The following is a 72,089-nucleotide window of genomic DNA, read 5'->3' as shown; positions in this document are numbered from 1 at the left end:
TTAGCCGCCGACTATTGTTGGCAAAAAGTAAATAAATAAAAAACTACCAAGTGAGACATCGTCTTCTAATCCTATCTCTGCTGAGAGTTGCACAATGCACATGCGCAGAGAGGGGAAAAAAATACAGTGAGACATCGTCTTCTTTTTAATCTCTGCACATGTGCAGTGAAGTCTGCCAGGGGAAAAATATGGTGGCGGACTAGGAAGAAAATGGCGGCGGAAAATGTTAAAAGTCTGGGATAACTTCACGTTAGGCTTACAAAATAAATTAAATACATGTGAGATTTGTAAAGCTGACCTTGTGTACCACGGAAGTACGTCTGCAATGCTCGAACATTTAATGAGGAGGCACATCAGACTTAACAACCTTATGCAAAATTTCAAAGCTGAAAGTGAAATAAGATCCATTTATAATAATCATGAGATACATAATTCGATTTGTCGACTAGTCATTTTAATAGTCGTGACTAATCGACTATCAGAATAGTCATTAGTTGCAGCCCTAATTATGAAATAAAACATTGCTTACAGGCTTCACTCTTCGGCTACCGCCAACTCCAACCAGCTCAAACAGGTCTGTCTGACTCGCATGACGATGACGACACAGATCCTTGCACAGATTGCGCATGTGCAAGTGGTTGTCACTCACAATCACATCGCGATCTAAGTGACAGACAACTGCTGTCTACCAATCAAGCCCTTAAACTATGTTCCAAACTGATCAATCAGACTGGAGTTGCTCCTGTTACTGCCTGATGTAGATGTCTGATTTGCTTTATGGCCCATTCGCGCATGCATAAACAGACCGCCCTCAAAGTTCGTTTGAAAAAAAAAACTTTGTTCCTGCCTGCTCCAAGCTACACAATTTTCTGTATGGCCATTTTTGCACGCACAAACGCCACTTAAAGCAACTTCGACGAAATTTAATTTAGAGTTGATCTTTAAACATTATCATAAGCATCAACACATTTTCAGCAGTTAATTGATCAGCATTGTTTGGATGTTGAATCAACGTTATTTTTCAACTTATATATTTCAGCAACCTTTTTTATAAGTCATGGCTGTAAAAGTAATAATAATTCAAAATAGAACACAGAATTGCTGATATTTCCATAGTGAATTCATAATGAGTTAACAACACTACTTAAACTGTGTTCAACGTTGTTTTCAGGTTGAATGAACGTTTTTTCATAAACTGACATTATTTCAACCACATTTAATTGTTTAACGTCGGTCAAATGTCAGCTGGGAAGCAGAGCTCTAAACCAGTTGAGGCTGTGACGCAGGCTACACCCACCGTGTACTGCTCAGGCAAAGCAGATAGAGACGGTTTCAGCTGGTTGCAATCAAGCAAAGTGGTATCCGCTATGTCAACTCCAGGTACTTTACCACACATGGTGTGCTAAAGCATCAGCGAGGCGTCAGCCATTGTGCCAGCCCATGGCGGGTTAAGACCACAAAGCAGAAAGACCTGCGAGTCTACCTGCGTAAGTCCACCGAGCAAGGGCACAAGCCTAAACCTCCTCACTACTAAATCAACACACAATGTGCTTCAAACCCATCCCTGTCAGACATGGTACAGACCAAGACGTGTCACCCATAGACACCGCAATCCACAAAACCTTTTTACAAAACCTTTCTAATGGCATGCACCTCTGCCACATCCTCTGTTACCTTTGGTCTCTGGAACTGTCAGTCCGCAGTGAACAAAAGAGAATTTATCAGTTCACTGACAAATCTCTCTGACATTCAGGTCCAAGCCCTGACTGAAACCTGGATCCGTCCAGAAAACACAGCTACACCAGCTGCCCTTTCTGTCAATGCAGAATCTACCCAAACACCTTGCTTGTTTAGCTGGACGAGGAGGTGGAATGGGCATTCTTATTTCTAAAAAGTGGAACTTTACTTCTCTCCGTCCAATGGCTAACTGCTCATCACTTGAGTATCACACAGTGAAGGTCTCTACACCCATCACTGCATACATTCTGGTCATTTACCGCCCTCCGGGTGGCAGTATAGCCGAGTTTGTCTCTGAAATGGACATGATTCTCTCTGACATTCCTGATGATGGCACACCGCTAATTGTCATGGGAGACATGAACATTCACATTGGCAAACCACAGCAACTGACTTTCTGGCTCTCATCTACTCTTTCAACCTCAAACTGGTTCAGACTCCTCCAACAAACAAAGCTGGTAATACTCTTGACTTTGTACTGACCAGAAACTGCTCCACAGCCGACCTGTCCGTCACCCCGCTGCACCTCTCAGACCACTTCAGCTCCAAAAATAGTGTCCTACCACAGAAACTTGAGATCCCTCAGACCTACACAGCTGTCTGATAAGGTTTTCTCTACCCTCCCTTCCCACTCAGACTTCTCCTTACTGTCTGTTAATGAGGCTACAGAAACACTCTGCTACTCTCTCACCTCCTCTCTGGACAAACTCTGTCCTCTGGTGTCAAAACCAGCTAGACAAAACCCTCCCAGTCCATGGCTCACAGAGGTTCAGAGGAATAACTGAACCTGACTCAGGGCTTCAGAAAGAAAGTGGCACAACTCAAAAGAGAACACTGACTTGTCTGAGTACCAGCAAAAACTTGTATTTTTCACATCCAGCCAAAAGGCAGCCAAGATAGCCTTTTATCAGAACAAGATCCGCAATGCTCCCAACAGACACTGTTCATGGTGTTTAACTCTCTTCTATGTCCACCACCTGCTCAGCCCCCCACTGTGCTGACTGCAGAAATGTCTGCTTCCTACTTCACTGAAAAGGTCGCTACCATCAGTAACCAATTCACTGAGCCTGACCAACTCAGCCTTACCAAACCAGCTACTGGTGCCTCACTCTGCTCTTTCCGCTGTCTAAATGAGGACGAAGTCTCTAAACTTCTAGTCAACTCAAAACCCACAACCTGTCCTCTTGATCCTGTTCCCTCTGACATCCAGCAGAGCATTTTACCTACAATCAAAACTGCAGTAACCCATATTATCACCCCCTCTCTTAAATCCGGTGTCTTTTCCTCTGCCTTCAAGCAAGCTCGGGTTACCTGCTGCTGAAGAAACCCACACTCAACCCAGCCCAAGTTGAAAACTACCGGCCGGTCTCACTGCTTCCATTCATGTCTAAACTACTAGAGCGTGCCGTCTTCAGTCAGGTCTCACAGTTCCTCCAAGACAACAACCTGTTGGAGGAACCTGAACCTGAAACTGCTCTCCTGTCAGTTAGTGATTCCCTGGTCAATCCTCAATCCTTATACTGCTGGACCTGTCTGCTGCCTTTGACACTGTAAACCATCATATACTGTTCTCCACACTCTCGGAGCTTGGCATCTCGGGATCTGTCCTCTCGTGGTTTATGTCCTACCTCACAGGAAGATCCTTCAAAGCATCTTGGCAAGGGGGAATGTCCAGATCACATGGACTGACAACAGGGGTGCCTCAGGGCTCGGTGCTTGGCCCTCTTCTCTTTTCACTATACACCTCCTCACTCGGTGCAGTCATTAGCTCTCATAGTTTCTCCTACCACTGCTATGCAGATGACACTCAGCTTTTCCTTTCTTTCCCACCTGACGACACAACTGTCTCAATTTGAATATCAGCATGCCTTGCTGATATCTCCGCTTGGATGAAGGATCGCCACCTTCAGCTAAATCTGTCCAAGACCGAGCTTATTGTGTTTTCCGCCACAGATAAGCGTGCCGCTTGACTCTATTGCGCTTGTGCATACGCCTTCTACCAGGAATCTTGGAGGCATGGTAGACAACCAGCTGACCTTAACAGGACCATGTTGCCTCGGTTGCTCTATCTTGCCGATTTGCTCTCTACAACATCAGGAGGATCAGACCCTACCTGACTGAACACAAGGCCCAGCTCCTGGTCCAGGCTTTGGTCATTTCACACATTGACTACTGCAACTCCTTACTGGCTGGCCTGCCTGCATGCTCAGTTAAACCTCTGCAGATGATCCAGAACGCAGCAGCAAGTCTGGTCTTCAACCAGCCCAAAATTGCTCATGTCACTCCGCTGCTAATTGCTCTCCACAGGCTTCCAGTTGCAGCGCATCAAATTCAAAGCTCTGCTTCTGGCTTACAAAACAATAACCCAAACGGCTCCGCTCTACCTTCACTCCTTAATCCAGAGCTACACTCCCTCCCCACAGTTACGCTCTGCCAGCGAAAAATGCCTAGTGCTCCCACCACAACGTGGCACAAAATCAGTAGCTAGACTCTTCTCCTCTGTTGTCCCCTGGTGGTGGAACGATCTACCAAACTCCGTCCGATCCGCAGAGTCCTTATCCACTTTTAAAAGCAAGCTAAAGACTCAGCTGTTTAAGGAGATTTGTCCAGCTCTTTGGCTCAACTAAGTACTGAATAAGCTGTGTGCACTTATACCCAAGATGATATTATGTGATGAAGTCGTGCACTTATGCCCAAGTTGATATTGTTTGATGAATTCGTGATCTTGTATTTAAACAAAATGACTTACAAAAAAACTAAAAAAAAAAAAAAAAAAAAAAAAATATATATATATATATATATATATATATATATATATATATATATATATATATATATATGTGCACTGTCTCTAGCACTACATGACAGCTCCTGGGTCCATCTGGACTCACAGCAGTCCAGTTGGACTAAGTGACGATCACTTAATGATGACGTCCCATCTTGTTTAAATTCTTGCTTGTGTTGTTCTCATTTTCAAATGTAAGTCACTTTGGATAAAAGCGTCTGCTAAAATACTGTAGAATAGTAGAATAGAATAGAATAAACTCTATGTTCACGTGGAACTTGTTTTTAATGAGAGAAGGACATGAAATCTGTGCACATATTGGTGGGTTCAAGAAGAATTTACATACATCTTAAGATTTTATCACAAATTCTCTCCAATTAAAGCAGCTTCCATTTTTTATGTTTGATACTGACAGACAGAAGGTCTTTTCTCATTTACTACCAGTAGAGACATTTTAAGGCACAATACTTTAACACCATACTGGACTTGTTTATGACCAAGATTAAGGTCATCTGTCGGTTTAGCATGGAAAGATGTTTTATGACAAGGAAGTGTTGGTTGAACACATCCAGGATATTTCTGGACTCTGGGAGGAAGCTGGAGAACACACACATGCAAACACCAAACAGAGAATACAGAAAGGAATGAAGCCTAAAACACAGACTAATTACTCTGAAGTTTGTTCCTACACTTTTAGTATTTGGAATTGAAGTTAATAATGAAAAATCACTGAACAACTTTAGCTTGTTTTATTAAGATTTTAGAGTCTGAAGAACTAAAATGAACTCAGATATTTTCAATAAATCCTGTGACTGCTTTAATTGTTTTTTCTCTTTGTTCTTGATTAGCTGCAGAGATGTTTTCAAGCAGCCGGTGTTACATCTGACAAAATAAGAACTAATGAATCTTTCTCTTGTTCCTCAAGAAAACATCTGCAGCACAGTCATTTAATAAAACACACTCTACATCATACTGTAAGGATGTAGCAGTGATAGTAATTTATGCATGAGAATTTATGTATTCTGCACTTTTTCCCATCTTTCCTTCCTGCTCTGGCTGCAGCAGGAATATCAGGTCATCTGCTCTCAGCTATGTCTGTTTTATAGAAATTCATACAAATTAAATCGTATATAACCAGCATGGTGGTGTTTAACCAGAACTCTGCGGTTAGGGATATAGTAACCGTCCACTGATCTGTGCATGCTCACATAACAGGGAGAATCGGAGACCTTTTAAAGGAAAAGCACTCAAAATGACAAAATATGGAAGAAAATTTAATTTAAAGCATGACCTGCTGAGTGATCCATGATCAAGTTGCATCATGTAGTCCTGGTCTCTCATCCAGTAAAAGCAAGAAGTTCTGGTTCCCTTGCATTAATATATTAATTATCATAACAGGAACTCTCTTTTTGTCAAGTCTTGGACTTTGCAGGAGGTGATGGAAATTTCTTCTCTTTGCACTGTGGGATGAAATCTTTAGGCCTGTATCTCAACCCACTCTGGAGAATAAACTCATACGTGTAAAAGGCTGCAAGTGTTAAATAAATTTCTGTTTATATGAATGGTCCTCACTCAGCATGTTCAGTGCAGCCAATGAGAGCACGAGGGGAAGACGGCACCGACAGGACAAGCGGCTACATTCCAAACACAATCTTGTTTTATTTTCGACCATCTTTCTTCAAATAAGCAACAATTTCAAAACAACCTGCTCAAACAAACTGCACAGTGATTATGTGGACTCTGAGGAGAGCAGGGCCCACTCTACACAGCAGGATTTGTGGCTTAGCGAAGCCACCTAAGGTTCAGATCTGGGCTGAACTTGTATCATTGCAGCTCATATAATCATGCATGGTGCATGCTGATAAATGACAACAAGTCCAAAACAAAACAAAAACAACACATAGACCAAACAAGAAGATCAGAAGAGCATCAGAACTTTTTTCATTTTTTGTCCAAGAAATGAGCTCATCCAGCGCTGACTACACTGTTAATACTCAAACCAACTGTTTATTTTATACAAGTTCAGTTGTTACTGAAGGCAATATCGATCTGAATATTAATAATACTGATATGAATGTCTGTATTGATTAATATCAGTATAATGAGATTGATACTTTAGTTTTGCATTCTCTCCTGTACATCCCAGCAGACCCGTGACCTGGAGGTGAAGGTAATTAGCCTCAAGCCTTTCAGCATGGCCGAGGATATGTTGGTAAATAACAGTAGTGAGAGTAAAATTCTTTACATCTTTGGTTTTAGTCCATTTACCCTTTTGACCCCTGGGTCACTGGTGGATAAAAATATAAAAGCACATAAAAGTATAAAGACATAGGCTCTATGATAGAAAACACTGAATTTGAAAATAAATGTCTAAAAAGAACACTTATTGCAAAAATCCATGCCACTCTACCAAAATCATCACCAACTTTTCTTTAAAAAACTATGAGAAAAATAGACAAAAAAAAAACCCAGAGTTTGTACCAGTGTTAAGTAAACCTACTGAAAAAAATGAAGAAGATTGTAAATAAAAACCTTTCTTGATCCTGAGAATGACAGAAGTACAGGGTCAAGGCTGGATTACTGAAAGATGAGAAGCAATGGCTGCAGCTTGTTGCTCTGCACTTCCTCCACAGCAGCTTTCCTTTTACTAAAATGATTTGTGTGTCTACAGTACATTTTGTGAAAGTGCAAAATTCATATCTGGCCTCAAACATTCCCTTTTAAACAGTTTTTCCTGCATCAAGTCAGCCTGCAAAGCAAAAAAAAAACAAAAAACAAAAAACAACTTGTCCAATAATCTTGACCTGCACGCTAAAGATGGTAAAATCTGAACTTACTCAGATCAAGCTTGAGACCTGACCTTCACTCTGAGATATGCAGTTTCCTCTCTTTTCTGAAAATGGCTGTCATATATATATATATATATATATATATATATATATATATATATATATATATATATATATGTATATCATCAAGAAAATTTTTTTCTGGAAATCAGTCACAACAGTCACAGATCACTGTTATTTTAGGTAAGTAGCAAAAAACTTTTGTTCCAAAACTTTTACTTTCAACCTAAAAAAGAGACTTTTTATGTTCATGCTGTGTTTGTAGGTGCCTCCTTAAAAATCCACGCTCCTGCAAAAAGAAAAGCAAGTTATTAGATATAACTTGTGCTGCCGCTCCTGAAGTTCAGCACTAGAAGGAAAATAATGTTTCTGCTGTGCATTTGAACAAGTGAAGTATTTGTTTAAACATTGTACTCCCTGCAAGAGATAATTCATTCTTCACTAGTTCTGCAATTTATCACATGATCCTAAAAACATGAATAACATAGATTTATTTCCAGATTTATTTCCAGAGAGTAATCAACATGAATTGATTTCAAAGTTTTATTTTGTGTCGGTGTACTTTCAGGTGGTTTGTTTGTTGCTTAAAAAAAAAAAAAAAAACTAGCTTTTTGCTTTACAAAAAAAAAAAAAAAAAAAAAACTAGCTTGTTTTTCCCGTTTTTGCTTCCTAAACCGAAACAGATAATGAATGAGTTGTTATCAATTTTCTGGTTTGTGCTAAGTCTGCTTTTATAATTGATCTAGTTTATATGAACTCATATGTTGTTCATACATGTTGATCTTTTAGATTGATTTGATCTTTGTCTTTGTTTATTTATTTTTACACTCCAGTGCTTTCCTCCACATCGGTAGTCATGCCTCTCTGACCGTGTGGTTAAGTGATTGTACTTATCAGGGTAGTCGAGGCCCTGCACTGAAGCCTTGTGGTTGTGGTGTGGGGCCAGCCTGACCTGATCTGAGTGGTTCTTGTGGTGACCACCTCTTTGGTCATGGGTGGGGTGTCTCTTGGTGTGGATGGACCCCAAGTTTCCTCACTTGGTGCCACAACATATAATTGTTTATATTGTTATCTTTTAGTTAGAGACAGTTTGTTTTAGAGTGGGGTCAAAGGGTGTGATTTGGGGCTCTATTTCCACTTAGCTTGTGTATATGACAAAGTATGATTAGGTGTGTGTGCTTTGACATGTTTTGTGATTAAGGCTGTGTCTACATGGCACCGAAGCCGGCTCAGTAGATAGATAGATAGATAGATAGATAGATACTTTATTGATCCCGAGGGAAATTCAAGCATCCAGTAGCATATACATACATTAAAGGTTAGTACTTGACATTAGGGGTTAGTACTTAAGCATAACTAGACTAATTTAAAATTAAATAGAGGCAACGGTAGATAAAGAAGACCATTATTATGGTCTATGTACATATATACTGTACAGGTGATCAAGTATGTACATATGTTGACGGTGGTAGCCAAACAAGGTGCATGAGTGAAAAAGTGCAGGATGTGCAAAAACTGCTGAGACAGTGTTAACAGAATGGGATAAGAGCAAATGTGCTTCCAAATGAGAAAAAGGCACATGTCCATAAAAACTATTCAGACTATGGTTGTGGTTGTGACCCCTGCACCCTCAGCGAGATGTTGTACAGCCGGATGGCCCGGGGTACGAAAGAGTTTTTGAGTCTGTTGGTGGAGCAGGTCAGGGACAGTAGTCTGGGGCTGAACACACTCCTCTGCCTGCTCAGAGTTCTATGCAGAGGGTGAGAGGAGGAGTCCAGGATGGTCAGGATCTTGTCCAAGGTCCTTTTTTCTGCCACTGAGACCAAAGAGTCCAGCTCTGTGCCCACCACAGATCCTGCCCTTCGGATCACTCTATCCAGCCGTGCTGCGTCCCTTTTCTTTATGCTGCCTCCCCAACACACCACAGCATAGAAAAGGACACTGGCCACCACAGTCTGGTAGAACATCAGCAGCAGTTTCTTGCAGATGTTGAAGGACCTCAGCCTCCTTAGAAAGTACAGACGGCTCTGTCCTTTCTTGTGGATGGCGTTGATGGTCTCTGACCAGTCCAGTCTGTCATCAAGCTGCAGTCCCAGGTACTTATATGAACTGACCGACTCCACCTCCACACCCTCTATGGAGACGGGCCTCAGGTCTGATCTGTTCCTCCTGAAGTCCACCACCAGCTCCTTGGTTTTGGAAGTGTTCAGCTTCAGGTGGTTCGCCCTGCACCAGCCAACAAAGTCTTCCACCAAACTCCTGTACTCCTCCTCCTGTCCATCCTTAATACATCCAACTATGGCAGTGTCATCTGAGTACTTCTGCATGTGGCAGAGCTCAGACTCATACTGGAAGTCTGATGTGTAGATTGTGAACAGGACAGGGGAGAGCACAGTGCCCTGTGGTGCTCCGGTGCTGCTGACCACAGTGTCAGATGTGCAGCCACCCAGCCTAACGTACTGTGGTCTCTCCGAGAGGTAGTCCACAATCCAGGAGACCAGATGTGAGTCCGCTCCCATGTTATGCAGCTTGTCTCTCAGAAGAGTGGGCTGGATGGTGTTGAAGGCGCTGGAGAAGTCGAAGAACATGACCCTCACAGCGCCGCTGCCACTGTCCAAGTGAGTGTGTGCCCGGTGAAGGAGGTACAGGATGGCGTCATCCACCCCCACCTTTGCCTGGTAGGCAAACTGCAGGGGGTCCTGGGCGTGTTGAACCTGGGGTCTGAGGTGGTGGAGCATCAGCCGTTCCAGGGTCTTCATCACATGTGATGTTAGAGCCACCGGCCTGAAGTCTTCTGGTTGACTCGCGTGTGGTTTCTTGGGGACTGGGACGAGACAGGATGTCTTCCACAGGGTTGGAACTTTCCCCAGACTGATGCTCATGTTGAAGACCCGCTGGAGGGGATCCCCCAGCTCAGCAGCACAGGCCTTGAGTAATCTCGGGCACACCTTGTCCGGACCTGCTGCCTTACCAGGGCGAAGCCGCTTCATCTCTCTGCTGACTTGCTGACCCGTGATGGTGATGGGTGCTGTGGCGCTGCCTGTGTCCTCCTGCTGGCTGATGATGATAGGTGGTGGGCGGGTTGGGAGAGAGGGGGCGTTGTTGAAGAACTGGTTGAACTGGTTTGCTCTCTCTGTGTCCCCTTCTGCTGTGCTGCAGTTCTTCTTGCAGCCTGTGATGGTCTTCATCCCTTCCCAGACCTCCCTCATGTTGTTCTGCTGCAGCTTCTGCTCCACCTTCCTGCTGTAGGACTCCTTGGCCTCCCGCAGGCGAATCTTGAGCTCCCTCTGTACCTGCTTCATCTCCTCCCTGTTTCCATCTTTGAACGCCCTCTTCTTTCTGTTGAGGACCTCCTTGATGTCACTGGTAATCCAGGGCTTGTTGTTGGGGAAACAGCGCACAGTCTTAATAGGGAGAACAGTATCCCTGCAGAAGTTCACATAGTCTGTGAAACAGTGAGTAACCCCCTCAATGTCCTCACTGTGTGGCTCAATGAGTAGTAAAAACGGTGGGAAAACGGTGGCAAAAACTAGCAGAAAGGCTTCAACATCCCTACAACACCGCTGTAGTACATACTACAGGCTGTGGGTGGTGCTTAAGAGTAAAATTCCAAAGCTAGAGCAGAACAACGCATGTGCAGATAAAGGCTCACTGCGTGTTGCAGGAATTTCACATTGGAAGAAGAGAAGAGAAGATGGCTGAGGATTCACTGTGAGGCAAAAAAGAAACTTGTCTTTGGACAAATGAAGAAATTGAATTTTTTAAAAAAATGCTTGACTACAAAGCATAAAAAACTCAAAGGGTGGATTGGGAATCGGCACGTGTTCGTCACATTGACGTCATATCCTCGAGTTGTGTGGCTTTGCTGTCCGCACAGTACTGCAGACGGTAGAGGACTCAAACCGATCCACTTTGGTACCTGGCTTCAGACATGGTCGGTTTCATGGAGGCTAATCCCTGGCTTCGTGGGGATGAAAGGGTGGTTTGCTAAAATACTTTTGCGGTTTTACTGCAATACAGCATCGTGGGGACGGCCCCTGAGTCTTTTCGTGGTGGTTTTAATGTTCCTGTACAGCTGTCCTGATGGAAGTGGTACAAACAGTGCATTGCCCGGGTGTGCGGGGTCGGCTGCAATGCGTCTGGCCCTCTTCTGGACTCAGTGTAGATGGAGTCCAGATCTGGTAGACAGCGGCCTACAATCCCCTAAGCTATCGTCACCACCCAGGCTAAGTTCCTCTTGTCCTGTGCTGTGCAGCTGCCATACCACACCATCACACTGAGATACAGGATGTTCTCCATGGAGGCTCTGTAGAAGTTCACCAGCAGCTAAGAAGAGAGTTCCTCCCGCTTTACCTTCCTGAGGAAGAAGAGCCATTGTTGGCCTTCTTCACCAGGTGTGAAGTGTTCACAGTCCAGGAGAGGTCAGCGGCGGGGCGGTAATCATTGAGGCAGGTAATGGTTGTTTTTTTGGGGCACAGGCACAGTGATGGAGGACTTCAGGCAGACAAGAACTGTGGAAAACTTCAGGTTGAAGAAAAACTTCTGCTAGTTGGTTTGCACACAATTTTAGTGTCCGACCAGACGCCAGACGTTTAGTTCAGTCTTTTATTCTCACTTATAACCTAAAAAATGCAGTTCAAAACTGAAACGTGTACTATTTACATTTTAACCTGTGAGAAATTAACTTTGAATGAATTCATGAGAATTACAAACTTGCACAACACTGTTTTTTTATTATGTTATGTTATATATTATGTTTTAGGTTCTGGAACAAGGCAGGATGCTTTCCAGAGCCCAGGAACTCTTTGACTCAGACTGGTGTTGAAAAGGTGCTGAAGAAACCAACATAGTTGTTCTGAGCAGGTTTTCAGAACCCTGGAGCTTAAACCATCTGAACCTGCAGTCTTATTCAGATTCAGTTTCTCCAGTTGCTTCTTCACCGGACTGCAGGAAACAGACAGGCTGGAAATGGCAACAGAGGATGTCTCAGGAGACAGACAGGCTAGAGGAGGTGGTAGAGGATGTCTCAGGAGACAGACGGGCTAGAGGAAGTGGTAGAGGACATCTCAGTATGTCCTGAAGTTCAGGGTGCCGAGGATGTGTTAAGGGCCATGACTGAGCTGCAGGGTGACAGAATGGAGGTGTGATAGGAAGGCTGGGGCTCACGGAGGGACTGATAATGTTGAACTTTGTTCTGAATGTTCAGCTAAAACTATTAATCCAATTTCCTAATTCAGCTTTATTTATTATCATTCAAATATGAAACTGTTTTGTCTTTTCTTTATAGGCATGTGTTTACAGTCAGTTTTTTATTATTTTTTTTAATTATTTTCTAAATTTGTTCTAAAATATTCATAGATTTTTGTATATATTAATCTTTTCTGAATTTGGGGAAAAAAACATTGAGCGCTATCACTTAGCTCACTGCTTCTGCATGATGGAATACAGGCAACACTGGCTGCCAATCTTGAGACAAACTATTGTGTTAGAGCTAATCACACTTGTAAAATGCATGTAACTACGTTAGTCCAGACAATTCTGGCTTTCAGTACCAGACAAACATACCCATGTAAAGTTTTTGAGGATCAAATCTTTATGTATTCTCTCAACTAGAATCCAATGTGCCGAGGATATCTACCGAGGAGCTCTAAAGTTTCTTTTTGTAAATCAGTACAGCATTGGTGTATATTTAATACAACCAACTTCCTGCTCATTCACATATCTTTTGATTTCTTTTTGTCAGATGTTTTTTACTTTACCCCAAATGCATTTGTTCAAACCCTAAAAGGAAAACATGCCTAATCTGTTTAACCTGTCTTTGTCTATGGTATTAAAGGCTGCTATTCTGTAGTCATTTAGGAATTATTATGATATATTATATGATATTCCTGTATTATTATGATTAGAGACAGTCTATCATGGCCTGGTTTGGTGTACTCTGCTTCTTGCAGATGATGTGGTTCAGCTTGTTTTATTAGAGCACAGTCTTCAGCTCTCACAGTAAAACCGATCATGTCTGAAAACCATGTATCAAGGTGGATTGGTTTAAAAACCTCCACCATCTGTGGTACTGTGAGGACAGCCTAACTACATCACTAGAGGACATGACGTCAATGTGAAAAACCTGCGCCAATTCTTAATCAACACTTCCTCAAGTTTATTTATTTTTTTTATTTATTTGCTTTGTAGTCCAGCGTTACTTGAAGAAGCTCGACTTCTTCATCAGTCTAAACAAATGTTTCTCTTTTGCCTTGCAGTGAATCCTCAGCCATCTTCTCTTCTTCCAAGTGAACCTTCTGCAATGTGCAGTGAGCCTTCATCTGTGCATGCATGCTTTGTTCGAGCTTTAAAATATTACTCTTTAGTGCCCCCCACAGCCTTGTAGTATGTACTACAGCGGTTTTGTGGGGATGTTGAAGCCTTTCTACTAGTTTGCACCACTGTTTTTACGCCTAAACAGGCTTCTGTGCCATGTGGACATAGTTTGAGTTTTTACCTCAGGATGTCTGGACTCGCCATCTGCTCAGTCTGGGCTCACCATCAAAGCTTGGTCATCCAGCTGCTGCTTGTCCCCATCAAGAGGAGCCAGATGAGGTGGCTCAAGCATCTGGATAGGATGCATCCTGGATGCCTCCCTGGTAAGGTGTTCTGGGCATGTCCCCCTGGGAGGTGGCCCCAGGGAAGACCCAGGTCACACTCGAGGGTTGGCTTGAGGATACTTCAAAATTCCCCCTGATTAGCTTATAAAAGTGACAGGAGAAAGAATGGACGGACGGACAGATGGATGGATGGATAATGGTCTCATGAAATCAAACAGAAAATTAATTGTTAATCACTGTTATCTGTGTGATAATTAAGACTGTTAAAAAGGAATCACTGAGTGGGAAGCAAACATTACCATGAAGAAACATCCTGGTATAAAGTAAGGCAGCTTTGTTAAACTTTTCGATTTGAGCAGAGCTGTAACGACAGGGGCAGTACAGGGAGGAGTGCACATACATGTACATAGGAAAAACCAAACAACCACTTCACAAGCATATGACTCAACACAATGAAACCAACATTAAACGCATGAGGTGGCCTCAGGTTTCATCTGTCCAACACCTTCAGTGCAGCCTTGACCCTCCTTCCCAGGCAGTTTAAAAACCATTCATACCTGAGTCATGTGACTAAAACACACCAAACATTGGTCAGGCAGGTAGGTGAGTAGCAATTCACAGGTAGCAACAATCGACTCACAGGATGGTTGGGTCAACAATACTCATGTGACTTCAGCAACACTAAAATGGCCAAACTACAGCTTGTAAACCTGGAAATCTGCACCAGTCAGTTTAAAACGGGAGAAGCTTTTTGGAAGAGAGGCAAAAGGTTTTTACAAGACAAAAAAAGAAGTCCAGTTGCCTTTGATTGCATCTCTTAAGATTAGCATCACCTGGATGACTGAGAATACACACTTTGCTGACTCCTTTTAGGCTTAATGTCTAACAGTTTCATTTCATTTCTTTGATTCATTCCAGACATTTATTGTATGAAACATAATACATACAAAAACAAAATTAAAACAATATTTAACATTAATACAGTGCATGGTGATGTGGTGGTTAGCATTGCAGCCTCACAGCAAGAAGGTCGTTGGTTCAAGCCTCGGCTGGGGGGAGGTTCAAACCTGGGGGGTGGTGGCCTTTCTGTGTGGAGTTTGCATGTTCTCCCCGTGTATGTGTGGGTTCTCTCTGGGTTCTCTGGCTTCCTCCCACCGTCCAAAAACATGCATGTCAGGCTAATTGGTGACTTTAAATTCTCCCTAGGAGAGTGTGTGTGTGTGAATGGTTGTTTGTCTCATTCTGTGTTGGCCCTGCGATGGACTGGTGACCTGTCCAGGGTTTACATCAAAGGCATCCTGAGGTGCACCTCCTAAAAATCCTGGGATAGGCTCCAGCTTACCCGCGATCTGTAATGGACAAAGCGGTACAGAGAATGAAAAAAAAAAAAAAAAAAAAAAAAAAAATATATATATATATATATATATATATATGTATATATATATATATGTCTGTATCTTTCTCTGATGACAGACATGGATTTTCAGAAATCTGCAAGATCTCTTTCACAAAAGAAACCATCTTGCTAGGTTATAGATGCCACATCCAATCATCCTCTAAGTATTTCTTTCCCATATGGTTCTGTTTAAGGACTCATCTGGTGTGTCAGGTTACCCAGGTCCACTGGGACCACAGAACTGTGCCCACTCGGCCCACTCTGTAATCCATCCATGTGTCTATTGATGAGGAAGACTTGTGTAATTAATGCGCAAAGCATAATGACTCTCTCAGGAGCCTCATTTGCATATGAGCAGCTACCCTGTTTTCCATTTTCTTTAACCTCAATCCCACCAGCATCATTTCTCCCTTTGAAGCAGCTTCCTCCTTGGCACCTCATTGATCTTCAATCATATTGTTTAGTGCAGGGCCAAAAAGTCACTGTAGTCAAACCTTCTGAATAAGCGTGTTCAATCAATAACTTTCCCTTCATGTCTCATTCGTCCTCATCCTCATCCTCAGACCCTCCCTCCTGTGCCATCCAGCTTCCCAAATCATGGAGTTGTCAATACTTATCTAGTAAGGGCTCCAAAATGTCTGCTGGCATGGCTTCTTCTGGGACGGGGTGGGATAAGACAGGGCTTGGATGAAATGCTCACTCCTGCCAGAAGAAGACAAGTATATTTAGCTTTTAGCCATTACCAGCCCTCATTGATTCTAACCTGGGAGGAGAAGGCAATATACTGTACATCAGATTTTTCTTCCCCCCCCGTTTCTTACCTTTTACCATGTCTGGATGTATCATCATATTGCCCCCAGCAGCACTAAATCCTGCTGGCCTGACTGTAATGACTGGAAAATGAAATGGAGGTCGAGGATTGAAGCTGAGCCTGAGAACATTAAAGGGCTGATCAATATGGCGCTTGGATTTGCCTTGTCGCATTAAGTAGCACATCTAATATGCCCTGAGCTTGTCGATGCATGGCCCATATCATTTAATTATGCAGTGATGTGTTACAACTAACTCTAATTCATTAACATTAAGGAGACGCTGCTCTCTCTCTGTTCTCTTCTCTTCCACGTTGATTATGCTGATATATGGTCCCCGTGGAAACATGATGTTCAATTAAAAAAAGGGGGCTACTGTGCTATTGATCATTACAATTGATTAAAAGGATGAAACAGACAGAAATAGAAACACAATATGCCACAGATTGTGTAGTTCAAGAGGGCAAAATACGATATGTTTGTGATTTACTGGCAAAGAAGAAGGTATCTTTTGTGTGTGTGTGTGTGTGTTTGTGTGTTAGCACAGTCATTTATCTGTAAACTCAGAGGAAAATATACTTATCCTCAGTTCTGTCTCCATAATGCTTATGATGCACCAGTTTTATAGGCTGTTTTAATTAGATAAAGGCCATATTCTCCTGAACCAACTGGTCCTAAACAACTAAACAGACCATTAATTTGTTGACAATCACAAAATAGAGAGACAACAGAAACACAGAAAGAAAACGGTTAGTTTTGAGAGCAGGCTTTGTTCTAGCAGACTGAATTTATCAAATATGTATACCATGGTCTGGGTGAATACTCGATTCTGATTGGCTTTAGGGAATCCATTAAAAAGTGTTAAAGGACAACAGTATAAACAGAATTGGTCAAATAGCCTTATTGTTCAAATTATTGTGCTAGCTAAATGCTAGTTGGTAACCGTGGCAACAGAAACTCAGAACATACATTAACATATGTTATTTCACCGTTTATTAATCACAGTGGCAATCCCTGCACTGACCAGGTCTAAGACAACAGCTGCAGCCAACCGAGCTGCAGGTTCTGTGTCAGAGACGGTTACCTTGGCATCACATCGCAAGAAGTGATATTAAATAGTCCAGTCAGCCGCTTCTTGTGAAAACCTTTCGATTTTAATGGTAAAAAACAACATTAATGTAATAATAATTGATTTAATATTTATTTCTTTTGTAGGTGAACATGGTATAAACAGGACAATGCCCTTCAAGGTGTCCATTATCATAAATTAAGGAACTTTACGGACTGCGCTTTGCATCGGATGGCTCACGCCTCTTTGCCGTCTATTAATTTATAATAATGGACACCTCATCAGGCATTTTCCATTACATTTATATATATATATATATATATATATATATATATATATATATATATATATATATATATATATATATAAAGACAACTTTAAATTCATTATGACTTATGATCAACCAGAGTGTAAAAGATGATCTACATTTACAAGCTAAACACTCTAATGTGTGCTCAGTCCAACGCCCCATGTCCTGTAATGATTATACTCCTCAAACCATCAAATGAATTATGCTACCTTGGCTGATTTTATAACTCAGGGTGATAAGTCAACATGTAAAAATAAGGTACAAAATCAGAGGAATGTTCATTGGACAGACAATGAACTAAAGGAGACATAAAGTAGAATATGCCTTTGGGTGTTCCTGATGTTCACTCCTGGTCAGCAATAATCGGGATGTTTAACCCTTTAATGCTGTATGTATCATATGTTTTTGAGACCTTTTGCATCTTTTGATGGTAAAAACTTTGCTCAAGACCCTCACGCTTTTCTGCTGCCCCTTAGGGGATACCTTTGGCACTACAATAATTTTTGATGATTTTTTTGTTTCATATATATATATATATATATTTATTTTTTTATTTATATATTTATTATTATTTTTATTATTATTATTATTATTATTATTATTATTATTAAAGGGCCAGATAAAGACTTCAGATTAAAAAAAAAAAATCTGTTTTTTGTTCTTAACTCGGGCTTTAGACAGTTAAAAGATCCAGCAACATTTCTACTTTCTGAGACCTCTGCCATGCAGAGGGGTATAGCTTACTGCATCAGTGTGGTTTGCCAGCTGCTCAGCAGCAGATAAAAGATCTCTACAGAGGGTCATAAAAATGGTGAACTGAGTAACTAGCTTCTTACCGCTTTCTCTGAAAGACATCTCTAGCACGCAGGGCCTCAGCATAGCCAGGAAAATAATAAAAGATTTTTAACATCATGACCACAAAATGTTGATTTTATTTCTGTCTAATCAAACCTCAAATAACTTCTGTACCCGGGCATCAGAGTCTTAGACCCTACCAATTCATAAATCTGTCATGAAAAGGAACAATCATAAAAACTGCAATAACAGCATTGAAGTAAAAATGAAGTATGCTGTATATATATTTGGGAATAATACTGTGGCATCACAAACTAATATTAACCCTTTTGTAAGGACCTTGCTGAACTCAAAATGACCTCGAAGGATTCAAACAAAACTTTACCCAAATTCTGTGGGTTAGGGGTTATGTGCTGTCATATTGCTCTATTTTTCTTTTAAAAGAATGCCATTAAATATGGTGTAAGGCCCAGAGAGCCTTCAAACCTCAATTCTCACAAATAGATATGAACTATCTTTATGTTGCGGAATCTTTTTGTAGTTTTCGTCCCTTTATACAAATGCATTGATTGGATATAATACGGTGGTGAGGCGATAAAACCTTTTGACAATACCGGTTCTTTATACATGAGACTGGCAACTCGGACTAGATCAGAAACAATGCAGACAGCCATAGTGCTGCTGAACACAGAATAATAGCATCACAGATGGTTCCTCTTGCAGAATGCTCTCTTTACTCAGCACTTCTCTTTCAATGAGTTTTAAACGAGCAGCTGCATGGAGGTAAATGCCATCTCCCACCTGCACCTTCCAATTTTTGATGTTCCAAAGACATAACAATAACAACTTATGCATTTTAAAGTGGACCATCACAATCTCATCCCATGATAGTGGAGGGTGTGGGGATTTTGATTAATCTGGCCTTGCATATTTCAGATAGAAAGGATGTGCTGTTATCTGCTTAATTAAAGGTATGGAAGTCCAAAAAGTTACCATTAAGTTTAAAATATTCTTATTAACCATGATTATGTCCTCCTATTTTAAAGAATAGAAAATGTCTAATTCACCCCCAAACGATTACATTAATAACTGAGCTGGGACACTATTTTATTAGTAAATGGACAAAGTAGACACATTTAGGCAATATTGCTCCAAAATGCCAACTACTATCCAGGATTTATTTTTCTCAAGTGCTGAAATGGCTCCCTGGATGCTGAGCACACCCAGACAATGCCAGCAAGGAAGCAGAAAACCAATAATTCTGGCTTGGCTGTGGAGCTCAATTGGATTTACTATCAAGCTCCTTCATCAGTTTAATAAAGTCCTTCTCTGTGTCTTACCATCCCAAATCTCCAGGGTTTTTCTACCTACAAGACCACCAGCATGAGTCATTAAGGTAACTAAAGGAACTGTCTTGACCATCGCTGTCATTAATTAGGCTGCATTTAAAATCTCTCTCCGCTAAACTGTCTCGTGATAATTTTGTGATGAAAGCTTGTTTGGTTTGGTGTGAAGCAGAGAAAAGGAAGACTATCACAACAAAGGAATAACTTATTCTTTAAGAACATTTAAGCTTTGATTTTTTGCTCAGTGAAATACAGACTTTTTTATATTCTTCTTCTTCTTCTTCTTCTTCTTCTTATTATTATTATTATTTATGTTTACACGTTTGTCTTTAAACCTGAGGATCAGATCATTTTACTGTTCGAGGGAGCTGCAGTGCATCATTCTCAGTGTTGTGGACCCCCCATCCTCTTTATTCAGAAGTTTATAACATGATTAGCAGACATGAGAGCCGCTATCCAGACACTGCTGTCATTGCCACTGTGATCTCCACAAAGCATCCCTATACCCCCAGTTTCTCAATTTCTCCCCCAGGAGAAATTCCCTAGACAAAAGCTACAGTAATATTAAAAATTCCTATACTGCTGTTTCTAAGCCACGTTTTTGATAACCTCATTATCATGGTAAAGCCCACTTACATCAAGAGACTAAAACGAGAACCAGTCACAGTTACCACTGTAAAGATGGACTGATGATTCACTCCAGGGCTGTTAGAGGTCACATACAATATGAGTATGCAAACACTGTTAGCAGCTATATTGGCTGGTGTACCTACATGTGCATCCTCTCTCGAACTATTTATATCCCAACCAAAAGCTGTGGTTCAATGTGGATATACGCAAAAAGATCAAAAAACAGTGTACAACCTTCAAATCAGGATGTATTGAAGAATATAGACAGGCCTGTTACAAACTCCAAAGAGCCACCAGGGCTTCTCAGAGATTGCACACCCAAAGAGAGCTGCTACAAGGACACCAGCAGATAACGGAACTGTCACCTGAAATATCCTCTCACCAATAGATCATATGCCAGTTTTGACCAGCATGATAAAGAGCCCCTTACAGCCCAGGGCTCAGGGCTCTAAGACCGGTGGGGCCAGACTGACCACGAGTCTTGAGAACCTCTGCAGAACAGCTGGAAGATGTCTACCCAGACATTCTAAACACACAGGAAACTGTCACTTGGTCCTACAAATCATGGTGCCAGTCAGCATAAAAGCAAATGTGACCACACTAACTGACATCAGACCAGTGGCACTCAGATCTTTTGTCACGGTTTCTGGGTTTTGGTGGGTGTTTTGATCATGGTTTAGGATTTTGGTTTTTGTCATGTTTAGTTAGGTCTTGTTCTTGGTTTATAGTTCTTGTTATGTTCATGCTTTAGGTTTCAGTTTTGTCATGTTTGGTTTTCCCTCTTGTGTTCCTGTGATTTCTGTTCTGCCTTGTTAGTTCATCTGGTCTGATTAGTCATCCACTTCACCTGTGTCTTGTTACTCCCTCTGTGTATAAGCACTCCTGGTTTTCAGTCACTCCTTGTCAGATCCTCTCATTTGGTCATGTGTGGTTTAGTTTGTTGGATTTATCCCTGTCTTGAGTTCTGGAATAAACCTGTCACCTGCACCAATTCTGCCTCCTGCCTCTGACTGCCTGCAATTGGGTACTCCCCTCCTCCGACGGCCGCCATTCATGACATCTTTTGCCGTGAAGTGCCTGAAGAAGCTGATCCGAAAACACATTAACACCAGACACAGTTGACCCCCTGCTGTTTCCTTAGTGCTCAAACAGATCAGCAGATGAATCAGTGGCTCTGGCACATCACGACATCTTGCAACCCCTAGATACCCCTGACACATGTGCTCCACCTTCAATACCATCAGACCCATAAAGCTCACTGCAAAGCTGGCAGACAGAGGAACACCAAGACCCACCTGTAACTGAACTCTAGCCATTTGAACAGACAGACCACAGATGGTAAGGATAGAAGAGAAGGTATCTGCAGAACTTAGAGTGACCCCACAGGGCTGTTGCTTGAGTCCAAAACTCTTTGCACTCTACACTCATGACCAGGGTGGACTGGACAAAAAACCGGCCTTGGCATTTTAACCCTGACTGGACTATATATGGTCATGCAGACAACTAATTTTCACTCCCTTTGAGTCAAATTTGACAGTAGTGAAAATACCTGAAACATTGCTCTTTTTGTCTGAAATATGATGACTTTTCCTAAAATTATACAACATACACACACATGAAAATATTTTAAAATTCTATACTTGTGTTAAAAAATGTTTGCACACTGAGACTGTTTTGGGTCAAATTTGACACATAACTATTTAAATAAATTTTTTATTACTGTGAAACTGTACAGGCCATGTTTCTGTGTTTTGCCTTCTTTTTTAAAATTTTATTAATGTGTTTTTTTATGGAACACTGGTGACAGAGTTCAGTGGGGCCTGTACACTAGTGATTAACTAGTGGTAGTGATTTGGAGGACAATGTGTGACAGTAGGGACACAACATGGAAGAAAAAAAAACAGGGCTATTTGTTGGTCTTCACACAAGAAGCCAACATAAGGGGACAGAGGAGAAGATATAACGTCTCTCCTTCAAATGACTAGAAAAATAGCAGAAATTAGTTTATAACAATCATGTTATTATTTAATGTTTTGTGTTCAAGTGATAAATGTTAAATTAATTTTGATCAGGGGGTGGTGTCTAGCTCAACTGGTTGAACCGTCATCTCATGTACGGAGGCAGCATCTCTTTGATGAGGTGCTTGGCCCACCTGAGGCTCTTTGCTGCATGTCTGACTCTCTCTGACCTCCTTTTCTGTTCACTAACTGAGAAGAAAAGACCACTAGAGCCAAGAAAATAATAAAAAAAGATAATTATGATATGAGTGAAGATAGTGTTTTATGATTTCAGTGGCTAAACATGGTTATATTATAAATTCTAATAGTTCTAGAAAGTTCATGTCATTATTAAATTAAGTAAAATATATCTAAGTTATTATGATTTTATGTTTTATGTAAAAAAGGACATAGTATTGTGTAACAGTAGATGTTTTTCTTCAAAAACAAGTGTTGTAAAACCTAAAAAGAACATTGTTCCTGCTCTCTGAAACAGCTGTTAAGAATTATTCATGCATTTATTCATGTGACAAAAGCTGTTCAGATATTCTAAATAGATATGTAGTTCAGCGCCTGTACTCTACCAAAATCCAAGCAAACAAGCGTGTCTTATGTATAGACTGAAAAGTTGACAGACTGTTTACAGACCACACAGCTAAAGGCAAAATGTTCCACAGAATGGGGGCCACAACTGCAAAGGCTTGGTCTCCTCTAGTTTTTAAGGTAGATTGAGAAACCTCCAAGACCATCTGACTGGCTGAAAGAAGCACTCTGGAGAGCCGATGCAGTCCAGTGAGATTAGATGGTTTTCTGGGGTCCATCCAGACACTTAAAAACAAATGAAAGAATCTTAAAAATTCATCCTGTACTTGACTGGAAGCCGGTGAAGTGAAGACAGCACCGGAGTTATTTGCTCACATCTCTTTGTCCCAGTGAGGAGATGGGGGGCAAAAAGCTGCAAATGGTGAGGCTTTGACTTCCCACATACAGGGAGTTACAGTAGTCTAAGCAAGAAGAAATAGAAGCATGGATGACTTTTTCAATGTCTCTTTTGCTTAGATAAGGCTTCATTTTGGTAATAAGTCTTAGCTGGAAGAAACTAGAGTTAACTACAGAGCTGACCTGTTAGTCCAGCATAAAAGCACCATCCGCAATCACACCGAGATTCCTAGCATGGGCTCCTCTGTGAGGTGCTGTGGCCCAAGGGAATTAGCAAGGACCTGAACCAGCTCAGGGTGACAAATAAGAAAACCTCTGTTTTGTTCTCATATAATTTTAAGAAATTTAAGTCCATCCATGTTATAAATTCAATAATACAATTTAGCACCATCTAAAGGGAATCTTTAGAAAGAACGTTTAGTTGCAGATACACCTGCACGTCATCAGCAAAGGCGATACCATGCTTCCTAAATGTTAACCCCAGGGGTAGCATATAAAGAGAGAACAAAAGCAGACCCAAAATTGACCCATGGGGAACCCCACAGATCAGAGGACCACTAAGGAAAACAATGCTCCACTTAAACAGGGAAGGATATGTCCATGAGGTAGGATTCAAACCAGTTGAAGGCAGTTCTAGGTGCCATAAAAGAATTGTGTGGTCAGTGGTATCGAATGCCGCTGTTAAGGCCAGGAGAATTAAACAGCACAATTGCAGGAATCAAGGTTCAGTAAAAGATCATTAAAAACTTTTATAAGAGCTGTTTCAGTGCTATGAAAAAGCTTAAAACCAGACTGAAACCGTTCACAGACATTAGCTGTTTTTTAAAATTCTTGGAGTGTTAGTTAAAAGCAAGTCTCACTAAAAGCTTGGAGATAAAAGGGCCTAAAACTGGCTAAAACCAGTGGATTACAACTTTTCTTCTTTAAAAGAGACTGTACCGTGGCCTAATTGAAGGAGAGTGTGGAGAGTTTAGACACAGGTTTATAAACTTCAAAATAAAAGACTCAACTGAACAGAAGACCTCTTTAAACAGAGGGGACGGGATGCTGTCGGTTGGGCAGTTAGCAGGGCATGCATCTTAAAGTATTTCAGTGAGTTGGGAGAGAGAAACTGGCTGAAAGTGGTCAACGACAACTGAGCTCGCTAAAGGAGCTGAGGGACACAAAGAGAAAGAAGGTTCAATACAGACAGCATCACAAGGATTCACCAGTGAGTCAAATAAATTAAAAAGAACCTGTGGCTTGTGAGTGTTTGTGGAAGCAAGTGAAGAAAAGTAATTAATTTTGGCAGCTTTGAAAGCCTGTTGATAATTTACAAAACAAGCACAGAGAAGATCCCAGGAAATTTGGAGATTGTCCTTTTTCTCTCCACCTGTCTTTATGCATGTCTGAGCGCATGAGTGGACTCATTAAGCCGAGGCTCCTCTGCAGCTTTACATGCTTTGAAGTCATGGGTGCAATGCCATCTAAAATCTCAGTACAGAGTGAATTAAACATCTTAATACAGTTATGAACACTGAGGTTATCAAAGTCATCCAGAGAATTTTAGTGAGGGCCTTTAACTCTTCAGCAGTTTCCCACTGCTTTTAAAGACTAGAATATGGCCTTTTTCATTCATCGGCTCCGAAACAGACTGCCTTCAAAAAATCTCTGACCAGATGTCTAGTCTCACAGCAGAGATGGACACTAACAATCAAAAAGTGATCATATTTAAGAGTGACAGTTGACATAAAGTCAGCAAAGTCCCGAACAAAACCTTTGTTAAATTTCGATAAGTGATAAACCACATAGAGAACAGTCATGGGAGGTTTACTTCAAAGAGTTGGAGCTCAAAGCTGGAGTACATCCAGGGGGAAGAAGCTCTGAAAAAGGAACAAGTTCACCTGTCAGGAACATAAACTTCAATTTTCAGCAGAAAATTTTTGTTGGTGACGGCCTTCAGATTTAGCAGAGCCAAGTTCAGAGTAAATGCGTCAGATGAGGACGAAGTACACGTCAATGAGCGGAGGTTTTAACGGTCCACGCCTCGTCTTCCAATTCGGACAGGGCAGCTGGGAGGAGGCAGCAACAGCTGATCAGGGTATGCCTGAATTATACCGGGTGCGTGTGTCACGTTATGGCTGTGCCACAGTTTTGTTCTGACCTGAATGGTCGTTCTAAAGCTGGAGCATGTCAGGTGTGAAGCGCCCGCGAGTGCAGTCCACCTAGCAGGAGCCACAAGATCATGAAATCACAGAAAAAGTGGAAACAGATCATGTAGAAGACTAAGCACACAGTAAACACACGGCAGAGTTACAGACAGCTGGCAGAAAAACACCTCAGTGCCATCTTGGTGCAAAGTGCAAATGTCAAAGACTGAAGGTCCCGACCACCGCCACTTTCAGCTCAGAAAAGGAGGGCGAAGCAGCAGCAGTGTTCCAGCTGCCCACCTCGGACCAGCTGCAGAACGGTTAGAAGTCAATGATCAGCAAGCATTCAGACCTTCAGTCTGACATCAGACATTTCCCCGCCACCTACGCAAAGATGGAAGCTTGATGATTTTCTGATGCTGGTGTTTAACCAGCAATGATCTCATCAGGAAATGTCGAAGGAGACCCACAACGGAACAGCAGGAGCACCGGAAGTCAGGTACGGGGGCATGCCCCATCACTAGAAGTCCTTTCTAGCGATGGAAATAGTTAACAGGTTTATGCTTTATTTCTAGAGACATGGCCTGGTGTGAGACAAGACTTTGGCGCTTAGAGGGGGTTATAACAATTGAAATGAACAGAGCTATGAACTAGTTAATGAGAAGCATGAACTTGCACAACAGTGCAACAATGGAACTCCATAACCAAGTAACCAACATAGTTTACAGAAACATCTGTGCAGACCATGGACCGGAGACCCTTAGGTCATAATGGAAAACACCTCCCAAGGTGGTGAAGAATGATAGGGCTAAGATCCTGTGGGACTTCCAGATATAGGCTGACAAGATGGTGGTGGCCAACCTACTGGACAATGTGATCATGTATAAGCAGGAAAGGAAAGCCGCAGTGATGGATGTAGCCATCCCCAACAACAGCATAACAGGAAGAAGGAACATGAAAAGCTGGAGAAATACCAAAAGCTGAAGAAAGCCTGGAAGGTGTGTGGGAAAAAATTTCCTTATTATTCTTCATTATTCAATAATCATCTTTTGATTATTCACTTCATTAATCTTCATTACACATTTTCATTACAATCATTATAGTCTTTAATCATTTTATCCATTTATGCATTATCTTTTTCTGAGTACGAGCGATGGCCTGAGTAACTCTGACTCTGGACTGGGAACAGTGTGGTTCTCTTAGGAGACATTAGGTTGTATGAAGACAGGACATCTGAGAGATAAGACAGATTGTTATGAGAGAAGCAGACTGTATTATCTGATCATTCAGGCCACCCTGACAACATGGGGTAGAAAACAGCTTCCTCTGTCTTTGCAACCACGTGCAGGTTGGATGCGATGCTCTCCTTGTACAAGTCTTTATTTTTCTTTTCTATAATAAACTTTGTTAAAGTTCACTCATCCTGACTCTTGGTAATTCATTTTTCTACATCAGGTGAAGGCAACAGTAGCACCTGTGGTCAGCAGCAGGGTCCGTGTCCCCCACACTGGAGGGGAGGCTCCTACAGATACCTGGAGAAACATCAGACATCTCCAGACAAAACTGTAATCATTGTCTCTGGCCCACAGAAACAAACTGGAAGTGTTTTAAGTCACCTCGAGACTCTCTGTCTAAAACCTAAAATTCACTTAGAAATTTGAGGGTAAAAATGGACTTAGGCTTGAATTTTAACATCCAAATTTGATCAATAACATCAGCAGCCTTCACAACCTGAAAAAAAAACTACTGCCAAAATCAAAGGAATATCAAAATTTGATTTAGAGAGACTAATTCACATGTTTGTCTCGAGTAGGTAAGATTATTCTCATGGCCTGCTTACTGGCCTCTCTAAACGAGCTGGAAAACAACTGCAGTACCTTCAAAATGCTTCTGCTCAAGTCTTGATTAGAGCCAGGATATATGACCACATTAGTCCAGAGCTCAAGTCTCTGCACTGCTTCCAGTTGCTCAGAGAAAAAACTGTAAAACAGCTCTGCTTGTGTACAAGTTCCTTCATGGTCTAGCACCGAGGTACATCTCTGACATGCTAGAACGTTAAAAACCATCTCGGCTCTGAGAAACCCAGGGAGTGGTCTCCTGGTCGTTCCCAGAGTTAAACATGGCGAGGCTGCGTTGCAGTGCTATGCTGGTAAAGTCTGGAACAGTCTCCCTGAAGACGTGAGACAAGCGTCTAGTGCAGTGGTTCCCAACCTGGGGTCCGAAAGAGCACAGGGGGTCCCTGAGACTTTGAACATTAGAGCCATTGTGATTAATGTCCACATATTGCCCCTATTTTAAGGAAAAAAAGTAAGGCTGTATGTTCATATAACTTTGGCTTTATCGAAGGACAGGACTCAGCCAGAACACATTACTGATGGTGAGAATCTCACTTTTGAAAGCCTAAAACCAGCATGGTTTCAGCACAGGGTGGAGCAGGCGTTCCACAGGATTTTAGTATATGCATGAAGGGGGTCCCAGAGGAAAAAGGTTGGGAACCACTGGTCTAGTGTGCCAATGTTTAAGGCTGAAGACAGTTTTATTTGGTTGTGCTTATGGCAGCTGAATTTATTCATTTTATCTCTGTACTCTCTGATTTTAATTTTTAAATGTTCATTTATTTTGTTGTTTTTAATTTTTTACTGTTACATGTTGTTTATATTTGTATTTGCTGTAAGGCACACTGAGGTGCTTTTTCTGTGGGAAACATGGCATACAAATAAAATTGCCTTGCTTTCAACCAGAAGAGATCAGTCCAAGGAAATTCTGAGATCCTGAACAGGACTCTCAAACTCTTAGACGACCCGAGCTTGAGATGAACAGTGGACCAACTTTACACTCTCAGGATGATCCTGGAGGGTGCATGGGAGTTCACCCAACCAGTCTTTCTGTTTGGAATTGCTTTGGGAGGATGAGGGACACATTGTTCCTTTTGCTTCGCATATTCGTAAAAAAAAAAAACAAACTCCAAATAATAAAAAGGTAAAGAAACTTTAATGTAAACATAATTTCAGGATACTTTAGGACTCCAACCACATTGGCTGCTGATTAGAAAAGTTAAGAGTTAATTTAGAGCTCTGGATCCTGCTAATTTTTAAGTTCCACATTTTAATTAAAGATTTTAATAACTCTTAGGCTACCCCAGGCTCTGTCTCCATAATCCACATTTTGATTGGACTATGGGAGTTGTTTTAGAGTTGCGTTCTTCTTGTCACCAGTGGTGTTTGCAGCACGCCTTAGTTCCCCGCCAGTCAGCATGTACCAGCTCTCCTTCCAATCTGTCCGGCGTTCCGCCCCGAATATCATCATTTCCAGCAGGTTTTCAGTAAATCTGGGGCCATGTCTTGACCTCCGTTTCTTTAAAATTAAAATCTGTTTATACACACTTATCATTAGATTATCAATTGTTTGAGGAAATTTTGTAAGACTATACTGAATAATTATGTTTCTAAATAATCATTAATAAGAAGTAAGATGCTGATAGACCCAAAATATCTGATGACCCCATTTCCTATCACTGCTGATGTACCCGAGCGCATCACTAGATCAGTGATACAAACCTTGGAAATAAACATATTCGTCGTAATAATTATTGTTTAATAAACCTTTCTCTATATACTACACTCAGATTTTTATGTGCCTTCATATGTACTGATACACATCCAGAGATGAATATACTGGTGTATTAATCAAAGTACTGTTTAAAATGACAGAATGCATTCAATCATCTATCTACCCACTTTTTCTTGGCAAGACTGCTCAGATCTGCAGCCTGTTCTAGCTCATTTTAATTTGTCCCTCTGGGAATAAGGTAACATCTTATCAGGTTTATGATTTAATGAATACAACTGATTTTGTACCTCATGTTGTGTACAAGTCTGATAAATAGGATGATAACTGGAAGGCCTTCTCATAGTGGTACAAAATTCAGGCAAAGCCAGTGAAGTAAAATTAATCTTCCTGAATCAAATGTAATTAAAATCCAGTTTCTATTAGATGAAAGCACAGAAGACAAATCAGTCAACCAACAGGAGCCATGTTCAACCAAACTGTTGGGTGGATGACCAGAGCAGCTAACCAAACATTTGACTGAAAGACATTTTATATAACACAAAGCTTGACCCAGCAGACTGCAGCAGGACTTGAACAGTTAAGGAGTTGTAATAAATGCAGAGCTGAGAATCTGTAACGCCTACAGCAGAACTGTAACCATGGTAAAGTCTGTGGGCAGCATCTGCCACATTGGCTGTGATTTTCAAGGCAAATGACAGGCTTAAATGCTGGCAGCAGAACCCATCACAACACCTGTGCCACCTCTAATGATGGCTATAGGTGACAAGCCTAATTTGTTGATGTACACTTTTTGACCCATTACTGTATGCAATGACTGGATGTAGTCTGTTAAATAAAGTGAATGAAATCATTTCAGTGTGTCTGGATATTAATACGCTTTATTTCACATAGATATGTCAACATCCGTATGTAATAAGAATGACTATTTAAACCCACAGAGATTCAAAATTTCCAAAAGTAGCAGGAATATATTGTGTCTCCATACTTAGACTCAGTTAAAACCATTATTATTGGAAAGGTTTTTTCAGTCAACACTTAGTTTTACTTTTAATTCTTTTTTTTAATCTTGGGGCCACTTTAACCCTTTCTCATTAAACTGTGATTCTGTTTAGTCGTAGTAATACTTATACTCCTTTTGGAGTTATGTGATAATGTCCTCTATAACTCGAATAAATTGGGCTTTTTCTGTGATACATATCCTCAAGCTATGTTGCTTCAGTCAGTGAAATAATTCAAGAGGAAAAAGTAAAGTGAGAGAGAGAGAAAAAAAGAATAAAGATTTTCTCAAAGCTTGAAAAGGCAGGTAAAAAGAGCTTGGGATAAGTCATTCAGGAGTAGTCAAAAATAGACTAAATAGAGCTGTGTTGTGGCAAGATAAAAAACTAAATACATATAAAAATAAAGAAGTTTTATGTGATAGCATATTGGGCAGGTTTGTTCTGAGTGGTGGACTCAAAAAAGAGCATCAGTTTCTAATAAAAGCTAAACAGCTGAGACCCTTCAGGCTACAAACAGAGCTCATCAAATTACAGAGCAATGAGGTGTGAAAAATGGTCACATTTGACAGTAAACATAGAACATTCACACTCTCAAGCTGAGCCACCGAGCTTTTCTCCCTGCCAGGAAGCAGCACAGAACCTTTGTTTTATTCAAGCTGCTGCGCTTCTGGAAAAGTTTCTCCTCAAGTGAAGAAAACATTCATTACACATCCAGCAGAGGAGGGGAAAGCTTCTTCACCCAGGCTCGACCTCTCCTGGAAAAAAATTCTGCTGGGTCGATGCCACATCTGGAGCACATCTGCCAATCAGCCATCACACAAAGCATCTTTTGTTTATTGCTCTCCCACGCTCATCAGCACTGGGAGCAACATATGACTTCTGTCTGATAAGTAGGAGTGCGACAGATCATCAGTTTGCACAGTTCCCTTCAGGATTTCACTGTGGGAGTCAAACTGTGTCACCAATAATAAAGTCAATAAAATCACTGTATTGCTGTCCACCTGTTACAAGTGACTCATTATCAACACCCATCAGAGATATTCTCTGTATCCCTGAATATAAATACAGGAACCACAGCAAATGTGAGCCAAAAACTTAATAAATGTTATTTTTTTATGCTTATTCAATATTAAATTAATCAAATAACAGTAACGTACACACATGTGCATGATTACATCCCAGAAAGGAGCAGCTATCAGCTAATTATGCATGCTTTATAAAGTGTATGCCACTTCTCCAATGAGACACATCTCCTGAATGGCAGAACATTAAACATGGCTGCCATGTGGGTTGGGCAGTAGGATCGCATTAAATTACCTCCAGGTCTTCACAAGCACAAGTCCCAGTATAGGGGTCTGCATACTGCATTCACAAGTGTTTTCAGCTATGCTTACAAGAAAGGTTTAATTAAAGGCTATCTGCAGAGTAGTTGCTGCGTTGATAAACCTTGTCTGGGTGGCTGAGGGTCCTGCACTGCAGGGATGTGTTGTGAACTCTGCCCAGCCCTGATCTAGGTGGTTTCCAGAGGAGGCAGCTGTGGTCATGAGTGGGCTGGTACCAGGTGTGAAAAGTTACCTCACAGCAGTCTCATGCCAGGTGTTTATTTCCATATTAATATTCAGTTAAGAGGCAGAAGCTAGAAGCGAGAGTACAAAATAAGAGGGGTGGGGGGTCTTGCGATGAACCCTCATTCAGTTCTCTTGCATGGTGAAAACAAACGGACCATCCAGTGACCCAAAGAGAGAAAGTGTGATCAGAAGCGTCGTAGGGTAAAGGTGCTACGCTAAAGACAGATACGGAACATTTTGCCATCTTCTGCGTCATTTACGTTCATAATTTAGTCCGTTTTTAGGGCCCTTGCACATCCATATTCTGATGGAGCAAATGAAGCAGCACCACTGTAAACCACAGGGGCAGTGTGGAGCAGTTTAGCTGACATGCACCTTCAAAAAGAACAAATAAGATGCAGAAGAAGCCGTGATGTCATTGCATTGCCTCTTTTATGTTTCTTTTGAGGATGAACATCATCATGATCTCCTCCAACATCAATGTTAACTTTTGATTAAAACTTATGTAGAAACTCAATGATGAGCTCTAAACTCTGCACTGCCCTCTGGTGGATGTATTGCCTAACAACCATAACATAAAGGACACAGACAAATGAGAGCAGCCATGTTTGAAATGGATGTACCTATTTACGAACAAAAAGGGAACATAAATGAGCCTTAACATGCTGGATATTTGGCTGCCTTTCCTGCTGCTCATACTGGACAGTTTCTGGTGAGAACCGGATCAGGTTTGAACACCAAAGTGAAAACAGAAACCCCAGGACTGGAACCCCTGGATTAACTTGCTGTTTCTCCATTGTTTGCTTGTGGTGAATGAGCTGGCTGAAGTGGAATGAAATGAAAAAGTTGTTATGGTCTCATGACATGTTTTTTTTATTATTATTTTTTTTAGACGTGTCCATATGGAAGAATATCCCAAAAGTGTAATAGAAACACTTGTATCGCATTTTCATGTCCCTAGATGCGACGTAGGGGGTCACATGTCTTAATTATTTCAAGTAAAGATGGTGCAGTATGAGTAGACACAGGAGGAGACGGAAATCTTTTTACAAATAATTAAAGAAAAAATATAACTGCCATCCTTGATAGCAAACAACAGTAAAATGCAAGAGTTTTACAAAGAATTAGAAATCTCCTTTCTCCTCAAAGTGGAGTCTCACTAGAAGAGATTTTACAAAAATAACGGCTAATGCGCTAAACACTATTCAATGGAAACACCTGCAAAAGTATTTTGTCAAAATTTTTGAAATTTTGCTTTTATTTTGTAAAAAACTGTAATGAAAAAGCAGGCATTGAGACTGATTTTCTTCTTCCTTCTGAGTTTCTTTTCTTGGTTGGCAGTCATTTCAAACAATGCTGCCCCTAGTGAGCAGTTGTTTTAACTGCATTACTTTAGTCCACTTGAGTAAAGTGCAGTTTGAAAGTGAACCGAACCAAAAAGAAGGTGTAAAACTTTTCTGAATTTTCTGCCCAGTTGAACTGAGTCCCCCCAGACTATCTATGTAAATGCACTCTGATTGTAAGCGGTGTAAGAGGGAGGGAGGAGGACGCTGCAGGTAGTGAGGCTGGTGGCAGGTAAGTGACACTAATGCTGTAGATGACGTAGTTCCGGGGAGACGGCAGATTCAAACTAGGCGTGCCCAAACATTTATTCTTTGATTCAATTGTATTTTGTGCCAGCCTATCAAAATATTCTTTAAAGTAGGAAAATAGTGTCTTTAAAAGGTACGCTCTGGAGCACAGCGGGGAGGATTTGGCCAGCCTGACAGATTTTACAGATCGTTGTTACGACAGAATCGTCATGGGGAAACCAAACAACACCTCCACCCCCTCCACCTCATCCAATTCCAAGAGACTCCAAGAGGATTCACCTGGAGCTATTTCACCACCGGGGAACGACTCAACGGATGTTCTGATCTCTATAGATAAGAAACTCAGTAGTTTGGATTCGTGTTTGAGCCTGGTAGAAATTCTCCACAAGGAGTTCCAGGCGCTACGTGAATCACTAGAATTCAGCCAGAAGCAGGTGGAAACTCTGGCTGTAGAAAATGCTGGTCTCAGAGAGTCGGTAAAATTCCTCACCAAGGGTTTGACCTGTCTCTCAGGAGGAAACCCGGGTCCACCAGACCAAGACCTATTGTAGCGAAGTTCGTCAGCTTCAAACAGAAGGAGCAGGTTAAGAACCAGGGCCGCGAACTGAAGGGAACCAACTTTGGAGTAAACGACCAATATCTGAGAGAGATTCTGGACCGACGGAGAGTCCTGTTTCCCATCAGGAGAAAATCCATCACGGTGGATAATTTATTTATTAATGGACAGCTGTACCGCGACCCGGACATCACTGCGTGGCTCTACTGACTTGGTATGTGCTTTAATTTTCCTGTTTTCTCACTAGATCATGTTACATCCATTAAACTGCCATAAAAGATCATTTAGTTAACAGTAAATCCACTGCCTGTCTCCACTACACTGCTCTCAGCACAGATGCGTTTTTTAAATTACTTTTTTCCTTTGGCACTGTCGCTCTTTTCACTCTTTACACTTCTTCTCTCCGACCCTTTAACGGTTAACGGTAACACTTGTCATTATATTATATAAACATCAGCACTTTACATGATTCATAGGAACACATACAGAATAGCACAAGCGCACATACATCCCTGTCACAACCAGCTGGCAGATACACATGCACATGGAGAAGCAGTGGGATGCACGCACACACACTTCAGTAATATGCATATAGCCTCATCTCTGTGGTTAGCTCATGAACGAACTCACATTTGTCAGATTAATTAACATCATAGATTATTCTACTCTACACAATCTGGAATCCACAGTAATTTCTTTAGACGCAGAAAAAGCATTTGACCGAGTAAACTGGAAATTTTTATTTGCAACATTAAACAAATTTGGGTTTGGGTCATCTTTCATAGATTGGATAAAAATATTATATAACAACCCAAATGCATGTGTGAAGATCAATGATCAAACTTCTCCAAGCTTCTGTTTGCAGAGAGGAACCAGACAGGGCTGCTCGCTTTCTCCATCACTCTTTGCTATTTTTATTGAACCCCTAGCTGCTGCCATAAAACAAAATAAAGAGATTAAAGGAATCCATGCCAAAAATATAGAACATAAGATAAGTCTTTATGCTGATGACGTATTACTTTTCCTCCAGAACTCACCAACATCTCTTCCCCAGACAATCATACTTATTAACACATTCTCATCAATACCTGACTATTCTATAAAATGGTCTAAGACTATTTTTATGCCCATCAACTGTGACCTACAAAACACACCCAATACTACAATACAGTCTGGAAACATTAGATATCTAGGCATAAACATTTCCCCCAGGTTATCAGAACTAACAAAGCTTAATTATGTCCAGCTACTTAAAGCAATAGAGGATGATCTCTCACGGTGGAGGCGCTTACCCATATCACTCATGGGGAGGGTTGCCACAGTTAAAATGATGGTTCTATCTAAAGTAAACTACCTGTTTTCAATGATACCCACTAAACCATCCTACAGCTGGTTTAAGTCACTGGACTCACATATATCTAAATTTTTATGGAAAAACAAGCCATCACGTATCAGTCTAAAAACTTTACAACAGACTAAAGATAGAGGTGGATTGGAGCTACCCAACTTTAAACATGTTTTCTTAGCTAACGAGCTGCAGTATATCTCCAAATGGCTTAAACCTAGCAGTCTGGATGAATCATGGTTAGATGTAGAGCAAGCATTGTGTGAGGATCTGATTATCTCTCACATGCCATTCATCAGCTCAACCATCCAAACACATAAGTGTTTTAAAAGCATTAATATCAGTTCCTCTTTAGTGGCTTGGTGGGAATTTCTAAAAAGTAAGTTTACACCCCTCTGGAACAACCCTGACATCCTGCAAAACAAAAAGCTGCTCAATTTTACTCAATGGAAAAATAAAGGAATAAAACAGAACATATAATAGAAAATGGAAACTTTCTCTCATTTAATATTGTCACTTCACAATATGGAATCAGTAGCAAAAATTTTTTAGAATATCACCAGCTTAAATCTATTATATGTAAAAATATACCATTAATCAATTAAACTTACAGCTACCTGTTAGGGTGGCAGAATTCATGAATCTCAATGCCTCAAAGCTATTATCAAAAACATATAGACTATTATCTAAACTAAAAGACTCAATCTGTCTTCCAACTTCAAAATGGGAGGGTGACTTATCCTGTAACTTTAATAAAGATAAATGGTCACAAATATGTTTAAATAATAACAATAATAATAATACATTTTATTTAAAAGCGCCTTTCAAAACACCCAAGGACACTGTACAAAGGAACATTAAAATAGTTTAAAAACCACTATGTACAGAACAAACACCTTTAAAATGACTAAGAATTCAAATGTGCAATTAATACAATTGAAAATTCTGCATAGAACTCATTATACAGGACAAAGGATGTTCAGAATGGGTCTGTCACAATCAAACATCTGCCCACCCTGCAATGAAAACACACCTGACAACTATCTCCATGCCTTGTGGTCCTGCACACCTGTCCGCAGGTTCTGGCTTCAGGTATGTGTGGACATGTCAACAAATGTAATATTCCCGCAAACCCCGCACTGTGTCTACTAGGTGACCTGGGTGACATTACTATGGCAATTACCTCTGCACACATGATACGCTCAGCATTATGCATCGCAAAGAAAACTATCCTTGTGAACTGGAAAACCAAAAATAATCTGTGTATTCAGCAGTTTAGGAATCTCTTAGTTGACCACATCAGTAGTGAGACAATCTCTGCCTCCTCAAAGAATCATTTAGCTGAATCTCATTCCCTCTGGTCTCCTGTGCTTAGCTCCATCACTTAGTGTAGGTGGAGGACTGTGACCTCATTGCTTTGGGGGTTGGAAAATGGCCGGGAGTGACTGGTGGTTGCGGGTTCTTTGTGGTTTCCTGTGGTGCGGGACCGGGCTGCTCTGCGATGGGGGTGGCTCTGGGTCTGGCCCTGTCAGGGGCTGTGGGGACCAGTGGTTGGAGTCGCCTCGTGGCGGGGGTCCTGGGTCCTGGGCCGGGCAGCCGGGCTATTCCGGGGCAGGCTGGGCGGGGGTTCTAGGCTCTGGTGCCTGGGGGTGGTCCCCCTCCCTCCGAGGTGGTGGGGTCCGTATGTGCCGGGGGTCTAGGCCTGCGCGAATGTGCTGCCATGGTGTGGGTTGGTGCATGCCCTGGTGTCTGGTTGCCGCTCTGGGACCCAGGGTACGGCCGGGGGCAGGAGGGGTGTAGGGGTTTGAAGGAGGGCTGAGTGGGATTCGGGGGATTATAGTTGGTGGCGGCTCGTTGGCTGCAGTCGCTGCGTGGCCTGGTCGTGGGGGGTGGCTGCCTCTGGCCTGTCTTGCCCTGGGGGGCCTCCTGGGGAACGAGGGTGCCTAGTGCTGCTGGCAGCTCACCATCCGGAGGGAGGTTCTCTTCCCTTTGGACTTACATCCCCGGACCCCTCTTATTTCCCGCTCTCTCTGTCTCTCACACACACACACACACACACACACAAACACACATAGGGAGTTGGGAGGCGTGCACGCCATGCGGGTTGGAGCGGAGGGGGCCATTCAGTGGTCTCCTTGGATGCACCCCCTCTCTGTTTTAATTGCACCTAGACACCAAAACACAAGAAACACAACACACAAACAATACCTGGGGGATGTGTCATGCGGTGCATGTCGGGCAGTGGCCCGGCTCCCGGCTCATTGCGGTCACTTCCCCCTCAATTTTAATTGCAAACAACACACAATACATAAACAGTCAGGAGCGGGGATGGAGAGGGTATTGGGGACCTTTCACACCCCTGTTCCCCTTGGATGTGGTCGGGGGCGAGCAGGGGGAGGTGGTTGCCCCAAGGGCCGGGTCCCGTGGTGGCTGCGCTGGTGGGCTGCTGACTCTGTGGGTGCTGAGTCGAGGGGGGGTGCTTGGGGCTCGCTGTTCTCTGGTCCGCCTGGGGTGTCCCCCACGGGGCATGGTGGTTGGGTTATATGTGACGTGACGTGACTGTGTGATGGTGAGTGCTTGTGGGTACGGCACATGGGAGGGTGTGAGTGTGGGGTTATATGGGGTGCAGATTGGAGTAGGTGGGGAGAGGGGGGAGGGGGTTGATGTCGCCCTGGTTCCCGGGGTGTGTGGCTGGAACATAGGGGTGTGTGCTGGCCTACGTGGGGTGGTTGTCTAGGGCGGCCTGGTCCTCCTAGGCATGTTGCGTGCCCTATGCCCTTGGGGGTTGGGGCGGCCGCCTCTGGGCTCCTGGAGCCCTGGGCCCTTCGCTTGGGCTGCCCTGGGTGGCTGGTCCCTGGCGGGGCTGGCGGCTGCCGATCTTGGCCCACTGGGACCTGTGCCCCAAGACCGTGGGGGGCTCTTGCTGGGGCTCTCCTCTGCTGCCCATCGGGTGGGGCTGGAGTCGTCTTCGTGGTGGGGTAGCTTGGGTTAGTGCTTCGGGGCTGCTGCTGAGGGCCCGGGTCTCTGGGCTGCACTGGTCTGCCTCTGGCCTCCATGGAGGCGTGGTCGCATTTGCACGATCTCACCCACCACTCTTCATCACTGATCACTCCTTATTCCTCATGGCACAGTTACTGAGTTGTCCAGTGGGTTTATATACTAAGAGATAATTCTTTTTTTTATTATTTTTCCTGTGAGTTAGTATCTGGTCGCTGTTATGCTACTTTCATGACATGTCTTTTTGATTTGGTTATTATTTAAAAACTCTTAATGACTAGCAGCTCTGTGTTTTTTTTTTTTTTTTTTTTTTTTTTTTTGTGTGTTTGTTTCTGTTTTTGTTTTTTGTAAAAGTTGTAGGAAATTTTCTGGTGTGTTCATGTACAGGTGTTAACAGTTTGTTGTCTGGTGATGGTGTGGATTGAAGGGTCGTTTCCTTCTGTCTGTGATCTTTTTGTCTCCTTTCTTCTTTCCCTTTTGCATCTTTTTGCTATTTTCCATCTTTTTCTGTCCTCCGGTCAGGTCCAGCAAGATTACATAGATTCCGTGATTCAAAGTAAATAAATAAATAAATTAATCAGATTATCAAGAGGAGCCTTACCCATAGGTCTCCCCTTGGTAGAGCAAATTTGTTCAGTACGATACAGCAACCAGATTATCATTTTGCTGCTATGATGCTAGACAGGACAAGTTAAAAAAAAAAAAAAAAAAAAAAAAAAAAAGGTGTAAATTTTTCTGAATTTTCTGCCCAGTTGAACTGAGTCCCCCCGGACTATCTATGTAAATGCACTCTGATTGTGGTTTTCCAGGGATCTCTGAAGCAGCTTAAAACAGGAGCTTAAGCCACTTCAGAGCTTGTTCAACTGAAACCTTCCAGGAACTTCCCAACATGTCCTTCCATGGCTCTGTGAGGCCTTTATCTCTGTTTCTCCATGTGACTGCCAGTGTTGAACCTTTGTTCCAACATTTATTCTGTTTTTTTTTAATGTGGATACACCTGCTAAACCAAGCAGATCAAATGCTCATAAGAATGGTTATTTACGGCTCTTTAGGGGGGTTGTAACTTATTCAGAACTAGTCCATAACCTACTATAAACTCCTTAGGGACAGGCCTGTCTGTATGAGAAGATAAGATTTGGCATTGCACTGTTCATACAGGCAGGCCTGTGAGGCTCATACTTATGCACGTTCAAGCTCCTGAAAATAATTGATTGTGGAGCAGGAGGATGCAGGAAGTTGTCTGAGTGAAAGTGTTGTGGTCTCATCAATACCGTGCAGAACCAAAGTGTTTAGAACCAGTCAAATTACTCAGTTGATGAGGGTAGAGGGAACTCATGACAGAGAAGAAGACAACAGGAAAGAGTTCATGGATCATGGTGAGGACTACTGTCATCAACATTTTGCATGTAGTAGCACAAGATGAAGGCATTACTCTACAGCACATGTTCAGAGAATATTTTAGAACCAAGAGAAACAGACATGCTTCAACTTGCAATCAGAACCTGAGTCATGTAAGTGCATTTTCAGCCTGACGACTTACAAACATGATGTGTTTACAGACATATTTGTCATGCATGCATGCTGATTTGCAGCATGTTCCTTTGGTAAACTTCCTTTGGTGCAGAAATCATGTAGATACTCAATCATAAACACTATTACATTCCCAGGTTTGGGATGAGTGCTTCTTGTTCTCCATCATGCATTAATATATAATTGTTGTTTTTTCAGGACCCATTTGGCTTTGGGAAAACTGTTCCATAGTTTGCTGGCATCTGATCTTGGAATCTGGCATCTCCTACCTAAAGGCACATGGGAGAACAGGATGTGATAGATTTGCATTCTTTATGATCCTCTAGGACCTCCTCATGCAGTTTCTGTGTGGCGTGGCAGTTTCTGAAACTATCACAAAACATAGTCTGTTGATCTATTTTGCTATGTGGAACACAACTTCCTCCTTTTTTTCAGGACATTAGTTTCTCTGTCTGTTAGCAACATAACAAAATAAAAGTTATGTAATAAAAAGTTATAAGCGGATTTTGATTAAATTGTCAGAAAATGTCAAAAATGGAATAAGGAACAACTGATTAGATTTTGCCAGTGATCTGGACCACCCTCTGCATCCAGGAAGTTTTTAAAGTATTCTATACTGTGGGGAGGTGAGTATAATTTTGCCATTACAGCTTCTTTCCAGGTCTCCTTTGAAAGATCTTTCATCTTAGCAGGACTAACCTAGTTCAATAAAGGCTAAATAAAAACATTAAGCCTTGCAAATGGACATAAATTCATCATAACATTTGCCAATTCACATGGATAAAAATAAGTTTCCACTCAAAAGAAGGATGCTTTCATGAAGAAAAACACAGCATGGAGGTTCTTTCTCTGGCAAACTTGTAGATTATTTCAGTGATGACATCGTCTCATCAGCTGTCTCATAACAATGTGTTATTGTGTTTTTCCAGTTTTACTGACTCAGCTCTTTTTGGATAAACTTGATGGTAGTGGGGTGAGTGTGAGCAGCTTGTGACAACATGGTTCCTTTTTGTCCCTTTTTCCCTTCATTTTTCATTTTCAAACCTTGCAATCTCCTGTCTGTTGTAATTTCTCCAGACGTAACACTGACGTAACGTCAGTCAGACACGCTCGCAGCACACGTGCAATCAATCAAAACATCGACAACCCCGGAGACCACAGCTGTTGCTGCAGAGCCTGTAACTTTTGGGAATTAAAAACTTAATAAAAATGGACCAGTTTAAGAGCAGCGAACTGGAACATCTGTGGTATAAAAATCCAGGACATTGGATCCACCACATCCACCTTCATCCACCTCAAAACACACCTGGAGAGGTTAGTCACTGTCATATGAAAGCTAATGTTAGCATCTATGTTAGCAACAGATGACTGCGCCAGAAAAGGCAGCAGTGTTGCTAAATCTGTCTGTTATTTGTGACTTTGGGCTTAATTTTGTGAAGTCACTTGCAAATACTGTCAGTCACAGGTTGTTTTTGGGTTTCTTTTCTTGTGGGTAGTTGCTTATTTGGGCGTGCCCGGCTCCTGTTATAAAGCCCCCCCCCGATTCTCTAACAGCTGTCCACAATAAATCAATAACCCCTGGATGAGGAACAGGAAAAGTGAACTGTTCTTTTTTTTTTCTTTTTCATGAAGTAGTGTTAATGGCCCTGTTTCCTTGGTACCGTGGCTGTCCAAACATTCTGATGGGTCACAGATTTTGGTGTAACACCGGCACGCCCCTACGTACAACTTCACTTGACAGAGCAACAGTAACAATGCCCACGGAAAAATAGGAAAAATGTCAAATTTTTTATGACAGAGAGTGCATTGGAAGGGTCATCTGACGCAGCTCAAAAAACCCTTCTTATTCATGAAGCTGATAAACATCAGTTTCATTGTCTCATAACATGAAGAGGAGACAGTTTCTATTTGCTTAAGGTTTTACCCCAGGTCTTTCTGAGAAGAGTCATGTATTTCTTATTTTAATAAAAGTTTAAAAGTTCAGTTTAATTTATTCAGCATTATTACTGTATATACATATATATACAGAAATACACACACATATATATGACAGACCCCCTGTCATGTTGCCACGCTCCACCCCCACCCACAAGGGGTTCTACCCCCAGTGTTAGAGCCACCTTCGAATGCTGAGATGGGAAGTGGCCAAGGATCTGTTTTTGTTTTTTTTTTCCATTTTGAGCAGTAAAATAAGTGTAACATCCAGAAATTTGTTCCAAGACCTTTCAGGTGCAGAACCTCTGGATGCAACAATGAAACGTCATTTCTATGGAAATTAGTTTCATATTTGTGACCAGTAAAGTCCTGTTGTGCACTGAAGTGCAGTTCAAATAAAACATGAGATGTGTCTTTATTTTTCCTGGTTTTCAGAAGGTTAAACAAAAAGTTATGGACATATTTATTTGATTGATTTGAGTCATTAGATTTTTATATATGTATATATAAGTGTAATAGCACCAGGACAAAGGGACAGTTCATGACTTCCATTGCAGTCTGTCTGGCTGAGGATTAGTCTGCTCATGATTTAATGTCATGCTCCTGGGTCTCTTTTCTCTCTGTAAATGAAGCAGAGACTCAGGCCCACCATCATTGTTATTCTGGTCACAGCCGCTGACAAACAGCCACGTCTATAACAGCTCTCACTAAATAATGAGATGTGAAATAGAATAAACAGAGGTGACATGAGGCCATTTCAAAATCCACCACATCATGTAATGTTTTCTCTCTTTGTTTTATGTCATGTTTTTCTTCAGTCATCCATCCTCTATCTGTGCTGTGCAATCGTTGCAGGACAAAGAGAAGTTGTTTAGTAATAGCAGCAGAGTTTTATCTACACAATATTCAATTAAATTCAATTCAGCTTCATTTGTAGCGTATCAATCCACAACAAAGTCATCTCAAAGTACTTTACAGACTATCACTTCAAGCCAATTTATTATCATCCAATCAAAACAGATCCACATTATTCTAGTTTATAATAACTGCTCATACAAAGAAATCATAAAAAAGAATTACCTAGCTAAGGAAACTAAAGTTTTCTATTGAGTCTTCTCTTTGAGCATATTTTATTGATAAGAACAGTTATTAAATGTTTTCTAAAGTCAAACTGCAACAAAGCCAGCTGTTCTGGATTCTTCTGGTTCTGCTCTGTAATGTTTGACAGCGTTGACCCCCCACAAGTCCAGGGTGTGGCGGGTCTTTGATAACAGGCCATGTGGTTGCAACCACTCTTTCTGCACCTCTGACGACCTGCTGAAGGTCTTTCTATCCTCTACTGTGCAGCTGCTAAAACACACTGAACAGCAGTGGGTCAGGAGACCCTCGATGGTGGACGTACCAGCAGGGGTTGCAGGAGGTGGGCCCGATGGTGCTTCTGGAGGAAGAACAGTCTCTCTTGTGATCCCCTTTCCTGATGAACTAAAACCAAAAACCAATAAAAACTTTATTGTATATATGCATAAATCTGAGTAATTATTATCATTATTAAATAACTTTTTTTTTAGATTAGCCAATAAAACATTAAATCTGACTCAAATGCAACAGGTCAAATGTGACTCTCTCTCTTTCAACACTGTGGTTAGAATATTCTCCTCAATTCTATTTTAACATAAAATGGCTTGATGTTAACGTTTTTAAAGTCTGTTGCATTCAGATTTTTGGGTAGAGCATTTGAATCAGCTGCAGATTTGGACTAAATTAAAAATTGTGCACCTGTGCTTCAACATCCATTTATTATTGTAAATGTAGAAATCAGTGGAACTTGTATTTCCATAAAACAGCATTATTTTTAATTCACATAAATTTCTGTCCTTTGTGCTGTTATTATCTTATCATCTGCTGCTGGATGGTTAACTTCTGTGTTAAATCCTGAGGATTAATGGGGCACAGAGATGACTAGGTGTGTAGGTGTATAATTAATTTAGAAAAGTGAAAAAAAAAAAAAAAAAACGTGTGCTTGCACCACACCAAACTGTAACTGTCCGCTTCGCGGAGTAGTCCCACAACAAATTCACTTCGTGATGGTTAAATTGTATTTGTTCATGCCAAATTCCATCAACTTATACTTTATTTATACCTGTTATATGCATTTTAAATATTCATTTTCCTAATTAGACGGAGAAGTTAAGTGGGTTCGCTGCGGATGGATATGCTGTTTGAAAACCAGCTCTTTGGCGTAACTGTTTGGCGCCCAGACTGTAACTGTCTCCTGTCCTCGGCGGATTAATTGAGGTAAGACTAATGATTTGTCTGCACAAGTTAATTTTTCCAGTTTTATGTTTTTTAAACCGGTGCATAATGTTGTTTAAAAAATTCTTGGAAGAATAAACACACTTAGCATTGCGTTGTTATGTGGCAAAACACGTTTGACTTTGTTGGCCTGGGCAGGCCACGTGCACCTCCATGTAGACAGAATAGCAACGAAAAGCAGTCAGTTAAAAGCAAATGTAGCTGTTCCCTCATGTAGACTTTTTCTTAACATCGGATACAAAACATGTTAAATCAGAAAGCTTGGCCACATGGCTTGGCTGCTTGTCATTTTATCCCCGTACACCTGCGAACTGAGTAAAATTCATGAACATTCCTTGAAAATGGTGACAGACTACTTAGTGTGTTTACAATATGCAATTACTAGGGCAGGGCAGTTATTAACGCATGGTTTAATCAACGCTGTTATTTAATTTATCACGCGCATTTTATTTATTTAATTTATTTATTCATTCAAAGTTCTTGCTCACAGAGAAAAAATGTGCAGTCCAGGCCTCTTCCTCGTGTCGCCTCCTGCTGCAGGGGTGGGTTTGATGTAATCAGGAAAGAGTGGGGCACATAAGAAAGTAGGAAAATAACCTTTGTTGGTCAAAACCCATGGGCAGGAAATTCTTGCTATGGACCAGAACCTGCTACCAAACGAAAATGAGAAACATTTATACATATATATATATATATATATATATATATATATATATATATATATATATATATATATAAATTCGGTTTTATCCTAGTGGATAAAAGTTTTAGGCAAGACAGCAAAGGTGAGACGTTGTTTATGACAGTGTTTACAAACGTGCAGCAGCATAAATCGGGTCTTCTTCTGCCTCTGGTTCGGTGAATCTTGGTCAGAGCGAGATGAAACTTCCAGCTGTGGAATCTGTGAGATGTGAGCTTTCAGTAGAGGAGTCGTTTGTTCGTGTTTATGCCGTCGGTGGACACGGGGAGACATCATCTGTGTTTACATGTTGTTTCTGACTTTGTGTACCAGAGGGGTATTGCACGAAACCAGAATAAAGAAATCCAGGATAATTAAGCAAACCCAGCTTGACCTAGCTTGCGCTGCCTATCTTGGCTTAATTGGTTGCACATTTGCTGAGCCAGGATGAAAAGGTGCGGCTAGGTTAAGCCAGGTGAAGATAGTTGGGATAAGTGCGTGTGCGCGGCATACTGAAGCAGACCTCGCGATCGCTCTCACAATCACCGATGGGGAAATGGATAAAAGTTGCGCGTCCTACGTCACGGCCGCTGAACAGCAGCTCCTGACGGAGTTCTCTGACGAAGTTAAGGATATTATAAGGAAAAAAGGCAATACCAATGCCATAAGTAAAGAACGCGAGAGAGCCTGGCAGACAATAGCCGACCGGCTCAATGCGTAAGTAGTCAAAAACTGTACAATTAATAAACAGTGCTCCACTGGAACTGTCATAATTAGGCTACAATTAAAGGATTACTTTTCAAATCCACTAACTGTTGTATACTTTAAGAGTGACAAGCAGGTGCATGTTACTCAGGAAATGTAGAGTATGATTAGGTGCAAACAATCATCCACAATGTGTCATTTAATCTATTTTCCTCATGTAACGTTTTTATCTATTTTATCTTTCTGTCCTTCATAAAGGACAAACCTGTCTGGCCATAAAAGGACCTGGCAGCAAGAAAAAATTAAATATAAGAACATTTTGCAGGCTGGTAAGTGACTCCAAAGTAGATAACCGTGAACAAATGAGGTGAATAGATGAGGTGTCTGCAGCCATGTTCAATGTCTGTATGATTGTAGCAGTTAAAAAAAGGCCTATAAACTGGCACAGGGGGCGGCCCACCAAGCCAGGATGTGACTCCAGCAGAGGAACTGGCCTCCATTTAAATAAAGGGAGGCCAGTAATGGAGGGGATCCAGGGAGGGACAATAACTGACTCTGTCCTAGCCACAGAAACTGTCCGCTTCATACAAGGTACACAAAGTACTGCAATTCTACTGCACATGGAACACAATCAAATATAATATAGTGTCTGACTTTGGATAACCTTGCAGTGTCTGGAAACACAATTACACTTTTGGAGCCACCAGAAGATGATCCGGTTAGTACAGTGTCTCGAAATCACAGGCTTGGTATGTTCTGTGAAATCTTAATCCGAGTCCATTATGAAGAGGGAACAGGTGAAGGGGAGTTGGACCTATATATTCTACATTGCCCTCGTCACGGATTTCTTTGAATACACCTTTGTAACCTCATCCGCTGAGTTTTGTAATCTCAATTAATGCAATAAAACACATATTTATAAAACCTCTGACAGCAATTTGACGAGCAGTCTTCATTAGCATAGCAATATAACACTTGGCCTGAGTAATAATACTGCAACTCGAATCCATATAAAAAGGCTGTTGCGATTAAACAGATTTGGATTAAATGTACAGTGACTGTATATGTAATATTTTAATACTGGATGATTAAAATGACGCGCCATACTTAGGAAGACCATGGACATGCTGTAAAACACATTAATTCCTCACAGAATTGACGTTGGACATGCAGGTGACTCGCTAGGATTAATCTTCCGGCAGTTAGCCTGGTCTGGAGCAGGCTAACTGCAGCGGATAAATCACCACAGTAACTTGGCCGGGTTTAGTTTGAGCTGCTTTCATGCAACCGACTTAGGGCTAAATTCAGCCAGGATAACCAACATATCCCGGCTTAATCCCTTATCTTGGTTTCGTGCAATACCCCTCTGGTCTTTTAATTGTTTGCTGTCCTAATTGTTTGGTGGTTACAGAAATGGTTTTCCTGTGCTGGTAGCTGAGATTCTGGACTTTCTGTGGATACCACACATGTTTATAGTTACATCTACAGACCTGACGTTACACCTGTAAAATGGATGTTAACTCCCTTGACTGCTGCTAAGTCTGTTTATGTGTTTAGTGCAGGGGTCTGCAGCCTTTACCATCCTAAGAGCCATTTTTCCCTCAGCCAGTGGAATAAAACTTTAGAGACGCAGATGTTGCGAGACCTTTTGGAAAAAGACAACTTATATTTTTTGATAAATATCTACCATAGGAAATGTGTTTTCACTTCTGAAAAACCTAAATATTTCTATATTTAGGTTTTAAAATAAAGAAAAACATAAAAATTTAGCAAAAAGAAGCCAGACAGATTTTTTTTTCTATTCGATGTAGATATTTGTGGACAATTATGAAAAAAAAGCCCATAGTTTAAAACCTAATGATAAGAAAAAAAAAGAATATATATATATATATATATATATATAATTATTATAATTATATTACTGGTACTATTATTGTCATTGTGTTGAGTGTAATTATTCCATGAAAAAAGTTTGAAAACTGTGAAAGTACCTCCATTTGTAGTTCTGTCTTAAAACATTAATTAGTTCTTTAGCATTTCTGTTATTGCTATTAAGGATATATCTTAAAATTGAGGGTATACAATTGCCTGTCAAATTTACAGAACACAAGCATGGTTGTGTATAGTGCTCAAGAAATTAGTTTAGTGAATTAATTTTTTTTTTTTTATAGAGTTCTGTGATCCACATTAATTACAAGATTAATAATTTTATTTGATTGTATAATTTTAACCTTGATCTAGGATGCACAGTGTAAAAAATTAAATGGTTTGAAGTATGTGACTGTACATTCAGAAACCTTTAGAGACCAAGAGGTATTGAGTTGTATTTGAATTTTACTTTTCAATTCAACTCAGAATTTAATGCATTTATCAACCAAGTTGATTCAAATTTTGCTATGACCACCAAACTTAATCAATATAGTACAATATTACCATATGGATATGTGCTGTTGTATGCATGTAAAATGAAATGTGTTATTTCAGTCGATAAAACACATGCTTCTCGTTTATTTAAATTATTTATTTATTTTAATTATGGTTCTTCCATTTAATGCAATGATGCTTTGTATTGTATGTTTTTGTAGGTCTCTGAGCATCTGATGTTTTGTGGGCACCACCAGAGTATCAAGAGGTTCTGGCAATTCCAAAAAGGTAACTGAACACATATATTTTGATGACACTAAGGGGTTTTTTTTTTGTTACTCTTTTGTTGTGGTGTGTTGTCAGTGTAGTATTTAATATTCTTTAGGCCTATTTATGCTCAACGCAGAGGATGGACGGTCAGTTTATTCCATTTCCTGTGTCGGTTGCTGTTCAGAATAGCTGACATGTGACAAGCGAAAGAAACAAACCAGAGAATAACAAGAGGAACAGGAAGGGAAAAAAGCAGAAGAATGAAGACAAGGACAACAACTGTGGAAATTGCGTAAGCTGTTGAAGAAAGGCTATGCGAGTGTGTAGGGCATATGGAAACAACCAATTATGATGATGATTGGAAACACTGTTGAGCGGTTGGAAACAACTTTATAGTGATGCGTTACTGCCGCCAAACAGACGTCGGCTCGCTGGAGTGAACTCTGAACTCAGAACTCCTAACTACTGAATGAATTTTCTTAACAACCATGGCAAAGTAAAAGACGCATGGAAGTATGAGGATGGCAATGTATGACAACGTTCTATTTATAAACGTAAGGGAGCATAAATGTACTTTTTCTTTGTTCTTCCTTTTGAAATATAGCCAAGTAGAGTCTAAATTTCTTCTGAATAGACTCTAGATTTGTTTTGACAAACCCTCCTGTGACCTATGTCCTGGGATCATAGTGCCAGTCTTGCGCTTTTTGAATGAGTCGACAGATAGTCGGGTATATATGTGTAAGTGTCAAAATCTTTGTCTGTTACAGATCAGAAAACATGGATTACTATGGTTGTTCTCGAACCAAACGAAGACGCATTAAAGCCAAAGCTGCAGAGCACTTGCAGATGTTGGAAGACTTACACGCCAAAAACCAAGTATCTTCAAATCTGGAGTGTGTCACGGAATTGAACAGCCAGATTCCCAGTGAACAGTGGGATACTCAGACTCAGGCTTGTTGGAGTGAAAGTGGCCAGGAATCAGATTCTGGGATGTTCTTCAGTGATAGCAGTGAAGAATTAAATTTGGATGGTAGCGCTGAAAGAACTAATCCTTTTAATGATCTGAAAAGGAAATTGGCTTATTGGGCCCCAAATCACAATATTTCACAGAGTGCATTATCAGAACTTTTGCATATTTTAGTCCAGTCTGAGCTGGATTTACCCAGAGATCCAAGAACTCTTTTATCAACCTTAACAACCTGTGACGTCAACGATATTGGAGATGGTAGTTACTATCATTTTAGGGTTTCAAATGCAATTATTTCATTGCTGTCACATGAGTCAGATCCTTCAACAGACACTCTGACTCTCTGTGTTAATATTGATGGATTACCGCTCTTCAGAAGTTCTAAAATGGAGTTATGGCCTATTTTGGCCAAGATTGAAGAACTTCCAAGGTCTAATGTTATTATTATTGGTCTGTATGCAGGCCCAACAAAGCCTAATTCTGTTGAGGATTATTTGTATGATTTCATTAAGGACCTAAAGGTTGTAACAAATGAGGGGTTACATTACAATGGAAAGCATTACAATATTGCTCTGCCGGATGCCTTTATCTGTGACGCACCTGCCCGGGCCTTCTTGAAATGTACCAAGGGTCATTCTGGTTACAACTCCTGTGAACGCTGTACAGAGCATGGGATTCGCATGGACAATAAAGTGGTGTTTCCTGATTTGAAAGCACCAGTTAGAACAGATGAACAGTTTACAGATATGATAGATGAAGAACATCATCATGGTGTTTCACCCCTACAAGAGCTTGGTATAGGAATGGTGTCAAGCTTTGTACTCGATTGCATGCATTTAGTTTGCTTAGGAAATGTTAGAAAACTTGTAAGTCTGTGGATCAAAGGACCTTTAAGATGTCGGATTTCTGCAACCACCATGAGCATTATCTCTAACCATTTGAAATCAATCAGAAAACATCTTCCAAGTAATTTTTCTCGAAAGCCACGGTTCCTTATGGAATATGGTCAGTGGAAGGCCACTGAATTTAGACAATTTTTGTTGTATATGGGCCCTGCCGTTCTTCAAGGACGCTTACCTACACGACTGTATAACAACTTTATGCTACTGTCAGTAGCAATGAGAATTCTTCTCAGCCCGGCCTTGTGTTCTGAATACTGTGACTATGCAGACAAACTATTGAAATGTTATGTGACAAACTTTGTGAAAATATATGGATCAGAGCACGTTGTATATAACACCCACAATCTTATACATCTGGCTGATGATGAAAGAAAGTTTGGTGCCTTAGACAGTGTTTCATGTTTCCCTTTTGAAAATTATCTCGGCACATTAAAGCGGCTGGTAAGAAGGCCCCAAAATCCTCTTCAATAAGTTGTAAGGCGTTTAGGTGAAAAACCTATCCTGTTGGACAATGGCAAGGAAATGAATAAGCCTCAATAACCACATCTCCATGGTCCAACTCTCCAAACGTTCCCTGCTCGTGTACAATACAAGAAGTATAGACATGAAGGAAAAATTATTTCTTGCTCTCAAGGCAACAACTGCTTTGATGTTGAGGGCAGAGTTGCTGTTGTGAGGACTATTGTAGAGGTGTTGTCAGGATCTATGTACACTGTGTGTCAGTTTTATGAAAGAGGGGGATGCTTTTACAATTATCCTACTGATTCATCTTGTGTGGGGATCAGAACAGTGACACAACTCTCTGACCAGCTTCATGGTGCCTGTGACTGACTTAACCAAAAGACTCATACTGCTTCCTATGCAAGAGTGGTATGTGGCTTTTCCACAGTTACATGATGAGTGATTGACCTTATTAACCTTTGCAGCATGTCCCTCTTCAGCATTGTGGAGGCTTTAGTGGATATAATCCCATCATGTTGGTTTACTGATGAAGACAAGGCTGAGTGTTTTTGGCCATCAGGCCTAAGTCTTAATATCACTAAGGCAGTTAAGCAGCAAGTCCAGCCAGATGCTTCATGGAGGACATACCGTGTACGTGTTATTGGAAATGCAGGTAAAAAAAAAAAAAAAAAAAGGGCTATGGGGGGCATGAAGTTAAGTTGTATTAGATTTGGACTAACCTAACTCATTTTATTTATTTATTATTTTTCTGTCTTTTCAAGATACATATGGAGATGCTCGGCGTAAGCTTGCACTAGCAGAGGTTACATCTGATCTCCAAACAGACAATGATGTACCAAAGAAGCGACAAAGAAGGTAAAGAAATTGTGCTTAAACATATTATTGTCCTCAGTGAAATTTTATAATTGACCTTCACAGCCTGTCATGGCTGATATGTGTCACACATGACTGATAGGGGTGCAACAAAATGCTTGACTTACAGAACAATACAAAATACGATATGGGGCTCACAATACGAAATACTCGCGATATGAAACATTTTCTGATGAGCATAATGAATTTGATGAAAAGCAAATTGACAGCAAAAATGAGAAAGTGTAGGAGTTTTTCTCTGCAAATAAAGAATGGAAAGTAATGTCAATTTACTAAACTCACTGGTTATTTTTTCTTATCATTAACCATAAAAAAATGACATAAAACCTTAATCTGACATATTTTTATACATTTGGCTCAAAGTAAAATATATATATACATAAAAAAAAGAAAAAAACGTGTTCAGTCTAATATAAAACAAGCAAACATTTGGCCATCCTCTTATCTTCTCTTTAAAAGTTAAATGTTGTATTTTGAGGTAAATTATGGCTAGCGCAAAAATATAAACATCAAATTTAGTCAATAGTAGAAATGCACAAACATTACGACCGAAAATGGCCTCATATCAATAAAAACCCCTATACTCTGTGTAATGTCTTTTGCTTGCCAACTTGCAGCATGATGTGGCGCAGCAAATGATTTCTGCAGAGTAGTTTCATCTCTTGGTAGCTTTTCAGGCTTTGGAACTAGCTTTGCCCTATGATGACATTGTAAATGGTACATCATGCTAGTTGTGCTGGAGGTTGTGTAAGGCATAGTAAACCGGCATAGCTTGCAGCTTGTTTTTGTTCAATCCACAGTCTTCTTACCGTTGTTGTCTATCTTAGTTGGGAAGCCAAAATGAGTCCACACCACTGACTTGTGTGAAGCCAGAGCATCCACAATATCCTCGTTTTCCATTATCATATGAAGTGAGACAGTCGTTAATAGTAGTGTGAGAGGGTCAAACCTAATCTCAGGGTGCAAAGTGCAGCACTCTTTCGCATTATCATTTTTTTTATATATATATATATATATATATATATTCAATTTTGACTTTTCATGTGTTTTTACTTTGTCTTTTTTTTATTTTGTAAAGTTTAGTACCTCTAAATTTTGTTATACCCCAATATCTGATAATTTTACATTTTGAACAGTGCTCTGAAATCAGCCATAATCTTCATTTGAAAATTTTTCAGTTTCTCAAGTGGCCCAAACATCCTTTTAAATATTTTTTGTTATCTTGTTAATTGTTGTAAATATGTCACAACTGGACAGAATACTAATATTTATCTTAGTGCCAGGCAAGTTGTTGTATAGTTTCATTGTGAGCCATAGTAAACACCATACTGTATAGGCTCATATTTTATTGTGCTTCCTTTTATGTGTATGCCTGTAGTACTTGGACCAACAGACAATATTGACACATTTAGGGTTCATGTTTACAAGCTTACTTACTTAAGGCAAAATAAGACCACTTCTTTAGTAATGCGTAATTGATAATGAATGCTAATATTGTCCCAGTATTTGCCCATATATTGCTAAGTAACTTGTAAATAACCTAAGTATTCAAGTTTTAAATATTTTCTAAAGTATCTTTTTTCTGAATGTAGGCCATCCAAAAGAACTCAGGTTCTGTCAAGTGAGGAGGAAGCTGAGTCATGTGATGAAGACGAAGTGCCACCCTCTCCTCCTCTTGAATTTGACAGATATTCAGCAGTAAGGTATAAGCCTAACATCACCTTGAGAGTGAGTGGCCCCAGTGTGACCTCTGGTGTTTGAAGCCCCAGTGTGACCTTGAGTGTTCGAAGCCCAAGCGCAACCCCAAGTGTTAAAAGCCTTAGTGCTTCCTCAAGCCTGAGCAGCTACAGTGACTTTGAAGGAGCCATGTTTGCAAAATTGGTAACACTCCTGGAGGAAGTGAAGGACACTCAAAGCGTACATGGCAAAATGTTAAATACACTGCTGAAGCAGAAGGTGGCTGTGCCAGTGTTAAAACCACCTGAAGGAGCAGTATTTCCGCTGACCACAATCCAAGACGTGCAGGCCATGAACGAGAAGCTCAGCAACTGAGTTCATGACTGGAGTTGTAAGTTCAAACTCTAATTTACATTTTATTTGTATTTGGCACTGAAATATGATCTGTTAACTAATTACTCTTCTTCTTTTCTGTGCCTTTTACTCCATTCACTCAGACTTCTATGGTGGGAGAAATAGATGGTACTTCACTGGATGATGCCACCAGAAGAATGATGGCATTCCTCATGTCCAATGAATTGGCACTTCAGTTCAACCTTTTTGGACGCCATGGCAAGAACAAGTTCTGAGAGCTGCATCTTTTTGATGTTGTTTACGGTAAATTTCAGTCAATGTTATCTAATTTCATCTTTGTAGCTTAAAATGTTGAATTTTGGCAAAATTTCTGATCTACATGACCTTGCCTAATTGGTAGAAAAACTTAAAGCAGAGGCAACTGTTTGCATTTATGTGATTTTCCATATTGCCTTAATGGTGGCACATGAACTTTTTTATTCTGTTACATCATTATGCGTTTTTTTTTTAGCTTTGTGTAATTAGACAAGTAATAATATATGTAGGACCGAAAATGCCTAAATTGAATTAAATTAAATACAAAAATATAAAAGTTTCTCAATAAACAAAAAATTATACAAAAAAATCAAGACACTTCTAAAATATGACACAAATTTATATTTCTTTGGTAATTTTGTACTGTTTTAACTTTGTTAATTATCCTATTTATTTACTTTTCCATGTCATTTTCAGTTACATTTATTTATTTGTTTGGTTAATTTAATTTTTTTTTCCTCCTTTATTTTATGCATGTGTTTATTTCTGTATATTTTACCTTTTACATTTATTTGTCTCCAAAATATTTTATTTTGTGTTGTTTTCATGTCACATTTTATTTATTTATTGAAACTTTTTTTGTTACATTGATGACATTGATCAAAATGTTTTGATGTTTAATACTAAATTTTTATTTGAAATAATTAGGAGTGTAATGTTTTATCAAATGCATGGTTTGGTTTTACACCTCTATTTCTCATAGGAGAAATAAACCATGACCTGTCTTGGAATGTAAAAATTAGGCTAGAGTTGTTAAGCTGGCTCTTATCATTTATTTTTAGGAGCGCTCAAGAGGAATGCATTGACTCAAGGAATTACACAAAAGGATGCAGAAAAGGCCCTCTCCAAGTGGTTCATCGGAGCCCGAGACAGAGGTGGAAACAGAACAGTAAGAGCTCAGAGAGCTTCAGAAAAAAGGTGGAGGGGGGTTGCTCAGCCAAGAGAAATAGTCCCAATAGATAGAAATGTCCAGGTTATGTTATGGTGGACTGATTTTGGACTTGTTTGACTTTGGAGATCAAAGGTTAAGGTGACTGTCACCTCATGTTTTCTGCACCATTCCTTTCTCTTTTATTTATTTATTAATTTTTGCAGATCAAATGTTTTGTTTAGAACACGTTTTATTAAACGTTCATTGAAATACAACTTTATATTGTGCTTCTTTTTAATAAATTGTAGCCTTTTTTTGTATTTACTGTACCTGAAGGGGACCTATGCAAGATTTTTTATCTTTATGTAAATTATTTATGTATTTAACAGCTTGGGAGTAATTGTGATAGTTAAGTGACTTGTTTTGAGAAGATATGTTTCTGCTTTCCATCTAGCATCTCTAGCCTGAAAACCAATCTTGTAGGATCAGTACCAATAAATTGTCCATTTGGGCCTCAAATCATATCATACAAATTCATTTTAATTGAGTCTAAACTGGTGAAATCACTCAAGCACACATGGAAACCTAGGCCCCACCTGAGCTCACTTAAGACCACAAAAGGGGGCTTACTTTGGTCTCCCTCTTGGGTCCCACCTAAAGCCCATCCAAATTAATCTTAGTCACGCAGGTGAGGCCTAATGTGTCTCAGTTGGGCCACACCCACTCATATTGGAAAAAAATAGGTGGGGCCACTATGGAAACTGCGGACAAACCCACTTAAAACCCATAATGTGGCCCATGTGGATCCCACTTAAAGCCCAGTCAGTTCCCTCTTGAGGTTACACAAGTGGGGCCTAAATGGGTCTTAGATAAACTGCCCTGTTGGGCCCCATTCAAGGTCTAGTCTGATCCCTCTTCATGCCCATGTGGGCAAAGATATGGGGCCTAAATGGGTCCTGTGCAACTCGTTAAGTTGGGCCCCAGCTGAAACCCAGGCAGAACCCACTTGAAAACCAAATGGGCAAACACTGGTGAGGCTACCGTGGAAACTGCGGACAAACCCACCTAGGACCCTTTTGTGCAGCCCAAATTTAACCCTTATGGGCCCCACATAGACATGCTGGCTGGGCAGTTTGGCTTCAGGAGGCAGATACTCTCTCTACCTTTAAAACTACAAACTGCAGTAACACTTTATAATAAGTACACACCATGAAGCATTTGTTAAGCATGAATACTGAATTCATCATTTACAAAGCATATTTCTGACAGGAATATTCATTAGTGTGTGGTTTATAAGCACAGTTGTAGATGTTTACTCATCATTGATAAGCACATTAATTATGAGTTGGCAATTCCTGAATTCATCATTTAAAAAGCTTGTTTATGGCTTTTACACTCATTAATAAATACTTTATAGATAAATTTATGAATTTTTACTCTTCATTAATAAGCTCATTTACAGGGTGTTTAATGATTGTATTTTCAGGCTGTAAATTATGAATTCAACATTTAAAAATGTAATATTGCATCACTTACAAACCAGTTCTGAGTTTTTTTATTTTTTTTATGCTTGCACTTAGTGTTTACACTTGTACTAATGGTTAGTAAATACTTTATACAAACTCACAAATTTCTTTTCCAATTGATGTCTTATGAGGAGTTATTAATACAGGAATTCATTATTGCAGGTAGTTACGAAACACTTACTACTCATTAATAAAGTATATAGTGTGAGGACAAACTTTATAAAAACAGATAAAATAACTCAACAATAAAATAATAACACAGACGTTGCACTATTACAGAAACACCTTCCACAAAGTCAAAATGAACTGTCTTTTTAACTTTTCTGACTTTTCTTTGGGAAGCAGCTTTCCAGAAACCTTATAGGATTCATCTGTGTCCACTATTCCTGGATCCTCCTGTATAGAAATGGCACACTCTCAAAATTTAGTTTTATTGTGTTTCTTATGTGCAGCAAAAAACAGGTCTGCAATTGGAGGCGTGACAACAATCGTGTTCAGGTCCACCCCAACATGCTTAAAAGGGGGCGGCAGTGGCTCAGGCGGTAGAGCAGGTCGTCCAATGATCGGAAGGTCGGCGGTTCGATTCCCGCTCCCGCAGTCATCTGTCGTTGTGTCCTTGGGCAAGACACTTAACCCTCCTTGCCTCCAGTGTTGGCATCGCTGGTGTATGAATGTGTGGATGAATGTTCGGTGATGGTCGGAGAGGCCGTAGGCGCAGACTGGCAGCCACGTTTCCTTCAGCTTGCCCCAGGGCAGCTGTGGCTACGCACGTAGCTTACCATCACCAGGTATGAGTGAGGAGTGGATGAATAATGGATTCACACAATGTAAAGCGCTTTGGGTGCCTTGAAAAGCGCTATATATATAAATCTAATCCATTATTATTATTATTATTAAAAGCAGCCAAAATGGTCAATCCTCGACTGGACAGCTTGAGATTTTTTTTTATACCAGGACACCACCTGAGGACCAAGAATGCCTGTTATTTACATTAAAAATGGCTGCATTGTCAAACACATATACACACACACTAACACGTGCTTTATATTCAATGTAGGTTTGTGAGTCACACACTCACAACCAGTTTCCATCTACACTATAACCATTTTATCAGAGTAATTAGATGGTTCACCAGGCTAATCCCAGTTACGTAACGCCAACAACAATCACACACACTACGTCACAACATGCAAAGGACCAAACCAAAAGCCCTGTGAATAGTATTATGAATTATTGTAATTATTAAAAATCACCATCAGATAAATACTTTCTAAAGATTTCTAAGTATAAATGCTTTTAACGACCATATTTATATGAACAAATGCATTGTCTTAAAATTTACTGGACTAATGGCCTTGTACCATGCATTTTCTCCTGTTAGGGAGTTTCAATATTTGCCAGTTAGCCAGGCTTTGATGGTTATTTTCATGCTACGTTAGAGTGGCTAAGCCTTCAGCTAATAGCACGCTAGCCATCATCCAAACTGTGTTAGCAAAGAAACATACTCACCACATGTGCCACTGACTACAACACATCAATCTCCATGCCGGCATTCTTTTTGCCATCTCCGCCTAACTCTTGAAACTTGTTTGTACTTCTCCATAATTTCCATAAGCTCCTCGTTGTACGTTGCCGCCTCCCGCTCGTAAACCGATTACGGAAGCGGATGTTCGTGTGTCCCACCTTGATGACGTTTTGAAACTGTGGCAGCTCAAGCGGGAGTATAATGGGTGTGTCCTAATTCAGGGTCTGCACACTTCGAAGTGCGGATTCGTCGGCCACATATGTCATCGCGGTGCGTGAAGTACTGTCCCAATTCACAGAATTTGAAGGACCCTCCGAATCCACCCTTCAAATCCGCACTTCGTTTAGCCTCAAACCAAGCAAGGCTGCTGGTGATGCATCCTTCGCAGTCTCTTTTCTCCCAGAATTCATTACGCACAAGACGGCGGCAAAACAGCAACCTCTGAAGAGTTGTTTTAAGTTTAAATAAAGTTTTTTTTTAAAAAAAGTACGCTTTTTTAACTGCACATTAGTATATACGTTACAAAACCAAGTATGTTTAAAGCATGTTTGTTAAATGGTGACATTAAAATTTGGTAATATTTGATATTGAAGGACTTTTAAGGGTTTAATGAAGTGTGTACCGGTTGGAAAACAACAGAGCCTCAAATCTTTTTATTTATTTATTATTTTTTTTAACTGTCGGTGTTGCCGCTCCGTGTTCAGCGTCCACTGAAGCGTCCTATGAGTAATTTCAGAGGTTTAAGGGATTCAATGTCCTGTGTTGTTGAGGTGGGAAATTCTTGTTGACTAGGTAGGCTGTCCCATTTCACGAAAGTTAAGCACACTTTGAAGTGTGCAGACCCTGAATTTGGACACCTTTTGTATGCAATGATAGGCAGATTCCTCCGATTGAAGAATTTTTTAATGAGGAAAACTCGAAAAAGATGTCTTGAAGCTGATAAAATGGCTTCAGAAGAGGAAACTACCAAAATGAAAAGTTGTTTGAGCAAAATGCCATCAGGGAACCGAAAAACAGTACATATATATATGCTTGGTAAGAAAAGGTGAATTTAATAAAATTTGCAATTATGTGTTGATTTGTGTGCAAGTTTAGGTTGGATTACTTTGAGATGAAATCAGAATACACAATACACATTAAATGTAATTAATGTACATGAAAAGCTAATCTTAAAATTTTCTGGATTAAATATTATATTATATTTTGTTATATTATATTATGATTTACCTACAGCTGTACTGTAGGCTACCGTTTTGTCATTTTAAAATTGCATTTGCAATGCCAGATTGCTTTCTAACCACCTTTCTGTGATTGAGTGGAATGAATGGCTTGCAAGAAACACTGTGATGATGCATTTAAAAGACTGATTCATGGCAAAAAGTATAAGTAGTCAGTTACTGTAGCCATCGTTATAAAGTTTGTCTGTCCATAGGAAATTGTTTAGACAAAATCCAAATAGTCAATGTGCATTGTTTTAGTAGTGCTATGAACGTACATTTTCTTAGTTAATTTTTTTATTATGTGTTGAGTTATTTTATTTGTTTTATAATTTTAAAACATGAGTTTCGAATTATGACAATGACATCTTTTCACTTTTTGATTAAAAAATTTTTTACTATTAATTAATTAATTTACTTTATAGTTTTTTTTGTATTTAGTACTTGAAACGTCTGATCTGTTGTTGGTGTTGGCAAGTTTTTTACTGAGCTGTGTTCTTCGTTGTGAGAAATTGCAATAAATATTAACGCAGTTTGATATTCCCAAGTGCTGCATTTTTTCTTTGTTAGAATAACTGACACTTCTGAATTTTTAAGCATTGCCAACCATTAAATCTGTTTTGTAAATGCTTTTTAAGGCATAGACAGTGCACACTCTAGATGAGTTCACACTATATACTTCATTAATGAGTAGTAAGTGTTTCGTATGGAGGAGGTAAAGTGACACAATGAATTAATGAAATATATCATTCAATAATTACTTAAATGTGTCATTAAATATTTAAAATGATAATTAAATACATAAATGCGTTAAATTTATCATTAATTAATTAAAAGTGACAATGAATTAATTAAATACATAATTAAATAATTATTTAAATGTTTAAATATTTAAATTTAAATACTCTATTAAAGAAACCCATAGAACAAACTTTTATTAACGCAGAATATCGGGCAGTATTTGACATGAAGGAGCTGCTGATAGAAGCAGCGGATGTGATCGTGGAAGCTCTAAACAGAACTTCTACCTGATGCTCCAGAACTGCCCTCGGGTCAAACACCAAACGTCCCGTTCCCTGTATGTTCTGCTTGTTGTATCATGGTACCAGAGAAGTGGTGCAGTACTTCTTCTAAACTTTCAGTCACTCTGTGGTCAATATTTTGGTTGAAAAGGGACGAAATAAGTCCAACAAATTCTCTGCTTTCCTCGCTACATGCTCTCGGTTAGCCCCGCCCACTGAGTTTGATGGGCTACGCTGACAGATAAAATAAATTCATGATGCACTGCAACACAGACCATGAAATAATTAATGAAATTGTGAAATAATTAATTAAATGATTAAATAATTAATTAAATAGTGAAATAATTAATTAGTGAAATAATTATATATGTTTTTACATATATTCATTTATATTGTAATGAATTAATGAAACATTTAATAAAACATTAATGTATTTAATCATGCCCAATTAACCTGCGTAGGTCCCTTATGGGGCTCATACAGCAGGCCCACATGGGCTTTGTATATGGGACCCATGTTACTGAAACCACATAGGACCTACAACATTTGCCCAGTTCAAGCCCATGCCCACTCAGTACCCACATAGCCCATATTTAACCTCAGTGGGCCCCATATGGACATGTTGGCTGGGTGGGAGCTGGTTAGAAGGATCTAACAACTGAAGGTTCTACCTCCCATTCTGCTTGTAGAAACTCTAGAACCACCAGTAAACCTGCAGTCTTAGGCTGAAGTGCTCTGACGGGAAAATCTGGAACTCTGAGCTCTTTAAGACCCTATGGATCTTGGTCACTAATAACTTTAAATGTGAGAAGAATTTTAAATTCTATTGTGGATTTAACAGGGAGCCGATGAAGAGACGATAAAACTGGAGAAATATATCCTCAGATGCAAATTCTCATTTTGCAGCATTTTGGAACGGATGGAAACTTCTCAGAATATTTCTGGGATAGAAGAATAATCAGAAATTAGTCTTCCAGTCCATGGATGCTCCTCATTCTGGAAACAGTCTGTCGATGGAAGAAGGTGGTCCTAGAAACCTGTTTCATATGTGAGTCAGAGGACAGATCCTGGTCTAGAATAACTGCACGGTCCCTCGCTGTAGTACTGCAAGCCAAGGTAAAACCATGTAGAGTCATTCCATAGCTAGACAGTCTTCCTGAACCTCAGTCTGCCTGAATTCAGAAGGAGAAAATTCAGCATATAGCAGTATGTTCCATCAAGAATTTATTCTCAGGTTGGTGGGAGGACCATTACTTGACAATCTTAAAGGTCTATGTTTTGTCTATATCTGTATTTCACCGACGCTGAAGACAGCCAAGTCATTCATAACTCAAAGCTAACAATAACTATTTCACAATCAATTCTTCTTTATACTGGAGTCAGTCGTAACAGTTTGTTCACAGCTTTTGGTTTTAGTTCATCAGGAAAGGGGATCACAAGAGAGACTGTTCTTCCTCCAGAAGCACCATCGGGCCCACCTCCTGCAACCCCTGCTGGTACGTCCACCATCGAGGGTCTCCTGACCCACTGCTGTTCAGTGTGTTTTAGCAGCTGCACAGTAGAGGATAGAAAGACCTTCAGCAGGTCGTCAGAGGTGCAGAAAGAGTGGTTGCAACCACATGGCCTGTTATCAAAGACCCGCCACACCCTGGACTTGTGGGGGGTCAACGCTGTCAAACGTTACAGAGCAGAACCAGAAGAATCCAGAACAGCTGGCTTTGTTGCAGTTTGACTTTAGAAAACATTTAATAAATAAAGAGAAGACTCAATAGAAAACTTTAGTTTCCTTAGCTAGGTAATTCTTTTTTATGATTTCTTTGTATGAGCAGTTATTATAAACTAGAATAATGTGGATCTGTTTTGATTGGATGATAATAAATTGGCTTGAAGTGATAGTCTGTAAAGTACTTTGAGATGACTTTGTTGTGGATTGATACGCTACAAATGAAGCTGAATTGAATTTAATTGAATATTGTGTAGATAAAACTCTGCTGCTATTACTAAACAACTTCTCTTTGTCCTGCAACGATTGCACAGCACAGATAGAGGATGGATGACTGAAGAAAAACATGACATAAAACAAAGAGAGAAAACATTACATGATGTGGTGGATTTTGAAATGGCCTCATGTCACCTCTGTTTATTCTATTTCACATCTCATTATTTAGTGAGAGCTGTTATAGACGTGGCTGTTTGTCAGCGGCTGTGGTCAGAATAACAATGATGGTGGGCCTGAGTCTCTGCTTCATTTACAGAGAGAAAAGAGACCCAGGAGCATGACATTAAATCAAGAACTTCCCTTCTTGGTGAACCTGATAATTAGGTCTCGCTTGGTGGGCCTTAGCTAACCCTATAGTTTTGTATGATGTACTGGGCTCTTCCATCCATTTTATCTCTTTATATTCTCATCATTTTCCATGTATAAATATATTAAATGATCAATGCCATAAAAATGTACCTCAATAACCATTGTCATGGTTTTTTCCAGTATCCAAACTGGCAACCTTAAGCTGAACCATTAGTGGTTGCAGCCACTGACACTCTCAGCTGAAGGTCACCCGTTTGGTTACTGGTAAAACTACACCACATGGATGTCCCACATTCACTCTCCTGCTAACTGCTGACATCCTTATTTCTCATTAAACTGCCAAGATATGATTTCTGATTGCCACATGAATTCTTGTTAGGGTGAACAAGACTTAAATAAAAATTGTGTTTGTCGACCCCTTTCAGAAGTTTGCCCAGTCAGGAGATACCTTTAGCCAAATCCCTTCAGTTTAAGAATGCCTTCCTATCTTCAACAAGCTCTTCTTTATTCTGAATAACTGTCACCCCCTTGGAGTTATGATTGTTGCAAAAGCTAATTTGGAGGGACCTGAGATTAAGAATTAATGGACTGGAAATGATCGCCCCTTGTCTAAATTATGCAAATGATTGTTTTGTCAGATGACAGAATGCTAATAAAGTCAGAGCAGCAGCTGGGATGCCAGGTAGCTTACGTAACTCACTGTTTGATTAGCTGAAATTCTCTGAATTGGCTGGCCAAGGCTCATATCTCAGTCTGTGGCTCTTTGCTGCCATTCCCCACTCTGACCCTCAAATCTACTTTCAGATAAAGGTCAGTAGGACCGAAATGCACCTTGGAACAAAAACAGTAGAGCAACCATCTCCAAATGCTCTGAAAGTGATGATGAGTGTTCACATATATATATATATATATATATATATATATATATATATAGACTATTATCCATCCATCATGGACAATGATCAGCACCCTGATTATTGTCCATGATGGATAATAGTCTACAGATGTGAAAACGCGAAAGCTCCTGACCATGCACGGGGGTTCCACCCCAAATCCAGCACCCTGAGACTGTACACTAAGCGCAATGAAGGAGGCAGAGGACTAGTGAGTGTCAGAACCACTATCCAGGATGAAACATCCAACATCCTTGAATACATCAGGAAGATGGCCTCAACGGACAAAGTGCTCGGTGAACGTCTCAGGCAGTGGAAAACAGATCAAGTGGTGATGGAGGAACCATCATCAAGCCCCTCCATGGGATGTACCACCGACAGATAGCTGTAGAGACTGATATCGAGAGATTCTACCATGGCTAGAAAGGGCTGGACTGAAAGACAGCACAGAGGCACTGATCATAGCTGCACAGGAGCAGGCCTTGAGCACCAGAGCAATAGAGGCCCAGATCTACCATACAAGACAAGACCCCAGGAGGGTCCTGAGACAATCCAGCACATAACTGCAGGGTGTAAGATGCTGGCAGGGAAAGCTTACAAGGAGCGTCACAACCAAGTGGCTGGTATAGTGTACAGGAACATCTGTGCGGAGTACAGACTGGAAGCCCCGAGGTCAAGGTGAGAAACACCTCTGAAGGTGGTAGAGAAAAACCGAGCTAAGATCCTGTGGGACTTCCAGATCCAGACCGACAAAATGGTAATGGCAAACCAGCCGGACATTGTGGTGATGGACAAACAGCAGAGGAAAGCTGTTGTGGTTGACAACTCGCAATTGCAACATCAGGAAAAAGGAACATGAGAAACTGGAGAAATACCAAGGCCTGAAGAAGAACTTGAGAAGGCCTGGAAAGTGAAGGCAACAGTGGTGCCCGTGGTCATCGGAGCACTCGGGGCAGTAACCCCCAAACTGGAAGAGTGGCTACAACAGATCCCAGGACAAACCTCAGACATCTTGGTCCAGAAGACTGCAGTCCTAGGAACAGCCAAGATACTGCGCAGAACCCTCAAGCTCCCAGGCCTCTGGTAGAGGACCTGAGCTTGGATGGATGAGAGGGTGAGGGGACAATTTATATCTATATATATATATATATATATATATGGTGCTGATCATTTTCCATGATGGATAATAGTCCATACAGCATTCTCCTCATCACCCCAATCTCAAAAGACTGAGACCAAGTTCAGAGCCAGCCTTCTTGATGATTTTGTCAGGTCTATTAGTGTCTCTGGCTCTGATGCTGCTGCCCCAACACACGGCAGCGAAGAAAATAGCACTGGCAACAACAGACTGCTAAAAGATCCCCAACATCCTGCTGCCCATGCATAAGGATCTCAGCTTCCTCAGGAAATAGAGTCTGCTCATCCCCTTCTTGTATACAGCCTCCGTGTTAGATTTCCAGTCCAGTCTGTTGTCAGTCACCACTCCCAGGTATCTGTAGTCCTCCACCACCTCTCCGCTGATCTGTATTGGCTGTGAAGGCATCTTCCTCCTCCTGAAGTCGATCACCATCTCTCTGGTCTTGTTTACATTCAGCCTCAGGTGATTTTGTTCAGACCACTCCATAAAGTCATCTACCAGTGTCCTGTACTCACCCTCCTCTCCTTCTCTTATACACCCAACAGCTGAGCCATCAACAACTTCTGCAGATGACATGACTCAGAGTTGTACTGAAAGTCAGTGGTGTACAAGTTGAAAAAGGAAGGGAGAAAGTACAGTTCCCTGCAGAGCTACTGTATCACTAACCACCACATCAGACAGGACACTGCCCAGATGTTGTCAACACCCATCCCATCATCACCATCCCATCCAACAGCTTCTCTCCCAGTAGCAGCAGTTGGATGATGTTGAAAGCACTGGAGAAGGCACAGAATCACCTGTAATAACCATGAATGCATTCGGGTGGTCAGTTTGTCAGCTGAGACCTCACATTCCCCATTATAATCACCGGGACCGTCTTCTTTTCTCCCTCCGTTTGGCTCCAGACCTGCACCCCCGACGTCTCCTCCTTAACTTCAGCAGAACCACAGGTCTGTCTCTGGGTAAAAACAAAAAAAAACAATGCTAAATATCTGCCATGACTTTCTTAACATATGCTGAGATGGATTTGTATTATACCAGCGTTGCTAGTGGTTGCCACAGCAACATTTTTTTTACCTTTCCATATTTCTGATCACTTTGTTTTTTCTATTCATGCAGATGGAATCATGAGTCAGCAGAAGGCTTTATAAGGATGCACACATCTGAGCATCTGCAGCACCACAAAGAAATGGAGGATATACAGCCATCATTCAGGACTAACAGCTGCAAATATAATCACTGTGTTTTTCCTCCCAATTATAATTGTCTGAACGGGTTATGAGAAAATACCAAGTTTAGCTTTAATTTTTAATTTTTTTGTTGACCTACAGTCACAAAAAATATGGAATGTGTAATTTTTTCTTTTACAACCAATGTGGACCACCACTTTACCACCAGTGTTGACTTCTTCTGCTGTTTAAGTACAAAAATTAAGATTGAAATTGAGTGTTGATTGAATTGTGATTTTTCTTAGCTGTTGTCAGTCTGTGTGGAAGTGGAGTGCTGTGTGCTTTCAGAGGGGCGAACACCAGCCTTCCTGGATCTATTTTGGTCAGCAGCAGGTTCGAAACAGGAATGAGACTGTTGTATGTGTTTACAGTTATGTGCCGCTGAGGTGATCAAATTAATGGATAAATAAAGTGATTTTGTTTTTACCTCTTAGTCATGTTTTCTTTTTTTTCACACTGTCATTGCAAGTGTCCGCCCCCTCCACAAAACCTGGACAAGCCAGAAGCAGCTGCAGTGGGAGGCTGCAGGACACAGGTTCAGGAGATCCTTGTTCTTTCGTCCATTAGACTGTTGAACAGTGATTTTTGTACATGTTTCTCATAACCTATAATGAGAAACTAAAATATCTTAATCTTTACTGATATTATTTTTATTATTTAATTACCTTACAATAGAATTTGTCACTTTGGGATGAATATTGCACAGAGCTCAGAGGCAGCAAAAAATGTCTAAAGTTCAAATATGACAAGAAAAGACGTTCACAGCGACCACGTTTTAGTTAAATTAGCCGCAATACAGACGTCCCATGAACGTCAATACTTATTATATATTTAGACGTCGGAAAAAAGACGTCAGAGTCTGCACGTTGTGGGGACCAAAATTGGACGTCCAGTATGACATGACTTTGTTTAGACGTCACCTTGTGCAGTGGGTATCTCTCATTATATCACTATTTGGGTTTTTTTATAACTAATCTCGGCCTCAGACAGTCTCTCATTTAATTATAAAATCTACTCTTGGTTGAAACGACTAGATTTACTTTATTTCTAAATTAAATGTTCTACTTTTTGTTAAATCTGTCGTGTTACATCGGATATCTGCTAGATCTGATTTTAAGTGTTGGTTGTATTTTTCGATAGTAGGAGAAAATACTTCTTTTTAATTGAATTATATACCTAATTTGCTTTGACATGGGCCAGATATAGAATTATTAAATACAAATTTGTCCTCTTTAAATACCAAGTTCACTTGAAAAATGGGACCCGCCCACAGCGATCTATTGCCCGTCCTGGTACCGGGTCCTGCGGCTGGGACTGCTGAACGCAATGGAAAATCTCTGGAGGGAGCTAAAACCTCCATGTTGCCCGGCAACAGCCCTGAAACCTGGAAGACCTGGAGAAGATCTGTAGGGAGGAGTGGGCCAGAATCCCTGCTGCAGTGTGTGCAAACCTGGTCAAGAACTACAGGAAACGTCTAAACTCTGTAACTGCAAACTAAGCTTTGTGCACCAAATATTAATTTCTCTATCATATCAAATACTTATTTCATGTAATAAAATGCAAATTAATTATTTAAAAACCATACAATGTGATTTTCTGTATTATTTTTTAGATTTGGTGTCTCACAGTTGTCGTGTACCTATGATGGAAATTACAGAGCTCTCCATTCTTTGTCAGAGAACTTACTAAATCTGTGGTGAATGAAATATTTCTTTTCTCCACTGTATGATGAAGCCTGGAGGAGCAGAGTTCTTCAGGAAGGTCTAAAACGTCTTTTATTGCCACCCACTGAAACCAGTCTTGTTACTGGGATCCAGGGGTCACATAAGATCATTAAGAAGACTGGGTGGTACCAGACGTTCTGGTCTGAGTGTTTCAGAAACTGCTGTTCTACTGGGATTTTTACTCACAACCTTCTCTAGAGTTTAGACTTGACTTTAATATGATTTAAAACGTCTAAAACTGAAGTTATTTCATTTTTTAATCAACTTCTTTTCAATTGATTCATTTTTGTGTTCCAACAAAAGTTTTTTTTAATATTAAATGTTGTAATGTTGTTTTTCCTCTCACAACACTTTCAAAGTACTGTTTACTCTTGTTTAGTACTATATATATACGGACGACACCGCTGTGATAGGACGCATCGCTGGCGGGGACGAAGCAGCCTACAGGAGGGAGGTGGCCTCTCTGGTGACATGGTGTGAGGACAACAACCTCACCCTCAACACAGACGAGACCAAGGAGATGATAATGGACATGAGGAAGGAGAGGAACCCTCACCAGCCACTGCTGCTCCGCGGGCTGGAAGTCGAGAGGGTGAGCAGCTTTAATATCAGCGAGGACCTCACCTGGACACTCAGCACCACACAGCTTTTTCTTTCCCTCGGCCATCAGACTCTTTAACAGCTGATAAGTCCCTAACAACGGCCTGTACCTGCACACTGACTTTATCTTGACAACCACAGTAACTGCAGTGTTGTTTAGGGTTTTATGTGTCTTATAATATAACAGATAGTACACATGCATCTTTTCATCTACCTCATGACAGTTTTTTACACGGCTAATCATTCATTGTTGAATGTGGCAAAACAGTTTATGTAGCACACTGCACATTTATGTACACAGATTATTTACTCAGTTTTTTATCTTATCTTTATCTTCTATCTAATTAGTTTTTTTTCTAACTTTTTCTTCTTCCATTTTATAATCTTTTATGGCATTCAGTGCAGACAGAAAAGTAAGAATTTCATTGTTCAGGGAAACTTGTTTCCTTACTGTGCAAATGACCATAAACACTTTGAATCTTGACTCTACACACACACACACACACACACACACACACACATATGTATATATGATGTTACATATTTTATACCCAGAAATTTGTAATAGAAAAGCACATATAGAAGCACATATAGTTTTATTATTATCATTTTTATTATTATTATTATTATTATTATTATTTATATCATTTATATATATATATATATATATATATATATATTATTATTATTATTATTTTTTTTTTTTTCTCTTTTTTTTATGAAGGGGTAAGCGAAAAAAGGAGGAATGGGGATGTTGGGGAAAAGGGTCCACTGAGCATTAAAGCTGGATTTTCTGTGGAAAGTTGTTTGATTTAAACTTGACGGACACCATCTTCTTCTCCAGCTTTTCAATTCTGTCCATCAAACACTGTGAGAAACGTTCTTCTTCTGCTTCTTCCTCTGCGAGCGTCTCTGTCAGAGTGGAGATTGTTTCCAGAAGGAAGGACTTCTCCTTTTCCCACTTCTGCCTCTGGTTCTCCAGATGTCCTCGTTTCTCCATCACAGCAGTTTTCCTGATGGATTCAGCTTCTTTCTGCTCAGCGAGGAGACCAGATTCCTCCTGCTTCCAGCGGTGCTGCTGGTCTTTAAAGTCCTGCTGGACTCTCTCCAGTGAAGCTTTCAGCTCTGATGTTTCCTCCACCTGCTGGGCCAAGCAGGTCTCAGCTCTGGCTGTCCTGGTCTTCTCAGCTCTGAGAGCTGCTTCCAGCTGGCTGACTCTACCGGAGACGTCTGCATGTTGCTGATCCTCTTTCTGTATCTCTGCATACAGAGAAGACGCCTCCTTCTCAGCTGCAGATTTATGGAGTCTCATCTGCTCTTTGAGCTTCTCTATCTCCGTTATGAGAGCAGTTTTCTCCTCAGCGTCTCTTTGTTGATCTTGAAGCTGAACTCCAGCTTGAGTCAGCCCCGTCTGGACTCGGGTTGGCTCCTCCTGCAGCTGAGCTAAGGAACTCTCAGCTTCATCTCGTTTCTTCTTCTCCTCTATGATGGCTTTTTGTAGGCTTTGCACCTTCTGGAAAACCTCTGAATGCTTGCTGGTGTTCAGGTTAAGCAGATCATGGAGCCCCTTCACCTCATTCAGCAGCTTGTTATTCTGTTGCTGAAGCGCTGTAATCTTGTCGTGTCTTATGTTTATTTGGTGTCTTTGTACTGACATTGGAATCATTAGTGCAGGACGACCAACAGGAAAATAGGACTTTGGTACAGGTTGTCTGGAGGTGTCTTTAGGTAGTGGTTTCATCACTGGGGCTGGTTTCTCCAGAGCAGGGAGAGGTGGGGGTGGAGCCGGCATGCCAGATGAAGGTGCTGGCTGGAAAGGGGTTGCTAAAGGCTTGTCAGCACCTTCAGGACCCTTCACAGCTGATGCTTGTTCAGGCTGTCTGACTGGCCTCTGTTTAAATGAATCAGTCCAAAGGGTTTTTGTTGGGAGACCAGGTTGGATCGGTCGTTCAGGTGGGTCGTTTCGGGAGTAATCGAGTCTTTTCTTTCTTTGGTATCTCAGTGCTGAAGTTGGAACCATCAGTGGAGGACGACCAACAGGAACGTTGTACTCAGGTTGTCTGGAGGTGTCTCTGGGCTGTGGTTCCTTCTCTGGGGCTGGTTTCTCCAGAGCAGGGAGGGGTGGGGATGGAGCCGGCATGCCAGATGAAGGTGCTGGCTGGAACTGGGTTGCTACAGTCCAAGCGGTTTTTGAGGGGAGACCAACAGGTTTTATGCACTCCTTTGCTGGTTCGCTTGGGGTCACCGATGGCTGTAACTTTTTTGCTGTGGTAGGAACCACAGGTTCAACCGGTGTTTCTGACTCTTTAGTTGATTGTCTTGGTGTCTCTAAAGTCAGTAATTCTTTTACTGTGTCTGGAATCACAGATACCTGACGCGGTTCTGGCATCTCAGACACAGGTAACGGCTGTGGAGCGGCCTGTAAAGGTCCCTGAGCAGGGCCCTGTGGAACGGCCAGTACCGGTCCCTGAGCAGGGCCCTGTGGAGCGGCCTGTAAAGGTCCCTGAGCAGGGCCCTGTGGAGCGGCCTGTAAAGGTCCCTTTGCAGGCTCTGATTTCTGCTCTGTAGTAGAAATTTTGGCTGCACTTTCAGGGACATCCACAGCTGAAACTTGTTCAGGCTCGCTGACTGGCTCCTGTTTAAATAAATCAGTCGAAGGGGCTTTTGTCACTTTGACTGAGTGAATTTTCATTGTTTCTTCAGATTTCTTTGAAATCTTATCCTCTTGGCTCTCCTTCTTCATCTGGTTTATGTGTTGGTCAATTTCATTGACCGATGTGTCAGGAATATACTCCCCTTTGTCCCGGGAAGTTAACGGATGGGAACCTTCAGCGTTCTCCTCATAATTTTTGCTCAAAGTTTCTAAGTGAAGCTCCAGAGATGAATTTTTGACTTTCCTGCAACGTCGTCTTTGAATTTGAGGCTTTACATCTCCCGTCTCCTTCATAAAACTTTCTTTTGTCAGATAATTTTGCTTCTCCAATGCTGGTGAGTTGGAGGCTCTTCCATTATGCGAATCTTTGGTTGAGGCTGAAATCATAGATTCAGCTGGAATTTGAACCATCATTTCAGGTACAGTGGCAGGCCGGGTTCCTGCACAAATCCTGTCCATATTTTCAGGTAAATTCTCAGCTAATTCTCCTTCAGGTTTTCTGGCCACAGGCTGAATACAGATGGTATTCCAGCGAGATTTCCTTCTTGTAACTCTAAATGTTGATCTCACGTTTTTAACTTGGTCACAAATTTCAGCCTCTGTATTTTCACCTTGTTCAGGAGGTTTTATCTGCAATGCAGGATAATCCCCACCATTGAACGATTTGGCAGCGTTAGACTCACCTTTTTTCTGGAAATCAGGCAGAGAACGATCCAGGGGCTGGTTATCTTGGACCTTGTCCATTGATTCCTTGTCAGGCTCTGCAGATGAAAACTTCATTCTGCGATAGTTGGATTTCTGAATCTTGTTTCTTCGTGGCATTTTGAAAAAAAAGTATTCCTGTTTGCAGTTCGCAAAGTCTGCTTATCGGATTCGTGAAGTGCTTTCAACGGACAGAAGTGGAACAGAAATCTCAAATTTTGAGGGGCTTTATATGACTAGATGACGTCATAATGATGTCATAACATCAAAACAGCGTAGTCTGGCTCCGCCCATTTAGATTGTGTCAGCAGAGAATTCCAGACCTGCTTGATGTTGCTTAGCAACAGCAGCAACTTGGGTTATAGAATGTCTATTATATTATATTATATTATATTTATTATATTGTATTATAAGAAATTAAATTAAATTAAATTATATTATATACATTCACCGTCCACTTCATAAGATCCCCATTGTTCGCCTGCTTGGTAACACAAACACATCTGTAACCCTTTTTAACATCTCACAGGAAACAGGGGTGTGAGAGGACCCCATTGTCCTCTCCTTTCCCGCTCATGACTGTTTGTGTGTTGTTTGCAATTAAAATTGAGGGGCAGTAACCACGCTGTGCTGAGACCGAGGCCACCCAAGCAGCCCCGCCTGCCTGCCACCCCCCACAAAAGTTGTTTCTGTTGTGTTAATTGTATTTTGATGTCTAAATGTAATTAAAACAGAGAGGCGAGCTGCCACAGTGTATAGCCAAGGAAGCCCCCTCTGCTCCACCCAGCAAAACGACCTGTTTTGGAGATGATTATTGGGACAAATCTGCCCGTAACACACTCAGACCAAAAGATATTTTTTTAGGAAATCTTATAAGACTCAATTTAACCAGGCATTTGCTGTCCTTGGTCGGGAGGGGGCAGGCTGATGATACGCACTCACGGGCCATGATTGTCACGCCAGCGCTCTGGCAGTGCATTGTGGGAGTTCTATTATGGTGGTGTGTGCACTCTATCAGCAGGCCGGCTCTAATGGTCAGATATGATCATGCAGGCCAAAATATTTTAGTAATTTTGTTACACTGTTTGTTGCAATGACAAATAAAGTTCTATTCTATTCTAAAAATGATTAATTCACAGGCTGCATGTGGCCCGCAGGCCTTGAGTTTGATGTGATGTACCTCGATGTGTCTGTGAAGTCTACATGAATTAGAGGTAGCCGCTGGATTGTTGCAGTAACACTCATTTCAGCCCGCAAAAAAAAATAAATAAATAAAATAAATACATAAAAACACACACACACACAAAAACCCACTTTAC

General features: G+C 40.7%; 1 protein-coding gene and 1 long non-coding RNA gene across 2 annotated transcripts; both read left to right on the top strand.

Moving 5' to 3' along the window:
- Window positions 1-43,486: 43,486 nt before the first annotated feature.
- Window positions 43,487-50,626, top strand: LOC121642554. The gene is made up of 3 exons (XM_041989307.1): window positions 43,487-43,776; window positions 47,764-47,830; window positions 48,580-50,626. Exon 3 carries the CDS (start codon window positions 48,590-48,592, stop codon window positions 50,150-50,152), a length of 1,563 nt encoding a protein of 520 aa, XP_041845241.1. The 5' UTR covers window positions 43,487-43,776; window positions 47,764-47,830; window positions 48,580-48,589; the 3' UTR covers window positions 50,153-50,626.
- Window positions 50,627-50,634: 8 nt separating this feature from the next.
- On the top strand, window positions 50,635-54,508 carry LOC121642555. Its single transcript, XR_006010913.1, has 5 exons — window positions 50,635-50,795; window positions 50,905-50,998; window positions 52,609-53,084; window positions 53,191-53,350; window positions 54,145-54,508. It is a non-coding gene; the product is annotated as an uncharacterized LOC121642555 (long non-coding RNA).
- Window positions 54,509-72,089: the final 17,581 nt, after the last annotated feature.

This window comes from Melanotaenia boesemani, chromosome 7, assembly GCF_017639745.1.
Source record: "Melanotaenia boesemani isolate fMelBoe1 chromosome 7, fMelBoe1.pri, whole genome shotgun sequence".
NCBI classification, from domain to species: Eukaryota; Metazoa; Chordata; class Actinopteri; order Atheriniformes; family Melanotaeniidae; genus Melanotaenia; species Melanotaenia boesemani.
This window is presented reverse-complemented; position numbering and strand designations above follow the sequence as displayed.

Excerpts from the sequence above, each read along its gene's own strand:
- LOC121642554 (XM_041989307.1), top strand. The coding sequence starts at position 48,590 with ATGGATTACTATGGTTGTTCTCGAACCAAACGAAGACGCATTAAAGCC.